Source organism: Drosophila persimilis, unplaced genomic scaffold, assembly GCF_003286085.1.
Source record: "Drosophila persimilis strain 14011-0111.01,24,50 unplaced genomic scaffold, DperRS2 tig00000000-arrow-pilon, whole genome shotgun sequence".
Taxonomy (NCBI): domain Eukaryota; kingdom Metazoa; phylum Arthropoda; class Insecta; order Diptera; family Drosophilidae; genus Drosophila; species Drosophila persimilis.
Genome location: NW_020825288.1, coordinates 20,457,987 through 20,515,931, shown reverse-complemented (window position 1 = coordinate 20,515,931; position 57,945 = coordinate 20,457,987). Strand labels below are relative to the sequence as shown.

Below are 57,945 nucleotides of genomic sequence, written 5' to 3'. Positions count from 1 at the left end.
AAAAATGCCCTCAAAAATGGACGAAATGGACGAAAAGTGTTGATATTTCCCCAATATTTAATTCAATTTCAATTACGAATGTATTCATCACGCATAAGTCATGCCTTGGCCTTGGCCTGGCGCATTCAGCAAATACTTAGCCGATCTTGATGGTCGGCTTTAATCTTCGACAAATACAATGTCTCGGCCAACACTCTGCTACATGGATCAGCTATCCTTAACACAGTTACCTATATGTTTCTCTCAATCTTGTTCCCAAGTGTTGTGATAACCAGTAGCCACTTGTTAAAACCAAACAGTACCCGTAAGTGACGCACCCGGGCTTCGTATATTCTAATGGAATTTTACTCTGCTTTGATGTTGTAAAACTTTGTTAAACAAAAGAGTGGGATTTAGCCATCCAAACTCTGGGGGTATATGCATTTATATATATTACCGAGCGGCGGGGCTAAAGCCGCAGACATGCCACGTCCGTGTACAAAGAAAGTAATTTACGATCTGGCAGATCTAATGGCAGACGCATCATAAGTACACGCGGCACCAAATGGGGGGTGTGCACTTGTCTGTCTATTCTAGGCCTCAGTCGCCGAGAGTCGCCGAGTGTCGCCGGGCCTGCCATGCCCCTGGCAAATTAGGTGATAAAGCTTTACACAAAGCCTCAGCCCACACGATACAAGATTTGTGTGAATTATGAGAGGGAGGTCGGTCGCTGGTGATGCTGATGCTTTGTCATGGAAGGTGGATAAGATCTCTGGAGATCTCTAACGCCACTAGGGTCGAATAATTGAGATCAGTGTTCAGCCGAGATTTGGAGCAACCACTTGTGTGTGCTCTCGTCTAGATTCAAAAAGAACGGGTCGCCGAGAGATCGTAGTCAAGGATCACTCAAGGATCTACGGATATAACATTTTTAGTATTTTTTTCACTTAGAAGATATTTTAGTTAATAAAAGTGGACTCAAATAAACTTTTTGCTAAGCAGTGAACCGATTGAAGTTGAAAGTGTTCTTGAATTGGAGCTACAAAAACTAAATAGATTCCTAATGAAAAATCGAAACCGATTCGTAGTGCCAAACTAATACAAAAGTAATCAAATCCGAAGGCATTAAAGCCAATGCGATTGAGCGCGGCTGGAAGTCAATAAAAATAAATACATAAAAGCAAGTTGTGGTCCAGGAAATAATGTCAGCCACCACGAGTCCAGCCGACTCATCTACTGCCACGGGCGGCCCCACCACAACCACAACTCCAACCACCTCCACCTCCACCGCCGCCGCAACAGTAACCAATGCGATTGTGAAGACAGTGGAGGCCATAATTAGCAGCACGGCTCCAGCAGCCAGCCAAAGTCCCAGTCCGAGCCCCAGTGGCTTTTCAACGCCCACTCAATCGCCCACTTCCTCATCCACTCCCACGACGACAGCCTCCATGGGCGGCCCGGAAGAGAAACTCAGCGTGCAGGATTTGAGCCAGACACTGCAGCACTTTGGCGTTGTTGACTATTTGGTGTTCATAGCCATGCTGGCGGTCTGCGCCGTCATCGGGGTCTATTTCGGCTTCATCGAAAAGAAGCAGAAGGCAAAGAAGAAGGGACAGCTGGCCGGCAAGGATGGGGCTGGCGCGGCCGGAGTCGAGGAGCGACGCGGCTCCGAGGCATTGGATTACCTGGTGGGCGGTCGTCAAATGAAAGTGTTTCCGGTCGCGCTGTCACTAGTGGCCAGGTGAGTTACCGTTACGGCTATATGTAAATGTTAAATTGGTATTGGCCACGTAGCTTTTGTTGTTGTTGTTGCATCTGGCTGGATATCCAACAGGATATGTGGCTCTGCTGTTTAATTGCTTTTGACGTGGCCAGAACAATAGAGAGTGAGGTAGTTTAATGTGCGCGGGGCTATAAGATTTGATGGGTTTTGCTAAAGTCAATTCCGCCTCTTCTGTTTCGTTAAGTCTCTTAAAGGATAATCCTTAAAGTTGAGTGGGATGCATTTCCTTGGATGGTTTATTTTAAATGAAATTCAGGCATGTATTTTGAGGGATTTTAAGAGGATAATCTCCTCAAATTGATGAGGATGTGCATACACTTGAATTCAGAAATAATATTTGCACAAATTATCGTAATGGGCTTGGCTTATCCCTGGCAAATCAATCTAAATATTTTCGGCAATTTTCCACATCGACCAAACGTGCGTATACGTAATCTAAGCAAAAGACCAGACCAAACCAGACCAGACCGTCGTCTGGCTGGACGGCAATTGTTTGGCCAGGGCAAACAGAACAACATTTTATTTAAAAGTTTTCTTTACAAGCCCCCGGATGGCGTAAACAATATTCATTGTCAGGGTCAAGCCTATTATGGCCGATGATGAGGACAATAATGATGATGTTGATAATGATGGGATTCAGGGCGATGCTGATTGTGCTGATATTGAAACGGCTTGCGGAACTTTCGGCAAGTAAATATACGAGTTTGTACCGAGAATCTGGCGTATAAATACAACTTAGCAGCTTTCTGTGTCTAAGCCAGATTGAAGTTATTTAAACTTACGCCCGCCGCCAACTCAAATAATTTGCCCAAAATTACTTTTTCTTTGCCGTTGCTATTCCTATTGCTGTTGCGGTTCGGCGGAGTGACCTTGGACGGTAGAACTGGGGGACTCTTTGACACGTTTTGGTCAAGCACCTTTCGCAGGGTGCGGCCCTTTTGTCTTAGGCGTGTTGTCGCCGCATTAATGACCAGGCCGTCAGGTCCTGGTCTCCACAATACCATACCGGTTCTCTAGTACTTGGTCATTTGCCTCGGCTGACAATTGTTTTGTGCGCCTTTTATTGTTATGGCATTCTATTTGTTGTCGTTTGCCTTTTGCAACAAATTCGGCCAACGTGCTTTGAATCACAATTACATGCCGCATCATTTTTTCTTCTCTTCTGTCCTCTCAAAATTTCTTTTGTGGCAAGGATATTTTTTTCAATTTTTCAAATACGAGTAGACCCCCTGCATAAGATTGTGTGTTCGGTGTGTGTTTGTCTGCATACTTTAACGCCGCTTGTTATCAACTTTTAATGGCATTTCTCTTTCGGTTGCCCAACTTTTTTTCTGTTCTGGCAAATCATTTGTTTTGTGTGGCCGAAATTGAAATGATGATTGTTATGGACATTAATCATTAAAATCAGATTACGGAATGCACGAGAAGCCAGAGAAAGTTTTCTTTCGCTCAATGCGGACCAGACAGAATGTTAGCTCGATTACCATTTGCGCCACATTTCTGTTAGTCATAATCCAATCGATTTGCTGTTAAGAGATGAGCTTAGTAAATGCCGGCAGAGTTTCTTCTTAAATTTCTTTCACCTTCCCGCTGACTTTTGCCGTATAGCTTCGGGGCAAGTCAAGCCTGAACTTAATTTAATTAAAAACTTATTTTAAGCGAAAGGAAATTTCAGGCTGGAGTAAAAATTAAGCTTGATCAATCGGTTGTCAATTAGTGTTAGTCCAACTTTATGCCTTGGCCATAATTGAGCTGGACTAATATTTTACCTCTCTCCACAGCTTCGTCTCGGGCATTTCTCTTTTGGGCACCTCGACGGAAATCTATGTGTATGGCACACAGTACGCCTTCATCCTGGTGACCCTGGCCATCTCGGGCGCCATCTCGTGGTACATCTTTCTGCCGGTGTTCTGCAACCTGCAGCTGACATCCACCTATGAGGTAAGCTGAACGTTCTCCGAATCGATGGAGATGTTAGTGTCTGCATGTTACACATTAATTCGATTTTTTGAGTGCATAAAATTCTGTATTTTCTCTAATATTTGATGGCATGCTATTGTGTAAGTAAAATTTAAGGGAAACGAGTATTTCCATGGCATTTCTTTGTGTGATAAAAACAAAGCCGTGCAAGGGTCAGACTCCGAGCCGTCGTGCAATCAGCTGAAAATGTTTTTTGCCTCTTCTGTATTTGCATGCCGTTGCAATTACATTGGGGGTTGGGGTGTCCCGTTGTTGTTCGATATCTACGAGGGTATGGGGCACACAATGCCAGCTGCAATAAGCCAGAACAATACCAATTGTCTCGACTGACATACGGAAATTTCGTTGCTGTTGTAGTTGTTCCTGGTCCTGGTAGCTGGTTTCTGGTTTCTGGCTTCTGGTAGTCGTAGTAGTTTATAAGTTAGTACTGGCAACATGGCGTATGAGTAATATTCGATTATGTATGCGCGACGTAGCCGCACAGCCACATTCTATGTGTCCGTGTACTTGTGCGTGTACGTGTACGTGCCCGTGTCCGTGTGGGTGGGCAATGTTTATTGTGTTAACCAAATGCCGAAGAACCAATGGAAAAAAATATTTACAGTACTTCGAGATGCGCTTTAACAAATCGGTTCGCCTGCTGGGATCCGCCCTCTTCACCTGCTCAAACGTAAGTTGAATACAATTTTGAACTAAAAAAGAAATGAATAGTTAAAAGAATCTTCCAAGTGCTCCGGAAATAGCCCTCTGTATTGACTTAACTTCTTTTGAATCTTCTTTCAATAGCTGATCTGGCTGCCCATTGTCATCTTTGTGCCTGCCCTGGCCTTTAATCAAGGTAAGAGGGCTTTCAATTGACAAATGCATTCACGGAGTGCGAGATACTCCTAGAAAACGTACTTGTCTGCGGAAAGTGTTGACTTTTGTATAATTTTTACAGTCACCGGCATAAATATACATGTTATCACACCCATCGTGTGCGTCATCTGCATATTCTACACAACTGCCGGTGGCCTGAAGGCCGTTGTCTGGACAGATGTGATCCAGACCATTGTGATGGTGTTCGCCATTTTCTTTGTCATCATTAAGGGCACTATGGATGTGGGCGGCCTCGGTGTGGTTATCCAGCGCAACTTCGACAGCGGACGTCTCGAATGGCCGGAGTACGTGAAATTTTAATTACCTAAAGATTTCAATGATAAAATTATCACTTGCCTTTGTGTGTTTTACTTTTTGACATTCCCTCTTATCTACCAAACAGAATGACATTCGATCCCAAAGTACGCATGTCCATGATTGCTATGATGTTGGGAAACGTGGGACAATTTGCATATCAATTGGGCTGTAATCAGATCATTATACAGCGCTACAATTCGCTGCCCGGAAAGAAGGAGATGGCCCAGACGTCGTTCATCTTCATTGTCGGATTGACTGTCCTCAATGCAGTTTGCCTATACAACGGACTCTTGCTCTATGCCACATACTACGACTGCGATCCGCTGACCACTAAGGTGGGACCAAACTGTTTGAAAGATACATTTAGCATTTTTTTGACGGGTGAAATTGCTTGCAGTTGGCAGTGGCAAAGGATCAGCTAGTACCTCTGCTGGTGGTGCAGTCGCTTAGCTCCTTTCCTGGAGTTCCTGGCATGTTTGTGGCTGGCGTGTTTAGTGCTGCACTGAGTTCTCTGTCAACGGGTCTCAATTCACTGGCTGCTGTCTTCCTGGAGGATTACATTAAGCCGTTGAGAAAGAAGCCCATGACCGAGCATGAGGTGGCTATTACAGTGCGCCTCTGTACGGTCATTATAGGCGTCCTGTCCGTTGGCCTGGTCTTTGTGGTCGAGCGCATGGGCACTCATGTGATGCAGCTCTCCATGACCGTGGGTGCGATTGTCAATGGTCCTCTGATGGGCCTGTTTGTGATGGGACTGCTGATCCCGAGCATTAATTCAAAGGTCTGTATTCCCAAGGAAGTGCTTGAGTTAGAGAAATAAGGATAAATATTCGTGTCTATCCAGAGCGCACTGTTGGGCACCGTTGTCTCGTTCTTCTTCATGGCCTGGCTGTGTCTCTCAGCCCAAATGGCTGTTACATCGGGGGAGATGCAGTGGGAGACCAAGCCGGTAAGCACCGATGGATGTACATACGAATTCGAGCGTCCCTTGGTAACCCCAGCAAATGTCACCATTCCAAAGGCAGAGCAAGCGTAAGTTTACGGTTATACCTTCTGTATAATCAACGAGTTTTCACCTTAAAAACTATTTTTACAGGCCCCTTAGTTTTGGGGAGGAGATCTATCATGTTTCCTTCATGTTTTACTCCCTGATCGGATCCGCTGTGGCTGTGGTGGTTGCCCAGCTGGCAGGCTTCTTCTTTGGCCGCAATGACCCCAAAGATGTGGACCCTGATCTGCTGTCCCCCTGCATCCGGAGATTCTATAAGACCAACTATGCCACCGTTCAGCTGGAAGAGAATACCCTAACGAATTTCAATGATAAATGTTAGAGCTATGTTTTGCCATGTACTTGTTAATAAAATTTACTATTAAGAAGATATTTCAATTCTCTTAGATAAACTATATTTTGAAACTAAATTCTGTCTTAGTGAATCGATCGAAACTAAACCAATCATTTTAATCACTTTAGTACTTTCAATTGCGCTACGGTGCTGGCATACGCAATTTGGGTGCAGTGCTCTTTATAGTGGACACGGTAAGCACTTTACTCCAGCATTTATTTGACACTAGTTTTACCGTATCCGCCCTCTCTCTCCCACAGACAATCTGGCTGCCACTATGCATGTATATTCCGGCTATCACCTATAGCCAGGGTGAGTTTATTTTTGTCATGTACCCTACTATTCCCATTACTCCTCCGTCTATCCACCCATATATGTACACTCGTTGGTATGCGGAATTATTGGTATATTGCATTCAGTAACCGGCACTGGCATATATGTAATCACGCCCATTGTGTGCATCATCTGCACCTTCTACACGTGTGTGGTGAGACCTAATTAAATCTTGCTGCCATTTTGTCAGTGCGGAGGCAACTCGAAGTCTTTGTCATTTCAGGGCGGACTGAAGGCCGTCATTTGGTCAGATGTAATACAGAGTTTCGTGATGTTCGGCTCTATTTTGGTGGTGTGCATCAAGGGGACCTCCGATGTGGGTGGACTGGCTGTTGTTCTGCAACGCAACGAAGAAAGTGGACGTCTTAATGCCCCGGAGTAAGTCATGGGCGATAATGATTGGCGGTTCTCCGCTAAAAGAAATTTCCTACTCTTAGATGGACATGGGATCCCACCGTGCGATTGTCCATGTTGTCTGTAATTGTGGGCGGAACTCTTCATAAGATACAATCCTCGGATGTAAATCAGATCTCCATTCAGCGCTTCCTCTCCTTGCCCAGCTATGAGCATGCGAAGCGTTGCATGCAAGTTTTTACACTGCTCTTGATATTCCTCTTGAGCTGTTGCTGCTACATGGGCTTGGTGTCCTATGCCGTCTACCATGAATGTGATCCCATTAGCACAAAGGTAATCGAATCATTTTCAAATAAGATCCTCTCAAAGCTCCTCGTTTTGGAGGGATGTCGCGCCACAAAACTTTCCCACTCGTTTAAGTATATCATTCTTTTACTTCTAAACTCTTTGAACAGCTGGCCAAGGCTAGTGATCAGCTTCCTTCGCTACTGATGATGCGTACTCTAGGATCGATGCCGGGTCTGCCAGGACTCTTTGTTGCCGGGGTCTTCAGTGCAGCCCTTAGTTCCCTTTCGACGGGTCTCAATTCCTTGGCATGTGTTCTTACACAGGATATTGTCCAACCCTTGCTAAAGAAACCCTTGACGGAGCGCCAGACTGCGTGTTGGCTGCGTGGGATAGTCGTTGGCTTTGGTTTCTCATGCATTGGGATGGTTAAGATCGTGGAAAAGCTGGGAAATGTGGTTCCACTGGCTACAACCGTAGGCGCTGTATCAATGGGTCCTCTTTTAGGCATTTATGGCATGGGCGTAGGACTGCCATGGGTCAAGGGAAAGGTGAGTTATCCTCCGAAATATAATTTAACTATACCTTATTTTGATTTGATTTGTTGCCAGAGTGTCATGGTGGGTAGCCTGGTTTCCTTCCTGGTCCTGGCCTGGATATGTATCAACGCACAACTAGGTCAAATGAATGGCGAGATTCGTTATCCCAAGATGCCCGTTTCGGTCGAGGGCTGTGATTACAGCTTCGACAACGCCACTGTCTTCCAGGCCATCCATGATTACAGGTAAGTATAGGATGTTTATGGGTTCATCTTTACCATCGATCTTTCTCCATCTATTCTAGTCCTTCGGAGCGTAATCTTTACCACTTATCCTTTTTCTGGTACACCGCTTTTGGCGGGGTCATTTGCACAGTTTTTTCTCTGCTGGCTAGCCTGTTTTTTGGCTGGGAGGACTTGTCTCAAATGGATCCCGCCTTGATCACGCCCTGCATGCGTCGATTCCTGCCCAAAAAAAACTACCAAGCCGTCAAAATGCAGGATCTTTTTAAGCGGAAGGAATGCCATGCGGAGACCGAAATAAATTCTTAAACTAAAACAATAAAGATGCAGTTTTACTTTTGCCTGAACTACTATTTTTTTTTCTTAAGTCTGACTTGTAACTAATTTTGCATCTGCATGGTTGTGCATGCTACTTAAGTCTGTCTATTGAATACTATTTCAAATAGTTAAATCATTCAAGCGATTAAAACTGACCAAATCCCTTGAAACACTTTAGTATTTTCAATTTCGCTATGGTGCTGGCATACGCAATTTCGGAGCCATACTCTTCATAGTAGGCACGGTAAGTACTTCAGCCCAACATTTATTTTAACCAAGTCTCAAACTATGCCTGCTTTCTCCCGCAGATGCTCTGGTTGCCTGTAGCCATTTACGTCCCGGCTATCACCTATAACCAGGGTGAGTGTTATTTTTCTAGGGCATCAGCATGCCTAAGAACCCATTGTCTATCCACAAACGTATGTATGTTTACTCGTTCGTATGCGGATTTATTGGTATGTTGCATCCAGTAACCGGCACTGGCATATATGTAATCACGCCCATTGTGTGCATCATCTGCACCTTCTACACGTGTGTGGTGAGGTCTAATTAAGTCTGGCTACCATTTTGTCAGTGTGGAGGCAACTCGAAATGTTTCTCATTTCAGGGTGGATTGAAGGCCGTCATTTGGACAGATGTCATACAGAGTTTCGTGATGTTCGGCTCCATTTTGGCGGTGTGCATCAATGGCACCTACGATGTGGGCGGACTGCCTGTTGTTCTGCAACGCAACGAGGACAGCGGACGTCTTAATGTGCCAGAGTCAGTATTGCGGCATATTGATGTAGGGTTTTCCACTTAATCTTTTAGTTCCTAAGCTTAGATGGACATGGGATCCCACCGTGCGATTGTCCATGTTATCTGTGATTGTGGGCGGCACCCTTCACAAGATGCAATCCTCGGATGTCAATCAAGTATCTATTCAGCGCTTCCTCTCCTTGCCCAGCTATGAGCATGCGAAGCGTTGCATGCTAGTTTTTACTTTGCTCCTAATATTCCTCTTGAGCTGTTGCTGCTACATGGGCTTGGTGTCCTATGCCGTCTACCATGACTGTGATCCCATTAGCACAAAGGTGATCCAACTCGCTATCAGAGTATTCTTGAAAATAATGTTCGGTAATATTCTATTGCATATTAATTGTTATATTTAACCATCTATCTAGCTGGCCAAGGCTAGTGATCAGCTCCCTTCGCTGCTGATGATGCGTACTCTAGGATCGTGGCCGGGTTTGCCCGGACTTTTTGTTGCCGGGGTCTTCAGTGCAGCCCTTAGTTCCCTTTCCACGGGTCTCAATTCATTGGCTTGTGTGGTCACTCAAGATATTGTGCGACCCTTGCTGAAGAAACCCCTTACTGAGCGCCAGACTGCGTTTTGGCTGCGTGCAATTGTCGTTGGCTTTGGCTTCTCATGCATCGGGATGGTTAACATCGTGGAGAAGCTGGGAAATGTCATTCCGCTGGTCACAACCACATCGGCCGTGACAATGGGTCCACTCTTGGGCATTTATTGCATGGGCGTGGGGCTGCCATGGGTCAAAGGAAAGGTGAGTTATCCTCTGATATATAATACAATTTGTCCTTCATTTGAATGGGTTCCTTGCCAGAGTGTCATGGTGGGTAGCCTTGTTTCCTTCCTGGCCCTGGGCTGGATATGTGTGAAGGCTCAGCTGGGGAAAATGAATGGCGAGATTCGTTATCCCAAGATGCCCGTTTCAGTCGAGGGCTGTGATTACAGCTTCGACAACGCCACTGTCTTTCAGGCCATACATGATTACAGGTAAGTATAGGATGTTTATGGGTTCCTCTTTTTAATCGAATGTTTCTTCATCTAGTCCCTCGGAGCGTAATCTTTACCACTTATCCTTTTTCTGGTACACCGCTTTTGGGGGGGTCATTTGCACAGTTTTTTCTCTGCTGGCTAGCCTGTTTTTTGGCTGGGAGGACTTGTCTCAAATGGATCCCGCCTTGATCACGCCCTGCATGCGTCGATTCCTGCCCAAGAAAAACTGCCAGGCCGTGAATATGCAGGATCTGTTTAAGCGCTAGGATTGCGATGCTGACACTGTAAAAGATTCTTAAGTTTGACAAATAAAGATATACTATTTCTCTCTGCCTAAACGACTTTTATTTGACACTGTTTTGTCCAAGCATGCATATATCACTTTATCAGTCCATCCTGTAAATACGCATTCATCAAAATAATCTATGTTCTGCTTTCTGTTTGATCTATTTATTGTAGTATTTCGAAAGACGTTTCGACAGGCGTATCCGCATCTTTGGATCCTGTCTTTTTGTTGTGATGAATGTGAGTAGAAGTTCTGGCTTGATTGTTCTCTCAAAACTAATCATTTTTATATCTCAGATACTTTGGCAGCCCATATGCATTTATGTTCCGGCCCTGACTTTGAACCAAGGTACGTTAATCCCGTCTTAATCCTGGCTTGGTATGCGAGTATATCATCATCTTTTCCTTGTTCTACAGTTTCTGGGATAAGTGTTAGCAAGATTGTTCCCATGACCAGTATGGTATGCATTTTGTATACCAGTGTTGTAAGTACCCAAAAACCTCGCTCTCATATAAGTTTCTCCTGAGATTAATTTAAAAACCTTATGGTTTTTAGGGCGGCATAAAGGGCGTCGTATGGACAGATGTGATTCAGGGCATTGTGATGATAGGTTCCATGGCCTTTGTCATCGTCAAGGGCACCTTGGACTTGGGTGGCTTGAATGTTGTGCTCGACCGGAATCGCCAGTTCGACCGATTGGTGGGTCCAGAGTAAGTTTATTTTTAAAGTCTCAATCTTCATGCTTATAGGATTGCCATTTTTAATGAATGAATCTTCTTCAGCATGACCTTAGATCCTACTGTGCGAATGGGTGTCCTTGCTTTGTTCATCGGTGGGGCTTTCTTCAAGCTCCAGGCAAATGGCATTAACCAGAGCATTGTGCAGAGATATCTTACCTTGCCAAACTTCAGAGCAGTGAAACAAGCAATACTATTATCGTTAACTGGCTTTATGATTGTCCTATTGATGTGCGTTTATATTGGAATGCTGGCATTTGCTGAATTCTATCACTGCGATCCCATTACTACTGGTGTAAGTAGCTCATTATAAGAAATTATAATTCGTAATACTATATCTATCTTGCAGTTGGCTCGTGCAAAGGATCAAGTTATCCCTCTGTATGTGATGAAAAGTGTTGGAACTTTTCCCGGCCTGGTGGGGCTCTTTGTAGCTGGAGTGTTTAGTGCTGCCCTTAGTTCACTTTCCACGGCACTCAACTCCCTGTCGGGTGTGATTCTGACGGACTTCATAGAACCGTTCCGCGAGAAACCCCTGACCGAGCGTCAAACCGCCTTCGTGCTGAGGGGTGTGGTGGTGGTCTTTGGTCTACTGTCAATGGCCAGTGTTCCAATTGTGGAGAAACTTGGTCTGGTCATGCAGTTGTCCTCGACAGTGGCTGCCATAACTTGCGGTCCCCTCCTGGGAGCCTTCAGTGTGGGAATGCTTCTGCCATTTGTAAAAACCGAGGTTTGATTTAAAATGGTTTTTTTAGTGTATTTTATGACAATTATCCCTCCACATTGAAGAGTCTCCTCACTGGCATTTCGTGTGCCTCAACCTTCACAGCCTATATTGTGGTAAGAGCTCAAATCGCCATATTTACTGGCCAAATGACGTCGCCCACGAAGCCCGTCTCTGTGGAGGATTGCGACTATCTTTTCGATCTGCCTGACAACTGGAATGCCACCACAATGGCGTATGTATATTGTCCCAAGTGGGCGAAGCCAAGCAGGAAAATATCTTAATGTTATCCTTTTTTCCATCACAGAACCCCAGCTGAAGACAAGAGCTTTAGTATCCATGAGATCTCGTTTTTGTGGTACACTACAGTTGGATCTGTGGGCACCTTAGTCGGATCGCTCTTGGCCACCCTATACTTTGGGCGGCAGGATCCTCGGCTGGTGGATAAGGAACTGGTTAGCCCTGTCCTGCGCAAATTCTGGTACGGCGAATACGAGAGTGTGGCCTGTGATGATAAAACGGAGCTGGCACTCCATGAATCTGTGACTCAACCAAAACTGGAGCTGGCTGAAAAGTCCTAGAAATAGTCATCTTTTATAACGATATCCCAATAAATGTGTATTCTATCAACTAATGCATTGCATCTTTGTAGTTTTTCTTAGATGTAAGAATTGTTTTGTACCCACACCTAACCGAATGCTGAAGCTTGACTCTTTTAGCTATTCCTGCCTGTGCCTTTCCACCAGAATCAGAGTTTTTTTTAGATCTGGCGAACCAATATACATACTTATACATACTCATTCTTTCAGTACTTTGAGAGACGTTTCAGCAGGCGAATGCGTTTGTTTGGGGCAGCCCTGTTCGTCCTAAAAGCGGTAAAATGATCTCACTAGGATTTTCAGTTGAATATCCATTAACTGATTATCTATCTTTTCAGATTGTGTGGCTACCCATAGCTGTATACGTTCCGGCCCTTACCTTCAACCAGGTGACTGGAATTGGGATTCACACCATCACACCCATTGTGATCGTCATTTGCACCTTTTACACCTGTGTGGGTGGCCTCAAGGGCGTTGTCTACACCGATGTGGTACAGAGCGTGATCATGTATGGATCCCTGATTGTTATCATGATCAAAGGAACTTTGGATTTGGGTGGATTCGGTGTTGTCTGGCGGCGCAATCGGGAAGGTGGACGTCTCAATACGCCAGAGTAAGATGATCCTCCATCAGACTAGATATACATTCTCATGTAACATTTCTTTAAAACTCCAGTTGGACTATGGATCCCACCGTTCGTCTGAGTGTGTTCTCTGTGTTTGTGGGCGGTGTAATCTTCAAGCTTCAGAGCACTTCCATCAATCAGGCCACAGTGCAGCGTTTCATGTCTCTGCCATCACTGAAGCACATCAAACAAACCCTTTACACCTTTTCCATTGGTCTGATTCTGCTCTACTGTGGCTGTATCTATATCGGTTTGGTGTGCTATGCCACCTACTACGACTGCGATCCCATGTCAACAGGTGTAAGTAGTACTCATTAAGTTAATGTTGTAAGGAAAGCGAAGCGATCTTTTAACTCAAAAAAATTCTGTGCACTAGCGAGTATGTTTTTTGTAAAACTTTTATTTCATTTAGCTGGCTGGACGTCGGGACCAGCTGGTACCTCTGCTGGTGATGCGCGTCTTGGGTGTTGTTCCTGGCCTGCCAGGACTTTTCGTTTCGGCCGTCTTTAGCGCAGCCTTGAGCTCGCTTTCCACGTTGCTGAACTCTTTGTCCGCCGTTATCCTGGAGGACTTTGTACGCCCAAAGATGGGAAAATCGATGAAAGAGAGTCATGTGGCTCTGACAATGCGTTTGGTGGTGATCATCTTTGGAATTAGCTCTATTTTTATGGTCTATGTGGTGGAGAAGCTGGGCATGGTGCTGCAGTTGTCGGCGACACTCCAGTCGAGCTTGTACGGGCCCATGTTGGGCGTTTTCACGGTTGGGATGCTAATGCCTTGGGTGGGCGAAAAGGTAAGAAGAGAGCTCCTTACTTAACTTCTTTCATAATTGGCTTTTGGCTTTTTTGCAGAGCACCTTTGTGGGAAGCATTTGTGCATTTTTAACCATGGCCTGGATAGCTGTCAACGCTCAGATCGCCAATGTCACAGGATCCTTCAGACACAAAAAACTACCTGTCTCCGTTGGGAATTGCGACTATGAGTTTGATATGAATCGATACCTCAACTCTACATCGGAACAGTAAGTCTTGACTATAGACGACAAGTTCTGTGTAACTATTTCGATTGCCTTTATTCAGGGAGCATCACAGTGGATCCTCTGTGTACCACGTTTCGTTCTTGTTATACGCCATGTTGGGTGCATCGCTCACAATTATCATCGCGAACCTGGCCACATTCGTATTCGGTCGTCAGGATGTCAAGGATGTAGATGAGGAACTTCTCGCTCCATTTGTTCAACGATATTTGCGAAAGAATAAATATTATGAGGGTGTGGAGCTGAAGAAGAGAACTAATAATTTATAATCAGCAGTACAAAATACCGACTACACAATAAGCTGGAGAAAACAACACTTATAAATTATGTAATTGCGGATGTGTACACTCGAACTAGCTTTAACTTTTCCGGGTATTTGGTTCTTAATATTATATTCAAAATTTGTTCGAAATTTGTTTGAATTTTTTGTTTTTATATTTCTGGATATGATTTGTAGATATAACAGATTTAAACATTTTGTAAACACTTTAACAACTCAAGTCACGATCCACGGATAAACATTTTCGCCATAGCCTAATGCAGATGTGACATTAGAGTTGGCTAGCTTTACCTTAAAGACAGATATAGTACCCCAGTACCCCAGATATGGTACCCATCTCCACGGTCACGTCTCCCAGCTATTAGTCGAAGTCTTCAATTGCAATTGACAATTGTCTTTTCGGCTACCCTTCGCCTACTCGGCTAGCTCTGAGTCGGTCCCCAGAATCCACTAACAAAATACATAGCATCGATTTTCGAAAACGAAAATTTCATTGGTCGAAATCTTATTGCTGAGCCGAAAGAGTCCTCGACCACTATATCGCCCGTACTCATGAAGTGCACCCCTCCACCGACACTCAAGGACAAGCCCTTGGACATGCATTGCGTCCTCGTCAACGTTTCCTTTGTACATGAACCCCGAAACATATAGCAGCTCCCCACTTAATCCTCTGGATTTTCGAGATATCTTCAGTCTGTTAGACATCACAAATAAAAATGGTGGCAAAAAGAGTGCCATTGGAGCAGTGCCCAAGACCAAGAACAGGAAAAAAGAGAATCAATACGAACCCTAGTAGTCCTGGAAAATTACTTCAAAGGAACCCAATCAGCCAGGCATAGCAGAATATAAAACGTAAAAATCTATCAAAACTATTTTTGACATTTTAGTAAAGAAAAATAAGTTGAAGGCACAGAACGTAAAGCGTCGAACTGTTTATCGACTTGGATACGGATTGCGAGCTCGGCATGGAACACCTCGAGCGGTATCATGGGAAGGCCTCACGTCTTGACTCGGAGGGCAATCGCAACGATCCCCCTTCGAAGACAATCCAACGCCGCATCGACAATACTGAGAAGCGCTCATCAGAGACAAACAACACAGCCAGTGCTGATCCCAAACTGTGGCTTGGATCATTAGACAGCGACAACTCTTTGCTTGGATCACCCGATAGTGGCAGCAGCGACTACTCTTTGTTTGGATCATCCGATAGTGACGAGGGTAAGTGCTGCCGCGACAGCGACAATCACGATCAGGGATCTTCAGGGCTCCTGTGTTCAAAACGAGACGCCAGTTCTCCTATTCGCAAAGGTAAGGCCTATATGGTTTCTATTAAAAGAATGTGCGTAATATCAAATCAATTCGCTTCAAGGTTCCAGCTCCCCGGACGAGAGGATAACACCCGAAGATCCAATGGCATACGATTTAAGCATAAAACGCAACCGTCCAATGGACATGTGTACAACCATGAGCATCACCCCACCATCTTCGGAGAGCCTGGCTTCATCTGATCCCTTGTCCACGGAATCGACTCCGGTCTATCCGTCAAGCAGCAGCTTGGAGATGCCACGCCAGTCTTTTGTGGGTTGTAAGTGGCCTGCTAGAAAGTCTACGGGATCTCCACTATATCTCTCTTTCACAGGTCCTCCTCTGTCACGCCAACCATCGCCCCCACCAGGTACGTTTGTGCCCATAGGCATGAACGAAATTTCAGAGAAGGAGGGAAGAGCAGCTGACTTGAAGGATAAGTTAAAAATAAAGCGGGTCAGGGTCCTTGTGATGGTGGAGACCGAGGAGCACCATAAAGAGCAATCCAAGGATGAATCTAAGAACATCACAGAAAATCCTAAACCTAAGGACACTTGCCAAAGATGCAATACCCAGTCAATGCCCTCTGCAGAACACACTTCTGCGACCCCCTCATCGTCCTATATGACATTATACAGAGTACCTGGCCGCTCTTATCAGCTGACTGCAAGCGTCAGCCAGGAGGACTCTTCTTCACTAAAGGGAGACCGGCTAACGAGCAAGGAGGACATTAATACTCTGACGGGAGAACTGTTGAAGAACCAACTGATGACCCGTCACCTGATGCCGTTGAAGTCCCGAATACCGACGCCAGCGACGCCCGACAAGCCGGTGGGACCCATTCTTTACAACGCCGCTGGGTGTAAGAATAGACAGAGTTGTTCGGGCGATGAATTGGAACTTCAGTTCGAGCCAACAGATGGTCAGAGCGGTCGGCCAAGAAGGAGCGTCTTGGGTGATCTCTCGAAGCTTCCAGATACATGGACCGATGGAAGATTCACGCCAAAATCGATGTCGTCCCAATCGTTCGAGTCCATTGGAGGCATCGACGGTGCGATGAGCTGGAACTCAGGTGTTTCCGATATGCGAGCCGATGCGGATTCGGATAGATCAAGTATGTGGGAAGGGAAACGGCCAGCGAGGTTCAAGGGCCAGAAGATACCACGGGAAGGGGACTTTCGGAGCTATTTTGAGTTGGACGAGGTATCGATAAAGATCCTGTGGACCGTGGCCTACCACCAGCCGACACTGGTGGATTTGCATGATCGAATTCTGGGCTGCATGGAGAGATTCTATCACCATCGCTGCCCAGTTCGTGACGAGTTGATCTTCCAGTGGTACCTATTAGAAGGCTTTTACCCTATATTTTGGCTTCTGGAGGCACCTCTAGAAGAGGTGATACAGTCGTCCGATGAGCAGCTGGACATGATGATCCACGAGTTTACGTATAGTGACCGCATTTCGCAGAGTATCCCAGTGACTGAGGACATGGCCAAATATATGGTTTGCGCATACTTCCGCGTCCTCTACAACTACGCCATAAACAGGAAAATGGACATTCTCAGTCGCACTTTACTCCGTTGCCGCTTCGCCGTGAACGTGGTGGAGGTGTTCATGTTGGAGCAGCGTAAGCGTCCGCTCTCAGACTCGATCAACAGCTTTGAATTGTATAAATGGTCTTGGATACACGAGGGTCGCCTGAAAACGATCTTGGAGGAGCCCTTGCAAACCGGTAACGAGCGGGCCACTCAGGCCGAGACTCAGGGGCTGTGCATCCGCACCCCAAACAGCGACTCTTTCAGCGAGTTTTATGTTAACCATCAGCTTCCGCGACCCGATTTCCATGCCATCAACAACGTCAGTGTCGGTCTGCGCCGATATATTAGCAAGAGCTTTTCAGAGACTTTAATTCCCTGTAGCTTTCCGTGCCCCATTCAGGGCTGTGGACAAGATCTGAGCCCGAGTATCGTGATGTCACATTTCCTCACCAACCACTGCCGCCGCATGGAAGAGATCTGGATGGGCGACCGCATGATCTGCCTGTTCTCCCCGGTCTGCTATCCCCCCCGACTGAACTACTGCATTTGCATGTTGGCCATACTGGACGGAAAGCACAAAACTAAATCGCACCGCCCCCGGTACATCCGAAATTTGGGGTTGCCAACGCGTGAACTTTACTTTGGGGAGCACCTATTAGTCACTGTGATGTTCGCCAAGATCGACAAGAGTGCACTGGTACGTGAAACCAATGAAAGCGATGAATTCCATGAAAACGAGTTGGACACACCTCGCACTGCGTTTTCTTTGTCGGATGCTGTGGATTTCCATAATACCGAATATTTTCCGGAAATTATAGACAAAAAGGAAGTGAAGGTGGCACCGAAGCCCGATCTGGATGATAAAGAGAAGACTGATGTAACATCCGATTCAATTTACCCACGGGCTGGTCCAGTGCACTTTCCGGAAACGGAGCCACAACCTGTTGACGAAAATCAGCTCTACGTATTTTGGCTGATGAGCCATGACAAGCTTCCCCGGGATGTGAAAGTTCGCTTATATGTCTACGCGCATGAGCGCGGCGTGTGTGGCGATAATCGCAATTTGCTGAAGCCCATTCGTATGTCCAAGTTTATCGATGTACCCCATATGTTGGATAACCATAAAGACAGCTGCTTGATCATGGATCATCCCACCATGGCCGCGATTTCCAGCAACTTTAAAGACATTGTTTATGTGGACGCTCGCCCCGTGTATGGGGAGCGATATAGTGCTAATGAATCCAGCGATGAGATGTGGGTTGTGCAGCCATAGAAGTATAATATATAGGCTCTAAAACTCCCTCAACATAAATGATGCCTAGCCGAAGCGTCTAACTTCTGTATCCAGGCTCCCCTAAGGCACCCCAGATAGCACTTATTTCCTTTTTGCGTGTCCCTTTGAGGTCACTTACTAAATATATTTTTGTCATTCAGATGAATAAAAGATCAAATGTTGTCTTTTCTTAAATGAAATGGAATGTAAACTTCTCGAAATCTATGGAAAGCGAATTGTCTTGACGTTTTAGAAGGGTTCTGTAACTCTTTAGAAAGGAGCTCTGCAACAATTTATAAAATATCTTTATAATTTTGGGATGATTTTAGTACAAACCATGGCAGAAAGTTGTATGTCAAGAGAAGGATACGAATCGTTTTCTGATTCCGTCTCTTGCCATACAACTGGCTGCCATCGCAGATGAGCTTTGAACTTAAATATGGACAAAATACTATCTTTTTTGCAGATTTTCTACGCTGGAACCACCATTGACGTGACGACGTGGAGTTGGATTGCTACGGAAGCACGGCGGATAGGCCAGGACTGGGCGGGAAATCTGGGAGGGTTCCTGACAAGAAGCACGATTTCTGCTGGAGGGCCTGTGGTGCCTTGACTTTAATGATTGGACTTCGGGCTGCACAGCACGGCTACTGCCGATACCGGATAGGGCTTGCTTCGACAGATTAGGCATGCTGGAGGCGGGTGTTCTATTCTGGAGGCGTGGCATCGATGATGGCTCAGATGGTGGCGATGGTCGGCATTTCTTGCATTCCTCCTCCATGCAGGGCTGACGCATTTCGGTGTGGTATATGTGGGGGTCTTGCTGCTGCCACAACTGATGCTGTGGCCCTCTCATAGTGGGTTCATTTTCATCGTTTCCCCCTGTCGATCGCCTTTTCCTACGTTCCCGTTCCCGTTCCCGCTCTCGCTCCTTCTCATAATCTCGCTCGGCGTGGTGGCGCCTTCTGTCCAACTTGGCTTGGTTGAGGGCTCTATAGTGCACGGTTTGGTTGTCGATTAGCATTTGGGTGATGAACTTGAACTGGTTCAAGCTCGTCTCGTTCTGATCGTCGATTTCTGCGGGGCTACAGTGAACATTTTGGATATGATATTGCAGAGTCAAACACTTACTGGCATTGATATCACGAAACATTTTGTTCAGCAACTTCTCCTGAAGCTGCATCTCCGACGACAGTCGCTCCATCTTTGCTATGGACTCCTCAAAGCACTTGGACACCATTTTTTCCACGGCTCCCTGAACCGTCTCCAGGACATTGTCGTGAATGATGCTAAAGAAGTCCGCAAAGGATTCCTGTAGCTCCTGATTCGGATCGTGGGTCATTTCTGGGTGTCGATCGGGATCGCGATCGCGATCGCAATGGCGTTGTCCGGTCTTGTCGTCGCCTGCCGATATGCGTACAGGACTTTTTCTGCCCGCCATCGAATCTTTGCTCACACATACCACGGCAGGCAGTCGAAAGGCCACGTTTCGTGGTGGCGAAGTCGGCTTAAGAGCTGATGGGGGCTTATAGGCCATATTTTTGATGCTGCTCGACCGTGTCTGTTTTCGCTTGGAATGCTTGACGTTGCATCTTCCCAGATATTCCGGTCCAGACACGTCCGCGTAGCGCATTCCCAAGCGAGGTGTCAAATTCCTGGCAAAGCTTGGTGAACGCTCCGATGGCCGGCTACCGCGTTTGTAGCCATCTTTGGCCGTGTAGGATCGCTTCAGAATGTCGAAACCGTGCTGTTTGGTTGATTTGGTAAAGCAGTAATTTGGAAACATGACTTCTTGACGAAAATTTATATATATCTGTATGCGGTTGTCACTTTCATCGATTTTTCATCAAATTTTCATATTGGGTTTTATTATTATTTTTAAAATATGAAAGGTAACACCAAACAAAACAAATGAGTGATCAGCAAATGTAAGTTGGAGCTAGGTCTTAGGTCTCATTTTTTAAAGGTCCTTCATTGTAATGGAGCAGGAACATCAATATTGTATATATATCCATACATATTGGGGATAAAAGGTTTGGTATTCTGATTTCCAAGGTTGGTTTTTTATTTAAACTAGAGATGGCACTATCGGTACGTGAGCCTACTACAATGTGTTACGTATGGATCCTGTGAAACGAAGTCTTTAGAATTTGGAGATAGTATTTCTTCATTTCTGATAGTAGCTATTTCTTCTGTTTTTATTCTAGTTGTTAATTTCTATTAGGTATATGTATATTGACTAACTATAATCTGAAATTTTGTCAAAAATAAATCGATAATTAAAATAATGAAAGTCAATGCGTTCAAAACACTTTATGGTAAAATTGAATCAATCAACAACCCAAGTTATTCTCCACTTCTTGTTTGTAAGTTTACAAGTTAGAGGGTCACAAATAAGTATTAGAAAATAATAATTGCAAAATTGCTCGACAGTCAGCGGCAGTCCTCAGTGAGGTCCTTAATGGAATTTTCTCCGCTGGCCGCGTCCAATGAAGCGCATTCCCCAGCGCAAATGTTGCTATACAGATTTATCAATTTATTTTTCCTCATCAGGAGGCCTATAGTATGGAGGCCTCATCTACCGGACTGTATACATATTTCACTGCTATTAAAAATCAGGAAAAGGGGAGAACATGTTTAAAGAGGGCGAAATGAAAAGGACTTAACCAGTCATGAGGCAAATACAAACAGAATATCTCTACAAAGTTGCATATATACATAAATGTATCTACGTATTTGCTTGATTCTCTGTTCGAACTTTGCATAGCACTCGTATATTTTCTATTTATTGAGACAATAATACCTCTGGCTGTTTGTTGGGCCGCAGAAACCAATATGTTTTCATTGTCTGTTGGGTTTGTCGCTCAATTTGTTTGCTCTGTTGACTTTCTCTGGTGACGTCAGCCGAGGCCACAGACAAATTTCCCATCATCACAACAATTATAAATGAAGTGAGAGCAAAAATGAGCCGCAGGCCCCATCATCCTGGTCGTCCTTGTGCCCATTGTGCGCTGGGGCGCACCGAAGGAGATTTTCCAGCGCGTGCCAAAATGAATGAAAACGCAAGGCAGGGACACATTGTGACATTTGTGAGAATTTGTGGCCTTTATTCTGCTTTCTACACATAATTATGAAATAAATATTAGCTTAAACCAAATTGACTACAACTTTATGCGCTATTAACTCTTAGGGCCTACTTATGCCTAATAGAATTTGGTTTCAGATGCTTGCACATGTTCTGTATAAGTATAAATACTATATGTACAGGGGATGAGATGGAATTTTAATGGCCTTAACTGCTAGTTAGGCCTGAAAAGAAATGAAATCATGAGATTTTCCTGCCAGCACAAATAAATCATCAGTCTGTTTAATAGAATACAAATAGGAGAGTGTCTGAAATTAGCTAAGGGAGTACTTAATTTCACTCAAAATGATAAGTACTATTTCTGATATTTCGAAGTTCCTATTAGAAGTATGAGTAGTATGAGTTGAATGAAAATTCTAGAGAATACTAGTAGAACGATACAAAATATTCCTAAATAATAATATATTTTCAAGGCATTTCAGCTTAATCGTTTAGAGACACTCAGAAACTCGTTTATCCTTCCAAATTTCAGCTTCAGCTTAGCGTTAATTAAAAGTTACACAAACGCCAGTAAAGTAAGTACTAGATAATGAGTAGATACCTATTATTAGATCGAAAATGCATATAGTAAATACATAGAGTACTCGTAATATTAAATGTTTGAAATTCGTAGCGTAGACTTGGCATACTTATACGTACAGTTTAGATTTGGCTTTCACTATGCCTAGTACAACTATCGAACTTATTGTCTAAGCCTCTCGTGCAGTCGCAGTCGCAGTCGCAGTCCTTTACCATTCTAGAGGAACTCCGCATCGCTGAAGGATGTGGGCCCGTGGACCGCAAACGTTGAACGCTTGCGGGTCGTGTGCGCCAGCTATCATACCTCCGACATGGCCGGCACGGTCACCACCTTGCTGGGTCGCTCGCAGATTACCACCCGGGCATTCGTCTTGTTGGTGGAGCGGCGCGACACCGTCAGAGAGGTGGTCAGCGTCCTCATCGAGTCGCAGCTGTTGTGCAGTCGGCGCCCCACCGTGTGGCAACGGTTCTGCTGCGAGTTGTTACGATATGACTTGCAACAGCAGGTGAACCATTTAAAGGGTGGAAACCGACTGCGAGAGGAGAACGTAAGAGGAAAAGGCAATAAATAAAAGATAAAGCGGAGGAAAACGAATAAAGCCATATTTCTAAATATTTATATAGCATTCTAGGTCCAAGATTATCCGCACTATCACACCGCACATGCCTTTCATAGTTCTAAGTCCGTTTAAAATATATCCTAGTTAAAAGCTGTACATATATAGTATAATAGACCTTACCTCAGTGTGCGAAAGACCTGCGAGGAGAACAGACAGTAGATCAGGGGATTGGCCGCCGAGTTTAAGGGAGCCAGGCTCTGGATGAAGGTGGCGATGGCGATGTTTGTCTGCGAGTGTGGTATCTGGCCAAAGACCTGCAGCAAATCGAAGATGATGTACGGCGACCAGCAGATGATAAACACAAACACAATGGTCAGGGTCATCTTCACTGTCTTGACCTTGGCCCGTGGAATGATGCCCCTGGAGCTGGCTCGTCTTGCAGGAGCCGAACCAAAACCAGCTCGCTCTGAAAGGAACATCCAATTAAATTCGAATTCCGCTAGGACTTAAAGTAGATGAATACCTGTGGGGACAAATATAGAGCCCTTGGCCCAAATTGTCTTGACTATAATCGCATAGCATGCGGAGATGATCAGAGCGGGAAAAGCGAAAAGTGTGGCGGAGACGAGGCTCATGTACACCTGCCAGGCCATGGGAGAGCCCAGCTCTATCCAGCACTGCGGATGACCCTGGATGAGCTTCTCCTCGTACAGCACAAGGATGGGCAGCGAGAAGACGGCTGAGATGAGCCAGGCGCCAGTCACCAAATGACGAGCTCGCTTCCCTAAGGTGAATAACGAAATAAAATATACTCTTACATATGTATCTCCAGTTATATTTCTCTGAAAACATTTCGCTTTGGACAAAATCGTTTGGCAATTAGAAAAGTTTTCGCACAAAGACTTACACGACTTTGAGAAGTTCATGGGATGCGTTATTGCATCGTATCTGTCAATGCTCATGGCCACCAGCACGTAGGTGGAGGAGTAAGTGACGCACACCTGCGAGAACCGTATAACCTTGCAGGCCAGATTGCCCGCCCGCCACGAAATCGTGATGCGCCATATAATGTCCGTCAGCACATTGAGCAGACCCACGCACAGATCTAAATGAAAGTCAGGTGAATGTGGAAGCTAGGGGGAAATTGCTAGGGCAACCACCTCGTCCCTTCTCACCTGCGAGGGCCAATTGCTTGATGAAGTAATTCATCCGCGACTTGCGATTCTTGTTGATAAACATCACGAAGAGCACCGCGGAATTTCCCAGCACGATGACGGTGAAGAGTATCCACAGCACCGCAAATTGTTCCGTCTGGAAAGAAGCAGATTTCGGTCACATTTCATTAAACACTTATGAAATTCATTGTCAACAAAGCGTTAAGAACGGAAATCACGCATAAAACTCAATTTAATACCCGCCCATACACACGCGCACACATTTCGTTGTTTATGGCTCTTTAAATAGCCATAAAAATGATAGAGCCAGAGCCCGAGCCCGACCTGGTCGGGCACGGAGTGGGCCCTGTCGGGCAGGATGTGCCAGCGGAAGTTTGCTGTTTCCAGCTCAGTACTAACAAGACTAGGACAACAGCAGTGCCAGCCCACACACACACACACACAGTTGCTCTTTCGCATACACCCACACAGCCACACACCCACACACCCACAGAAATAGTAATGATGAAAAGGCAGACAGCAAACGTTTTGTGCTATTTTCTTTTTCTGGCTGAGGAAATTGCTGCCAAAATGAAGTGCCGAGAACTGTCAGTGGGAAATCAGTACAAATATAGCTACACTCTAAGCGTTTCTAGGAAATCCAAAAATATACGCATAAAAAGTAATATCATATTTCCATTTCACAAGTGCTGATTAAATTGAAAATTGTATTACTTCATTATTATTTGGTATATAATATGTGAATGCCAAATGATAGTAGAGTAGATTATCATGTTACATAGGAATAATATATAAGGTCCTGAAGGTTGAATGAAACCATTCGATATACATTATTGTGCGTAAAAAACATTTCCGAAAAGATGAATGTTTTCCTCAAAATTAAATATACTTGGAAGGCGTTTACATCTCTCAAGACTCACATATATCGAAGGTAAGTTTGAATTATGGCCTCGAGGTCTGAGCAGTCAGACGCCAAGCAAACTTGTCCCGAAAAAAACTTGACAGGCGACGTCCTTGGTTCGCCCAGACAGAGAAGACGCCCGAGCTTATGCTACATATTTTTCTGTGGCTCATACACGTTACTTATGTTTGCAGTATTCACTTTGCTTTCTTTTCTCGGGCCTAAGTGAGAAAGAAAGAGATGTTTTTTTTTGCCGGCGACTTCTTGGCGCTGTAGGCCTTGGACCACTCTGTTGTCTGCTAGTCCATCATGTTGCGCAAATTGGAGCATAAATCAACAAATGAACAAACCACGACCAGAGCCCAGCTATTTCTACTCATTCTTTCCACATCCTGTCTGCTCCGTTTTTCATTATTCGCCGGTGTCGCGTTTATTATTAAATGTGGGTGCTGTTGTTGAAAGCAAATTTCCACACTTTTTCTTACAGATTCGAGTCGAGCTTTGATTTTGTTCCTCCTCGAAATGAGTTGGCAGTTTTCTTAAAGCCTTTTTCGGCTTTCTGTCTTCAAGTGTTTGTTTTCTCGCCAAGTTGAGTGCAATTTTCTACCATGACTTTTGAGAATATTCTTCTAGGATATGCTCGACTGAACCTAACTCAAAGCAGGCCAAACTTTTCACGCGTTTCAAAAGTTTTTCCCATTTGATGTTGGTTCAACTCCTATTTTTATTAGCGCCCATCTTTCGGGTGAAATTCGCACGTTTTGCGCTTCTTTTTTTGCGGAAAGTGTTGGCAAAATATTTGCGTTTACAGATTCACATATTTCCCACTGAATACGAGTAGGTTTTGGGGGAAGGAGTGTACGGGTGTTTTTTATACATCGTGAATTTCTCAGAACTGCTAAAAGTCGTGCTACTTTAAAAAAGTCCCTAAATGGTTTTACTTCTGTACGAGAACTGTTTGGTGTGGGATAAATGTATTATTTTAAATATGGACACACATAGAAAACGTTTTGCTGTGCTGTACACAATACCAAAAATGTATCCTTTTCCAAATATATTTTCTGGAGTTTAAAGTTCAATTACCACTTGAATAACCAGAGGGTCGGATTCAAGATAGATAGATATATATTTCTATCATACATAAAAATATATTGTAGGTTCCTTCCTCTTCAATATCTTTATTCATTCAGTATGCATTCACTTTCCACCGAATTCCATTTAGGTTCAATGTGAAATAAAAGCTTTCCATAATCAATTAAAGAAGAGTATTGCAAATAAATTGAATTACCAGAGAAAATTGATGGTAAATGTGGGAGATGTATCTGAAAGTTTATATATTTAACAAATCAAGCAAAAAAGGGAGGAAATATTGTTAATAAAACATACATACGTTTGCATACATATATTTGAGAGCAACTTTTTCGTGATTTCTTTTTAGTCTGTTTTAGATTTTTATTATGTGCCATGCTGTGGGCCATATAAAAATGTAATAAATGGCACATTGTAAGCCTTTTTTAATGATCGACCATTTCTGGTTGCCTTTTTTCTGCTGTTGTGTGTGTGTGTGTGTGTGTGTGTGTGTGTGTTTGTGTGAGTGGTTTTTGTGTGTGTGTGCGGTTGGCCCTTTTTTTTTGGCAAGTCATTATGCCTTTTTCAATTTGGCTTTCCACCTCGAGGAAATTGCTTTTTTCTGCGAGAACAACATTAAAAGTGCGAAATTTAATTTCGAGTCAAAAAGAGTTCAAGCAATAACCCGAAAGGCAAACGCTTAGCGAACAGATAGAAGGTAGAAAAACACGCACAGAAGGGGCCAGAGGGCAACCGTAAATCCTCATTAAAAAGGAATTCAACCACGGGGCCACGGGGCATGCAACAAAAGCAGCACCTGTTGCAGCATTAGGAACTTTAGCTGCCGCCGCAAACTATTATGTCTGATTATTAAGTGGGATAGCCACAACAATAGCAGCCACTTGGCACTCGACTGCCACGCGATTCCAAATGATGGTAGTGGTAGTCCTCCTGCCCATCTTGTTCTGCACTTTTGTGTGACTTTAAGTGCACTTTCCGCGGCTTTGGGGTTTCGCCTTTAAGCTCACTAAATCGCCTGTGCTGACAAATTTCAACCGCTGCCGGCGGATCGTAAAGTGCACCAACAAAGACAAATGGGTGGCCACAAACACAGGCAATGGGAAATTAATTTCATTTTGCAAGAAAAGGAGCTTTCCATTCTGTTCTTGTTGCAGCTGCAGACGTGGCAGCCACAGGCAGTTGCGCTTATAAATCAGTCCTCGTAGCCGAGCTCGCATTCGCGTTCGCGGCCATGCGACCGGCCGTTCACAACAGAGAAGAATCATTGCTAGGGCTCTCCTATGTGAGATGGGGACTGAGGGATACCCTGGCCATTAGTTGGGATAATTATCCTCTGTATATTAAAAGTATATCTCTGAAATTCTATCATATAAAAGCTGGGCTCCATGGCAAAACTGCGACCTTTCCGCAAAACTTCATTTTGTATTATTTTTCCCCAGCCCGAAGGGATGGGCTCAGAATGGGCTTCCTTTGTGCCGCGCATGAAGAGATATTCTGTTATCTGAAAAAATATACCTAGACTAAAAAAGTGTAGCAATTATTTACAAAGCTGGTATACAGCATTCGTTTGAATGGTCACCAGCTTTGGAAAAAAAGCGCTAGTGCCCGCGCTTGCTCAGGGCATTGAAATGCATTGTCTCATCGCCGTGTTGTCCCGTGGCGTATGAGCTGGCCTGAGCCTTTTAGAAGTCCAGGCTGTTTGCTGAAACATAACTAGAATTGTCTTTGAACAAAGTCTGGCGGCGCTCAATTATTCCATCGAACCCTGTTTGTTCCTTTTATAGGGTACTAAAACGTCTGGCATGCTCAGCCATAAGCTTAATCAACTTTTATTTTTGTTGGTCATATTTAAAAAGCATTGGACTTAAGGACGAAGGGCACATGGCACTCGGCTGCCATTGTGCGTTGCCAGCGAAGCTTCAGCTTGTATGTAGCTGCTACTGGGAGAGTCCGTGTTGAATGTGTTTTGTTTGCTTGTTGGTTTGCTTTCGTTTCTTTGGCACTTTTCAGGGCATTCATTAATAGCGATTACATTGTGCTTGAGTGCTCTGGCGCTCGGCGCTCGGCGCTCGGCGCTCGCACTCTCCGCAGAAGTTGCATAAAGTAACATTAAATTTCATATTACGTATACGCCGCGTGCTGAGCCAGCAAATGGTCAGATAATGAGCATTAGCTGAAACTTTAACCGAAAGTTCAACGAACTCCTCTCAGCTCCAGCTCAGCATATTGTCCCCACTACGAGGGGAGAAGCATCATCTATAGATATGTATAGTCGTACATTCTTACGTATATGTAGCAGATAGGGATACTAGTGCTTATGGTCGACAGGAGATGAGAGCGTATTATTTTGGTATAAAAACATGCATTTGGGTCAAGCCGAGCACATCAATCATGGTTTTTATAGTTGTTCGTGTTGCTGTTATTTTGGGCAACAATGGCCCGATCCGACCGTTTATGAACTGGTTCGCCCACCAAAGCCACTGAAGTCAGCCCGAACACGGGACTGGGGCTGGTGCTGGGGGCAGGCTGCCAGATGAATGATGCTGCCACATGAGGGAGCTTGGGAAAAACTGCGCTTTAATTCGCCTAATGGCCAAACATTTTGTCATCAGCTGGCTTAAATCATGCCACTTCCACGAGACTCTGGGACCCTGCGCATATTTGGCGTTGATGTTGACACAAATTGAAATTAATAAAAGCTCGACATTAGGGCCATCAGGAGCAAGTGGGAATACTGCTTGTACATACTGTTGACAAACTGTTGAGTGGAATTTCGGGCCACTCGGGCCAATGGGTGGGTGATTGGGTGGCACTGTGTGTCGGCGTGGAAATATGAAAAATTGCCAAGGATTTGGCCAACATAATTGTGGTCAGCTGTGATGTCAGTTATGAAAATGTGGCCAGTGGCAAAGTAGCAAAACGCAAATCAAGACTGACTGCTGACATAATGGTTATTTAACTGGTCACCGAGCGGGGCGCTCGGGGAGCTCAGGGCGCTCAGGGCTCCCTCACAACTTTAAAGCAGCTTAAGCACTTGGGGCTAATGAAGGATTAGTAGCATGGGTCTCCGTTCTGACAGCTGACCTACTAAACACATCGATAAATTTTCCGGCAAACACTAAAAATGTGTAAGGAAGCCCCCAGCGCAAACCTCAAATTGTTACGCCAGTGACTCGTAAATTCTGGGGGCCAGCAAAAACACACATTAATCAAATGAGTCGAACATAAATTTTTGCTGGTTGGCCGAAAGATGGCCATAAAAGAAGCGCATTGATAGCCCAGCTGAATGCAAATGTATCTAATGTATAAATAAATTAGGGAGACAAACATAAATATCAACTGAAATGGGCTGATTCTGGCATAACCTCCGCACAAGGCAAATTAAATTCGCACAGAAATAACACCAGAAGTACAAGCAAGGGCACGCACTCTCCCCGTTGACCAGACGATGGGAAAACAAAGGCAAAGTTATATTTTTAACAGGAGACAGACCGAGAGACAGCAAGGCAAACAATAAATACAAACACGCGCCTGGAACTATGCAAAACAAATTACGCCTAACCCTCGAGCCCATAAAGGATGTGGATGTGGATGGGGATGGGGATGTGGAGAATCTGCTGCTGCGGTCGGCGGAAGTTATGGTTTACAAATATATGTGTGTGAGTACTCTGGTGTGAGTGTGTTTATTTTCAGCAATTTGCATAAACAACATAGGCCTTTGTGATACCACCAAAAGTCAAGTCAGGCATATATTTGAATATTTTTCCCAGCCATTTACCGCTTGAGCTGGGTTCCCCTAGGGTCTCTGGGCCAGTGATAATTAACACATAAGCAGCAGACACATGTCTGACTATCGCTCCCCGTCTGCCAAATGAGCCGACGAGGGACAGGACTAAGGACCAGGCCCCTAAGTAGCCATGCCGAATCGTTCTGTTTGTGTGGTCAGCAGATAAGTTGACAGCCAGCCACTGGGCCAGCTGGGCCAAGAAATTGAAGCCAGATTTTGACTAGACATTGCCTGTCAGTCAGGGTAAGTAAGAAGTTGGCTATCCGTTCACAGACAATTTGATTCGGGCATTGTCCTGTGTAGGTCTTTGTCTGCGAGTAGTTCAGAATTATTCACTAAAGATCGACAGTAAGTATTACAATGTGTTGCCTTTGTGATGCACCGTTTTGGGACTTTAGTTTTAGTTTTAGTCAGTTCCTTTAACGACTTAAATTTTACATGGAATGGCGCTTTTAAATAAGTGAGACCTCCTTGGGGAAAAACTTTGCCGGTATGTCCACAAACTTCTGCCCGAAAGAGTGATCTCGTGTCCATTTTTGGCCCTGGCTAGCCTCACTTAATGCCTATGGACATCATTAGATGCCTGTAGTCGAACTTTAGATGAGTCCCCGCCTCCGCCACACTGCCACACAGGAAAAGACCAAGCCAAATATAAACTTTCCACAACAGCAGCATCGTGAACCAACAGAAAGTTTGGAGCAACATTCCCTTAAAGCTGTGCAGGAAGGAGCAGAGAAAGCAAACCGAGCTAAAAGTAGGTATTGTTGATATACTAGTATTTGCCGAAACTTTCCAACTTCAGATCCAGCTCCAAACACATTGTCAGCCCCACTCCACCCGCAGGAATCTAACAAATTTAATTAACGTCCTTCTCTAAAAACGACAGCTGCACCTTCCGATTAACGCAAAGCCCGGCCAAAGACAAGCTCGGAGTACCGTCCGCCGAAAGAACAGCAAAACAGAATCTATCGGAAGCTAAATAAACTTTTTCTTAATTTAAAATTCCACAACTGGCACTTGTCAAAGGAGCCCGAGTAAACCTCCTAGAGGGACAGCGAGAGAGAAGGTGTGGGGCGAGTGGTGAGAGCAGTTCGGATACACACGGAAATGCAGCAGCTTTATAAGGAAACAGCTCGGACAAGTTGGCCAAGTCGGTCCTCGGTCCTCGGTCATAGTCCCCATCCTTATCCTCGTGTAGTCCTCGTCCTCGGTCGAATGCTTGGCAAGGACGTCTAGCTGCCTGGCAGGCAGTCAAGTGGTCCAGAGCAACTAAAAACTAGACGCCAGAGTTGTTATTTCTGATTTTGTTGCCTCTGCAGTTTACAAATTTTCCTTTTTGTTATTTTTCCGCTTTTCCCACACCACTGTACATGTGCTATGCTATTCTATATGCTCGACTAGCACTTGGCGGCCGACTTTGATTCCATTTAAAGTAAGACTTGATTCCTCTGAGCGTCCCGCCTCAGCTCTACCCCCGGACTCCGAGGTGCCAAGTCAAGTAATTTTGTGTGTAAATGAAAAGTGTTGCCATGTTCTGTTATGCAAATTGCTGCGGTTGTTCTCGTTGAGGGATTGGTGGGGCACGACTTTCGGCTATAAAGTTTTCAAACTGAGATATGGGGATAGCGAAGATGCACATTGGAGCTGGCATTAAAGTGAGCAGCTGAGAGTTATTAGGAACTTGGCCAAGCTCTTGGCTGACTGACTGGATAAACATAAGGCCCGTGAAAAGGCGGTATTTCAAAATATACACTATATTTTAGTTTGAGGCAAAAGCTCTGCTTTTATTCTATACATCTAATTGAATCAACCTACTTGCTTGCTAGACAAGGCATTTTAATTTGATTAAAACTTAAGTTCTACCAACTGACCAGAGCAATTCATTAGCCAGTCTTATGGGAAAATAATGTGGATATACATGCTTCAAAAACCATCTACTGCTTTGTAACTTGTTTGCATATACATAGATATAAAGTCGAAGCTTGAAAGTTTGCTCAAATTAGATTTAAAATCTTCGAGTATGCTTAAAAGTCAACGACTGTATTAATTCCTTTAAGCAGAAAAGTTAAAACTCATCTGAGAAATAAAATATGTAGGTAGGAAGAGGGCGATACCTTTGTGCTTCCAAAGGGCGTGTGCTGCCCAAAGATAGAACTAGAATGTCGAAGATCTATATATCCATACGATCTAAGCAGCAGATGAGAATCCAGTAAGACTTGGGGAACCCATTCTTGAACCACAATAAAATATGCGCCATGGACTTGAATTTGTATAAATTCTGTCAGATTTTAAATTTGTTCCACCAGTAACGTTTTTTATATCTTATCTCATTATACAATATCTGTATTCCCAATCCTTAGGCCAAGAAGTTCCCTACAATTCTCTGCAAAATTAAAAACAGATTAAGAAACGAAATTCCAATTGAAAAAGAGCTCCTCCATGAAATGGGAAATACGAATCGAAGGCAACAGTAAATGTCCAGCTCTCTAATTGAGTGTATGTGTGGGTGTTTTATTCTATATTTGTATCTTTGTATCTGTGCGTGTGCTGGCATTATAAAGTGCTTTGTGTCAAAGACAAAAATGCATGGCGCGTACGTGCCATGCAGGCCAAATGCAATCACACACTTAATCATTTATGCACACACACACACGCGTACTACATGAACACGCTCACTCACACAGCCACACACATTGTTGGCTGGTGTGCTTGTATTGGTGTATGACACATTTGACATGGAGCACGTAGAAAACGGCAGGGCGTACGCGACTGTTGCACGCTTTGGCAGAATTTTGCTTTTAAATTTCCCACAGATCTGGTCCAGTTCGAGCAGAACAATGCCATAAAAGAAAATTGTGTGACAAATGGGAGCAGTCCGACTCAAAGATGAAGATGGAGCGATCAAATAACCTTGAGCATTAAGGAAATATTAAAAGCTGCATATCCGCTGGAGATGTTCGGCATCTATCATCAGCCACATCAACATCATCATCATCAAACTGGCAATGACAGAGTCAATCGGAAACACCCGATGGCGGTGGAGGATGGGTAAGAGTGGATGAGTGGAATGAGTTGGGTGAGGATGTTTGTGCCAATTTCATCAAAATTGCGTAAATGACTTTGCCCATCGAGTGCATTTTCCACGTGTGCTACCTCCCTCCCGCCCTCCTTCTCAGGCATCGCCTCTTGGCACTTTGATGGTTTTTTGGCATGTGCTTCCGTGCAGCTACTTTGATGTGGCACTCGGTCGCCGTCGCCCCATTCCAGTGGCGTCGGTGGATGGCAATGTATGCTCTAGGTGTGTCTGTAACAGCAACTAATCTGTCTGACATGTGCATTTGCCTTCTGTGTCGTCTCATCTCGTCTTGTTTCGTTTACATTTTACCAAAAACAAAAAAAAAGGCACTGAAATTCGGAGAATTTTTTAAGTGAAATTCAACTGAAACTTGATTTTGTGTGTTGGCCATGAGGAACGCGTTTGTGTATTGTTTAGCCCCACTGAACCGGTAAATAAGGCTACCAATGAGTGGCACTCAATAATGTATTTCTTAAAGGCATTCCCTGGGATTTCCCCAAGGGAGCATCACATAATAAATACAAATACATCATCTAGGAGTTTGCTTTACTTAGCACCCCTTACTGGCACCCCCACAGGCATAGACACTCATTTAAGCCATTTAATTTAATTTTACTTAAAGCGCCACATAGTTCATTGCATACTTTGGTGCGTCCTCAAGTACGGCTGCTGCTGCTGCTGCTAGTGACCTACTTCCTAGGACCTGGTTTATGTAAATAGCTCACCCAAGCACTCAGACTCAGTCCCAGACTGAGGCACTCTCTCCCTCTGCTTGTATATCTCTCAATCCCTCTCTGACTAGTACTTTTTCTGGTGCTGTACTTCAACTATTTACTAAGCATAATTTCGCTGTTGGTTTGTCGCCTTCTGCGTTTTGCTCATTAAATGCATTTCGCGCCCTTGCACAAGAACAGCTGGAGATGAAGCCCAGCAAGAAGAAGGATCTGAAGATGAATGTTCTATGCTTTGGGGAGATTTATTTTTCAGGGTTTTATTTTCTCCACTTGGCATGCAGCTTAGCATTGTGGAAATTGTCGTATAACTTCATACATTTTACTGCAATTATCTGGCCAGGGGGTCAGATTTGGTCCCTTAGGCTCCGATTTCAGCGCTTTAACGATTTGCTTAATTTACACAATCGTTTTTTCGTTTATTCTCGAATTTTTTACGACTTTTTAAGTGTCATCCACTTGGGTGTGTGTCCTTGTGCTGGGTGCCCCGTCTGTTACTTCGTTGTTATTTTTTCGCGGCTTGAATGCATTCGTTTTCGTTTTCTCTTTTTTTGTTCTTTCTTTTTTCGAGGGTTCTCCGCTTTAGATTACCCATACGCTGTGTGGCCACATAGCAGCAGCAGCACCAGCAGCAGCAGTAAAAGTAATGCTGTAATTGACTTGGGCTATGTAAAATTTATTGTGTGCACTCGCTCCGGCTGCTTATGCATGCAAATTGTAATGACGCGCTAGTGTAGCCGGGCGGGGGGTTTTTGCCACTATTTTAACCCAGAGCCGTTTTCCAGCAGCATTTCACGAAGAGACATACTGAATGTTGCCACTTTTTCTGTGCCACTATGCTGTTGCTGCCCTGCTGTCAGCCAGAGTGAGTGGCGTTTTGTGTTTATGAAAATGAAATTAAATTTTTTTCCCTGCTCCGTTTTAGCATCTGACAAATTCGATGTTGAGCGCGGGGGAATGGCATGGGTTGGGATATGATGGGTGTTTTCGCTCGTGCTCGTCTCCTCCCCCATTGTTCTAGGGGTTAGCTCTTATCGCCCCGGCTTATTGTTGCACAAAATGTCTCTTGATGTCTGTCATTAAGACAACTTCCGCAAATGATTGTAGAGTGGATAGGAGGATAGGAAGAGGAAGTGGAGGGAAAATAGCACAAAGACAAATGTGCGCACATATCTGTTATGATGTATGCGGGTGTTTTCCAACATTAAATATTGATTTTTTGTCTTCTCTTTCACTTTGTGCGTTAGGATCACGTTTCAGAGAGTACTATGACTTTTCCAAAAGTAATGAGAAATGGAATCGAAATCGTGCAACATTATTCCTCAGGTCTGTGAAGGAACAGACCTTTAAAGATGCCTTCGACTAAAGTCAAGGGTAACCATACTATTCTTAGGTCTTTCAGGGTATCCAGAGCTTCGGCCCCCGGGGGCTGGGTTTTTCCTTCTGGTCTATTATATTCGTGGGATACTTTTGTTTTCGTGCAACGATTCCTCTGGATAAACACAAATATCAATAATAAAGCATACATTTGTCGGGAGTTGGCCCAGGGCTCTGTTTGTGCCTCACTGATTGCAGCAATAACTGAAGTGGAGAGGAGGAATAGCCAACATGAATGGGATGCTGGCGGGTGGGTCCAGCCCAGATGAGGTCCTGACAGTTCCTCCTTAGCATATAATATAGCGGGAAAAACAAATCAATTAGACGTTAAAAAGGAAACACAAACAGCGGGGGCATACCATGAGCTCCAGCCCCAGAGTCGAACCCACATGTGGATGGAGTCCTGCTTTTTGTACGGCGATCTCCCATGACGACGCCCACTTAATGGTTATCAGTTGGCGGTGGAACGCTATTAACGCCATGCTGATTTATTGCAATTTAATTTGGATTCAATTTGGGTCTGCGCTTTGCAGCGAGTGTTCTATTTCACAAATTATGTGCAGACACGACTGGGGCGTGGCCCAGATTTGGCCAGACGGGGGACCTCCTTAGTCCTGTGTGGTTATTCATAGCGGTTACCGCAGGACTCCTCCCTTGCGGGCAGAAGATTGATTGCTTATAGACACTAAAAGGCTCTCGATGCTTTAAAAAGGGAAGTTTAAATTTTTATTTGATTTTTATGGTTCATAAAAAGTACAAAAAGTTTCTAATAATAAAAATAAAATACAAACCAATTTCGAGAAGCCATTTGGCTTTTCTATTTTATGCTTCCCCCTGCGGCAGAATGCCTTCGGCATGCATACCGCCTTTGAGTTGCATGCAACGTTTCGGGTAAACGCTGGCTGCTTATTGATTCGCTGTTTAAAATTTGGCTACAAGAACCATCCCTTCTCGAGAATGTGAAAAGTTTCCCCTTTTAATTGTCGCCGAGTTCGAAAGTTCAAGCGTGACAAATAAACCAACAATTAACTTGAGCACTCATTAAGTCAACCCCTCATCCATCCATTCCCATCCATTCATCTTCGGACCTCATTCCCCTTTTGGGGGCCTGGAAATATTTTTGAAATTAACACTTCTAAGCATTGTTACTGCCTTTGTGGATGGATGCTGTCGTCTAGCATAAGTTTGACAATGCCCCCGTTTCAGAGGCATTGACAGGCCTGGTGCTGGTGGCCGTGGCCGTGAAAATGGGAGAAATAGGAGTTGAGGAGGCAAATTATAACAATTAGTTGACAAGAAGATGCTTATTGATTTTGCTGGTCAAGTGACACTTTGGGGAATTTGAACAGTCTTTTTGAAAAGCATCCACCATCAAGAGAGATGCTCTTGACAAGACCATTGAACCCGAGGTCGAAACCAAACCTGTGGATTGAACTATTGCCTCCAGGAGTTCAGTGTCGGTGAACGCTTAATGAGCTGACAGAAATCATCGAGGCTGAAAAGTCAAGGAACGTGTCTTGAAGGTCTCATTATGGATAGATGGCGGAAGATGGCGGAAGTGCATTGACTTTTAATACGTACTGAAATATAATTCTCATATCTTATCGAGAACAAGCGCTGAGTTTGAGTTTTCATCACTGAGAGAAAGATGGTGGGACCAAATAAATGCTCAACTAAAAGTAAACAAACCAAATATTATTATTAATCCATTACTGCTTCTGTTTCCACTTCCTTATTATCCTTTTTCTAGTATTACTAAATGTTACACTTAGAAACGGATGTTTTTGGCATGATACAAATTCGTTAACTCCGTTTTTCCTAGTTAAATTCTGCTTTATCATTCAGTCTCCTTTAAGCCACATTTTTTCGCTGAAATTCTGAGCTTTTTTCTCTCTCTGCAGCTGTCACTGGATATTCCTGATGGCAACAAATCCTTATAAATCGCTGTGACACATCCAACTAACAGGCGACGTGCGAGATAAAACTCTTGTCAAAACGTATTTTATGGGCCCGGCCGAAAGCCTCTATGCGAGGCATTGAAAGTCGTCAAGGACCTGCGGCCATCCGTGGCACGTTGCCGTTGCCGTTGCCATTGCCATTGCCGTTGCTGCCTTAATAAAATTGATGTTGGTCGGTTCGTCTGTCGCCGGGCAAATAATGTTGTTAACTCATTTCTAGCCGAGTGTGTGTTGCGGTTGTCCCCACGGTCACATTTAAGGCCGGGCCCGCTGGCCACTCAGGCACTTGATGGTCTTGAGAGCATTTTTTTTGTCAACAGCTCGTCTCGGTCCGGCCCGGCCCGGCCAATGGGCGAATGTAATTAAGACCAACTAGTATGCGCGACGAGAGCGGGCCAGGGCCTGGTGCCTGGAATTATGCTTTAATTTGCGTTAAAGCTCGGCAAGTGTAATTACACCTCGACTTGAGCCCACCCCCGGCACTCTGGCAGATCCCACATATGTTTATTTACTGCCTCGAGAGCTTGGCAAATACTTGACGCTCGGCACGGCAGCATAAACAAGCAGCTCAGAGCTCCCCATCCTTGGAAGAATTCCTTCGCTCAAGCCGCTTAGTGCTGTAATTCTCTGGGCTGCCCACTACCCTCGGCAAAACTCAACTTGAGGCAAATTATATTGCTAAAAAAAGCAGAAAAACGAAAGGGGGGGTGGGAGATTCGCCTCCATCGGTTAATGATGCCGCTTTGTGGCCACTAAGTGTTTAACCTTGCAGACTTCGAGCCAGACTCCGAGCCAGACTCAGTCTCAGAGCCAGAGCCAGAGCCAGACGAGGCATCAACGACGACGACGACACATGTCCCATATTTTACATGCGTCAAGTCTCGCCGTTCTGCTCGAAGCACAAGCTTAATTTTCCTTGGCAAATAAGCTTAAGACAAATTTTTACGCTAGATTAATGAGTTCTTGGAATTGACGCGTTTTCGTGGAAAGGAAATGCGGAGCTGAAGGAAAGGAAAGCCTTATATCAAAGTGAATTTTCAGTATTCCCTTGGATTGAGCCTGGCGGCGACTGGCAACTCCTTAATAATCTACAATATTTCATTATTAAATTCGAATTTCTTGAGACCACTATTTGGCCCCTAACCCGCTCTGTATATTTCTGGCTACACTAAGTGCCATAATATTTGATGGCATCTGTTTGGCTTTTATCAACGTGTAAATATGCCAGGATTCTTTCTTATATATATTTTTTTTTTCAAATATTTGCAGCTGTAGCCCGACAAAATGCCAATTAATTTTGGCCTTTGATGGTCACATTAGCCAGAGCACCCAGGGTCGCCATTGTACAATATTTCTAGATATACATACATATATGCGTTATTATATGGCCCCACATGAGGTCCTGGCTAAAAATAGATGGAGAAATATAAGAATGAAGACCTTGAAACGGTGGCAGGAGTGCGTGGAGTGGGGCTGTGTGTTTGACTGAGGGCCAGTCTCATTAGGGCATATGTAATTACGAGTATGGTGTAATAAGCTGAGAAGTAATGTGCTCCAAGGATTTCTAGCACATCCCATATCCAGCATAAATATTTCTTTTCTGAATGAATTCCCATCAAATCACAAACAATGGCTCTGAGAGCATGTCCGGCTGCATAATACTCGCATGCCTTGGTTTCCTCGAGCTAACAAACAAACATAAAATGGAGCATTTTGTTTGATTCCTTCTCCTGCTGGCTGGTGGCTGTTCGCTCTTGGCTGTTTTCTGTTGGCTGTTGGCTGTTGGCCCGGCAATCGATTCAAGTCGGGAAAATTGTGGCCGGGTCCAGTTTGGCTTCATTCGGTTGCGGGGCAATGTCGATGGGGATAACGCTCGCAGTTCCCCCGTTCTCGTTTATTGAACAGCAACACTGCACTGTTGGCCCTGGTCAGCATTTTGACATTGGCTAACCTTCCAGTCCCAGTCCAGTTGTAATTGGCATATCTGTGTCAGAGGCATTAGCTCGGGGCCAGCTTACTGCTAAGCCAGGCTGGGGAGACGGGGACCCTATCTGGATGTTTATTATCTTTAAGGTGAGACATCAATATCAGCATGTATGCGGCAGCAAGCCACTTCTGTATGATTTACTTGTGTTAACAAAGGATTTGAGCAGATGAAACGCAATCACAGCAGCATCACGGTTCAGCAACAGGCTGACAAGGATGACCGCTGGTCAGACAAAATCCTTAACTAAGCTATTTAAATTTCAAATCATAGCAGACCCCTTTTGCACCAGTTGTTATGCCTGGGGCCAGCACACACACGGTACAAGTATTACAGAAAATACTGCCAGCTCAGGTTCAGGGACCTTTTTATGCCAATGCTTTTATCTTTTATTTTTCACTTTCTGTTTTCTGTTTTCAGTTCTCTGTGTGACAGATTATCATGGAAAATATACACGCTGTTGGAGATTCTATATTTTTTTAAATTTTGCAACTCTTTATTGCCGTGCAAATAGAAATAAAATCGGTTCAATTGCTTTAAAAAATTGACGATTCGTTTGATTTCAGGAATGTACTGATTGAAATTGTTCAATTTTAAGCCAGCAGTTTCGGAAAACTTTATGGGAAGCCCCATTTTTTGTTCAGTGGGCTTGGGTCTTTCCAAAACAAGCTTAAATTGATTGTGGCAGGGCATGGGCTATCATTTTTTGAATGCGCCTGTATGGAATTTCAGGGAAAACTATGCATACATCATATCCCTAAGCCCTCGCCAGTTGGCACTCGTTTATTTGCCCATCTAACCGCTGTTGCCACAGATTATTGCAAGTTTCGTCAAAAGGGGCAGACAGACAGTCAGACAGACAGACAATAACCCTTGACACTGCTCTTTGTCAGCCCAAATGCCATATGTTGCCGTGGCTCCTAAATACGACAGTGGAAAAAGTTGCTCCCTTTTTGCGGTCCTCGCAGGCGACTCATTTAAATAAACCCAAATTTATAGCATCCACATACGCACGCACGTACTTTGAGTGATTGGCCCGCTTAAACTTGGCTCACACGGCTCCAGGATTTGTGGGTGGTGGTGTGGGTGGGTGTGGGTGCGGGCAAGAGGGTCTCGAGGTTTGTCGGATCGGATCGGACTGGTTTGGTTTGGTGTGGTTTGGCTGGAGATTGGCTCCGTTGAAGGGGCTACTTCCGTCCCAACAATGGTGTGATTTATACGATGGGGCGTATGGAAATTTCATTACATTTTTATCGCAGCCTCTCCACGCTCCAAGCAAAACCGAACGGAAGTTTAGTTTAATCGAAGTTGTTGTCACGATCCGCCCTGGCCCTTGATTGATTGCCCCCCATTGATAAGGAATGTGCTCCCTGTGCCCGGCATGCAAATGACTCCCTCCATCCCTTCCACGAAAACTTTTTCTCTCTTGAATTTTTCTTAATTTGCAGCTGGCAAATGACATTTGCCTTTTTATTGTTTGTCGCTGCCGCCTGGCTGCCTGGAATGAAGTTGGCCTTTTGCCGCCGCCGCCGCTCCAACATCGCATTTCTCATTCTTGGGATGGGGAAATTGCACCAAATTGAAATTTGTTTCAACAGGCAACAAGGCGCTGGCAGCTGCGACTCCAAGACCCTTAGCTCAATCTTTTTCTTATTTGCGGAGCTTCATCTTTTGTTAAATTTTTGGCAAAGAGCGAATTTAGAAGAAAATCCTTTCTGTACTTTGTCGCAAAGGCGTTCGCTTTCGGGCTTGGGAAGAGTAGACCTTTACACTTTCAGAGGGTATAATTATAATTATTCCCATCAGTTTTAAGTGCAGTTTTGTTTTAGTATACTTCTCTTCAATATCTGATTAAATTTAAGCTCCTTTACAATCTTTAGTTGCCCTTGATTGGTGTAGAAATCTTCTTTATTTCTTATCCTTTCAGATTCCGCTTTAACCCCACCATATTTGACCAAAATCAAACTATCATTCTGCAAGGGTATCTATGGTAACAGTACACAATATTCAGCTTCCCCTTTTGTTGAAATTGTCTTTCATCTGCAGCTCCAGTTACCACCCACTCCATAGACAAAGCAAAAGCTCTTTGGTGGCTCTGGTGTGCAAATATTAGAATTCAAATTGAAATCGAAGCGTACAGCTGGGTCTGGGTCTGCGTTTGGCATTGGCATTGGCTGGCGAGCATGATTTCGATAAATATATTAGTGGGGATATAAATTTCCATATTCATTCCTTTCTCTTACTCACCTCATAAAAGTAGAACGAATTTAAATTGTCCAATTCGCCCGAGTGGCCCGCTGTCGCATTGTGGATCGCCTCCGACATCGCATCTAAGTCGTGGCCTGGCGCCGCTGTCGTCTGGACTATTGTAGCCGACACTGTCGCTGTTGTTGTGGTTGTTGATGGCGCCAGCATCACGTGTGATATTGCAGGTGTAAAAAATGTCAGATTAACTGCGCTGCCGAGGGCGGGCGGCGACCCGGCCCCACCTATCAGCGCTAGCTGGCTGTCATTGCCCGCCGGCTGCTCCCACTCGGACTCGGACTCGGACTCGGACTGCGACGCTCCTGCCGGGGCGGGCTCTGAGGCGGAGGCCAGCGTGTAGTAGACGGAGCTATCGAATAGCCTCAGGTGCAGCATATCGCGGCCGTAGATACTGTCTCAGCTCTAGGCTCGAGCGGTGTTTGCCATCCGCCTGGGAAAATGAGAGAAATTAAGAGAGTATTTAAAGTATGGCTTAATCGGCGTGCTGTACTGTGCTGTGTGAATGCTTAAAAACCCATAAATCCCGAATGAAAAGCTGTGTAATAAATGCTTTAAGTACTCTCCCGGCAGAATACAAAAACATTTGCTTCAGTTAACATGGCTTTTCTGTATGTACTCGTTTTACGGGGACCCCCAGGTGTTGCCGAGCACCGGATTGTTGGGCTGTTATTAATATCGCCCATACGCCGCGTGTGACTTTTGTAGTGGGGTGGTTGCGATATACATAATGGGCCAAAAGCTGCTGCTATTTTTCGAGTTTGTTATCGCATGTGGGTGGAACCTAAGAGAATATTTCCGATAGCAATTATTAGGGCTTCCTTGAACCTAAGACCCCAACCAATGGGCGCGTTCAGTGATTTGGAATAATTTATGACACCGCGCGCTTGTCAAATACTCTCATAAACGTGTCTCTAATTGAATTAGTCACCCACGCACGCGACTTGACCCCTCTGGACACACGGACAACATCTCCATCTCCGTCTCCTTTCATGAATTTCAACAATTAGCTGCGAACAATAGACCTTTTAACCCCAAATGGGGCTGTCACGTTTCAGCCCGAGATACAGCTCGGAACAAAGGATTACTGCTAAACCTTGAACCTTGCCTCACTTGGAAATTTATGCATGCATATGTGCCTCTGTCTGGCATCCATCTGTGGCCGTTCTGCTCTTTGACTGCAACTTTAAATTGATTAAACACAACTTGGCGGGAGGCCACAAAGACGTGTCCTAAATTCTCAAATAAATTGTGTTTAAAAATTCAAAACTTTTGTTGACTTCAGCCAGGTATTTTGTTCACTAATGCCAGCACGCCACTACTTTGGCCATGATTTATACCGAAACCACACACGCGCGCTCGCACGCACACCAGCAGAGAGGAGAGTGCCGTCTGGGTGCCCCGCTTTCTTTTCTGACACATTCAATTTGGTCACCCACAGCAGCTTTGTGGGGCAAGCGGCAGGAAGCAGGTGGATTGAGAAGCACCACATGTTGCCACTTGGATTTATTTTCTGAATTTATCATTATAGCTCAACGGAGGGTATTCTAATTTTAATCGGAGTCTGGAAACGCATAGAAGAAGGCTATGCTGTTATTGACTTGTAGAATCAATCGGGCGATTTTATCTTTTTTATAGAAAATTCTCTTGGCTTTACAGTTGATTATTTTTGTTAACTGTGCATACAATTTTTTTTATCCATTTAAAAAAGATTTTGGTAGGAAAATATTTTTTTTTACTTTATGTACCTTTACAAATTGTACCTTTACATTTTATCAAATAAACAGATCATCTGTTTGAGTGTTCATTTTTCTATAACGCTTTAGTTATTACATTTTTCCATATAAAAAGTTAGTTTACTTTCATTTCGCTTGGAAAACACGCTTTCATATTCATGAATTTTATAAAAATAAAATAAACAAAATCCAAATTTGATATCCATCAGGTAAGGGGACAACAATACGCCGAGCACCAGTTGCAGTAAATCATCACAAAAAATTTAAACTTTGTTCTACAACAATATATGTTATTTGCTGGAATAGTTGTTGGGAAATATTTCCCCAGCAACTAATGAAACTTACATAAATTGTCTGTAAAAGAACAATTTGTAAAAGAGTTTAGAAGACAAAGAATTGAGCTCAGCAGCAACTTGTCGATGGCCTCTGGCAAATGCCCGGGGCTTAGTTCTTCATTTTCGATATTTACATATGGAAATGGCCCAAAGAGCTTTCAAGTATTTTGGCTGGCGAATCAAGCCCTTTGGGCTTTGCATAAGTAGATTTTGGTATTAAAGTTTTAGGCTGCTGTTAATGCGCATTTAATTTGCATGCAAAATAGACTAAAAACGAGGGGGAACGTTGTGAGTTGCTGCGGACACCGCAACTCTACGGTTATACCCGATACTAAGTCAGTATGGCTCTCCTCCGGCAGACGCCGCTAATATTTAACGACACGACAAAGAGTGCGTGCGAGAGAGACAGAAAATCAGTCTGAGCGTGACGTCGGGCGCTGCGTAGCCACTGCAAATTGATTTCTTCCTTATGGCTATAAAAATGATCTGATCTGATCCAGATTCAGCAATCTGATAGATATGGTCATTATCTATGATTCTGCGTTTTTAGTTTTCTCGAATCTGCAATATTGTGGATGCAACAGATTCTCGTCCTTTGTGGGGGCGGAAGGGGGTGGGGCGAAATTCTGAGATATACGTTTTATAGTGACATCTTAAAGGAGTGTGTGTACCAAATTTGGTTACTCTAGCCTTAATAGTCTCTGAGATTTGTGGTTGCCTCAGATTTTCGTCCTTTGCGGGGGCGGAAGGGGGTGTGGTGAAATTTGGACACGAAACGGTCAAGGTCCGATATCACAGGAGTGTGGATACCAAATTTGGTTGCTCTGGCTCTTATAGGTTCTGAGATCCTTGAACTCATATTTTGCAATTGGCAAAACCGACCATGAAACCTGTGTGTTAGAGTGAGACAGAGCGAGAAAGAGTGAAATTGTTTTCGTGATTCTGGCTGTAATAATTATACGATCTGGTTCAGATTTTGCACTCTAGAAGATATAGTCATCTTCTACGATTGTGCGTTTTTAGTTTTCTCGTATCGTCGAAATTGTGGATGCCACAGATTTTCGCCCTTTGTGGGGGCGGAAGTGGGCGGGGCAAAGTTTTGAAATATTTTTGGAGCAGTGACATATCACAGAAGTCTGGATCCAAAACATCGTTGCTCTAGCTCTTATAGTCTTTGAGCATTAGGCGCTGAAGGGGACGGACAGACGGACAGACGGACGGACGGACAGACGGACAGACGGACGGACGGACAGACGGACAGACAGACATGGCTCAATCGACTCGGCTATTGATGCTGATCAAGAATATATATACTTTATGAGGTCGGAAACGATTCCTTCTGGACGTTACACACATCCACTTTTACCACAAATCTAATATACCCCAATACTCATTTTGAGTATCGGGTATAATAAGTCTAGAACACCTTTCTCCAGATCGCAATACTTATTCGGGCTTCTGGCATTGAGTGAAATTTGATTGACATATTTTGAGTAAGCTGACAAACAAACCAACACTTTTCTTGGCAGCCGAATTGACTCGAGCCACTGCCAGTGTCATTTTGGCATAGTCGTTGTCACAATTGGCGCTAAAACCTTCGAGCGGCATTGAGTTTGATTGTGAAATTGCTGGAGCGTTGACAAGAGGATTGCGTCTATCCCACACCACGCCGATCGGCAGTAGAGCTTCAAGCTGACAAAGGAGCATCCTTAAAGCTTCAGATGCAGATTAAGATCCCTCGGAGCTGAGTGCCATCAGTAAATGGGAAATCTCGGCAACCAACTTGGCAAAAGTGGTTCTCTTTGTTGGCTGCATATCGTTTTGGGAAACTTTGTGCAACGTTGCGTATGAGTCATAAAAGTCCAAAGCAGCTGGCTTTTGTTCTTCCACAATGCCACTTGCTGCATATTTATGTTTTTCTGTTGTTCCTTCTCTCTTTGGGTGGAAAAGCATTATATAAACCATTACGCTGTCTGCTCCGGAGTCACTTTTAATGTGCTCTGTGACAATTGTCGAGCACATATTGCACGGAGAGAAAGAGAGCTGGAGGAGGCGAGGCAAGAAGAGGCAAGTGGCGTCACCATGTTGCCTCAAAATGAAAAATTGATTTCACTGCAAAAAATATGGCATGGCAGAGGATGGCACAAAGTTTATTGGGTCACTCTGTCCAGTCCACTCCGATCCTGCTCCTTCTTTGCGTTATGTTTATGGACCGGACAATGCACGCAGCCCCGATTCCCTGTATGCAATTGCAGTTCATGGCAATCAGCGTCATAACGACCAAAGTTTAGTATTTCATTTCAGTTTTATGGAGCGTGACACGTGCTGGCCACATAAAGGATAATTGCCTGTGAGTAAGCCAACTGGGAATGGGAATGGTAGAGAACTGGAACAGGAGCGCTGGCACAGCCACTGAAGATATTACTGTCTGCTCATACGGGATATATTTTAATTACGCCTGCATTCGTCTGCCACATCTGATACTTTGATTGTGTGAGCACCAGACTAATTGACAATTTGAAAACCATTTTCGGATCAGATCAGACACTGTAAACTGTCTCTACAAATCCACTCAAGAGCCCCCGTCTAAAGTAGCCAGTAAATTTAAATCTAAACGCCAGACAGAGTCGCACGTTGCTCTAGAAAGCGGACCCAAAGAAACAAAAATACACGAAAATTCCAAATGGTGGCCGTAACTGGATATGCAACCTCGTTTAGGTGTCTGAAAGTGTTCCTCGTCTCTCCATTTCGTTTTCGAGGCATGGTTTTCTGTTCTGTTTTCTGTTTTGTTAAATTGTAAATAGACGAGCCGAGCAAATTGAAAAGTTGAACATTCTGGGAGATGGCTAGTGAGGCGCCCAGGAATGGTCCCAGTTGGCTAAGCCAAAAAGGCCGACTCGTCGCTTCAAGGAGGTGGCAACGACGACGACGAAGGCTGTGCCATTGAATGGCATTTTATTTTATTATTACACACAGCATGCTCGCTTGCTGCTTGTGTATTTATATTCAAATTTGTAGCACCTGTAAAACAGTTTGCGAAACAATGAAGACGCCGCCAGACATCGGTGAGGGAATGTCAGCTGCTGCTCCTTCAACCTTTCTGCCTGTACAGTGTACACCCGCCAGAATGTTAACCATTTGTGCAAAAGTTAGACAAATGTATGTAAATGTTGAATGCGTGTGCTGGGCAAAAATGCCGGCAAGACGTTTGCCACACGAGATTAAGTCCTCGGTCTCCGGTCCATGACAAGTTTAAAGTTCGACTTTCTTATCGGCCGGCCAGACATTATGAATGGAACAGAAGGGAAAACTTGACGTACACGCGCTGGAGGTGAGCTTCAGCTAAAGCCAAAGCCATAGACATGATTCTTCTTTTGCCCAACAAACAAACAAAGGAAAAAGTTACGAAAATTGCGTATACGACATGTTGCCTTGATACCTTATGTGTGTTTTTGTGTGAGTGTGTGAGTGTGCGTGTGGGCAGGCAAGCTCTCACTTCTGAGTGGGCGACTTTTGACGTATTCTTCTATATTTGTACAACGTCCCCGGCAACAGAACAAAACATTCTCATTTATTATGAATTTGTACAATTATTTATAAATACTTTTAACCCCGTCTACCTATGTGTCTGTCTGTCAACTTTGTCTAATATGTAAGCACACGTAAGCACAGCTGATTGATATTTGGCCATAGAATTTGACTGACAGGCTCATGAAAATTGATACTCAAAGAATTTCTTGCAGAAAGAAGATGGCGCGAGGCGCCGGTTAAGCGGTTAAGCTGTTTTATTGAATTATTTGTCTTCCAGCGATGGCCACCGAGAGGTGCAAATAAAAACAGAGTCATAAATTACTCGAAATGAATTCCGAGGTCCCGCTTGGGGGGTAGGTTAAGTCTATTAAGTCAATTATAAATAAATTATGCCGCTTTCATCCCCGGCCCCGGAAAACGTGCTGAGGCTGGCGGAAAATAATCGGCCAAGTGGATGGAGAGTGTTAATTAGCCAGAAAGAGAGGCAAAGAGGGTGTTAGCCAGAACGCCAGAGCTCTAGCATTCTGCTGGGAAATTATTATTATTTATGCGCATTCACGGTATGCACTGCAAGTAATTGTTTCTCATGGCGAATGAGTTGTGAGTGTAATAATAAATTTTCATTTACACGATGCCCTTAAGCACTACTCCAGGATACAGCAGAGCTGTCCATCTTCGCTGGCCCATAGAGGACCCACCCTCAGCGCATTCAATATTCAAAAATATTCAACGGGTAAATCATTTAGTTGGCTCCCTACTGATGCCGTTGCTGGTGGCTTCTCCTGGCTGGCTAATGAAAACCAAATGCCACGGGCGCTCAACCACACCGCAACCAGCCCTCGGCTGCCTCTCTCTCTCTCTCTATTCAGACAGTCAGACCTGTACATACATACCTTCAGAGTTGGATAGACTCGTATGATGTATCTATAATTTATGCTGCACACAGAGCCACGCGTTCTGTGTTAAGTAGAATTTTGAACTTAACTTAATTAGACACAAATGCAGAAAATAGAAATTGCCACAACCGCAACTCCCCAGCGAATTCGAAAGCTTCGTCAGTGATGCCCAGTCGCTGATAGAAAGTGGCTAAAATGGTGTACAAATTGGTATCAAGAATTGCAGAATATGAATAAAATGTCGCCAAAATAAAACTAATTCGAGTTCCAGATAAGTGAATCAGAACCAAACGGTTGTGGTCTTTTGAAATGTATTTCATCATGAATTAATTTGTTAGTACAGAAAAACAATACATTTCTTCAAATACCTTTCTTTTCTAGGTTACCCTCTTTGAGCTGTGGATCATCACATAATCCTATCTAACCCAAAAAAAGCATAAAAATACACGTTTAAATTTGACAACGAAAAACTCGCGCATGTATCTTCTAAACAAAGGCAAACTGATAGCTTTCATTTTAATATCCAAACATATCCTATTACAACCTGGTACCTTTGTCCCTTCGCGTAAGCCTTGATACCTATAGATATATATAGGTTCATCTCTTTCAGCTTTCATGGCAAGTTATAGTTGTGTTACACATGCAAATCCTCTTGTGCAGGTACTCTCCGCACGCAAGTTTGGCGGATTAAAAGTGAAGCCTGATTATGATGACAGCTTTCTGCAGCCAAATTGTTTTCATATAAAGAAATGTTCCCTCATTTTGGCTAGAAAATAACCATTAACGCAGCACTTGGCACGGCACAGTGAATTATGCGTTTACGGCTTGCCTGGGACAGCGACTACCAGCAACGAGCGCGTGTCGTGGCAATGGCAGTGCCTGATGCTCGGATGTTTCGATGCCTATTGCCCCCAAAGGCCGTGGCTCGTTAATTAATCAAAATACTGGTGGAGCTGCTGTCGGCGGCTTTTCTCCTGTCGTCTCATCCAACCGTTACTCCCGTCTGTCTTCTCTGTCCTGGTCAACGAACCGGCGCGATAGCTGGAAATCTGTCTCCTCGCGGTGTACATGGTGTACAAACAATTAAAGTCACGCGCAAAATCAATCGAATGCTGGGGGGAATTGCCCTAGAGTAAGACTATTTAATTAAAAGCTGAATAATGAAGCTCGAGTGCTGCGGCCAGGAAGTGACCAAAAGTCAGAGAGCAGTGTCCATGAAAAGCAAGTATAATTCCAACGCAAATACTCTTACAACTCGCAATGGCAGGATGGCCAAAGAAGCAACTCAAACACCAGTTGAAAATTCACCAAAGGAAATCAAAGCGGGCTACCGACGCCCAGGCTGATGAGCAAATAACTCACAAACAGAAACAGAGACAGAGCCAGAGCCACAGACATGGAGAACCCCGAATAGAGATTGACATCTCCTCCTCCTCCAACGCTGATTTTAATCAGGCGCCATACGTGGGCCACTGGCCATAGGCGGTGGCGGGCGGGGGCTGTGGCGGTGGCGGTGGCGTGATGCTGCCTGTAATTATAGGAGCGCCCCGAGAGGTGCGAAACAAAACACGCATTTTAATTCGGATTTGACGGATTGGATGAACTTGAAATCAGAAGGCGCCAAAGTTTAAGACAACCCGGAGCAGAGAGTCTTTTTTTTTGGCGCTGTTTCGTTGTTTTCGTTGGGGATTTTGGGAAGAGCTGTCAATCACGGGAAGGCAGGTGGGCGGTCTGGGCAAGTCGCAGACATATCACAAATCGCTCGAGTGTAAAATAATTTGTCTCGATTCTCTTCTGCCTGAATAAAATCAATAAGCGCCGACCTCTGCAGGGGGTGTGCCGACAAGATGCTGCAAACGCCATTTTGGCAAATCACCAAAGAAGGAATCCCCTCTCTCATTAGGTGGCGAGCACCTGGCTGGTGCGGTGTCAGAGGTGCCAGCAGTACCGCATAATTGCGACGACTTCTTGCTCTCGAGCACCGTGTTCATTCTGATTCCCGACACGTTCGCGACGACGACTGCAAATAGTCCCAGCTCCTTACTCCTTTCATGTGCGGCTTAGGCATTTCGGCTGCCTGTCCCCGGTTGCAAAGCGTCTCACCTTTGATTGCAGCACTTTGTCCGTACACAAAATCAGCCAGAGGCAAATACAATTGAGCGACAAACGTGCATGACTTCTGGGATGTTTGGCTTCATGAGCCACTTGGAGATTTGGCCTAGAACCTAAAAGTTTTCAGACAAACTGCACCATCTGCTGTTTCAGTCGAGTCTTTCCTATTATTCATATCTGCCACATCTGCTTGTGATCGCGTTGATACAGCCAGTGCAGACGTAATTAGAGTCGCATAAATGCCGAACTTTGGCCATCTAATAAACTTGTCAGAGTTCAAGCGCCATTTTCATATGAAATCAAAATATCTGACTCGTAAAGTTAATTCAGTTATTGACTTTTCATATTCATATCCTGAAGACGAGAAGATGAATAATAAAACTATAAAAATAAATGACTCACGAAGTGGAGAAGTAGGGAAACGTGTATTAAGGTTGTGGAATAATGAAATTCGTTTCCCAGAAATAGCTCGAAGGCCAAAGTTTTTTGTTTTGGAATACTCCTTTGAAGTGGTCTACTTTGGCCTGAAATATGAATTTAAACTAATAAAATCCTTTGAGCATTTATTCATGACTCCATGTCACCATCTTGTCAATCTTTTCCATCGATTAACAACAGTGATGGAAGCTTATTCATTCAAGCAGCTGCACAAGTTCTTGGCCAAGAGTCCTTAAAGCCACCAAAGCACAGCAAACACTCAATGGCTTTCGCACTTTTCTTTCCCCCTTTACATGGCAGAGAAGTTTTTGCATTTGAATAACTTGCGCAGAAAGTTTATTTTCTGTCGATTTCAGTTTTGTGTGAAAATACTTTTCGTCGCACTTCTGTGAGAAATCGGGTACCGAAAGGTTTTTCACTTTCATGGGGCCACTCCTGGCGCCGCCATAAATGATTTGTGTGTCCAAGGGCGCTGATGTACATGACAAATTTTCAATGGATGGTGTAAACAAATGTGATTTGGACAGCTGTCGGGCACAGTTCTATTCCATCACCCAGCTGGTGATTTTGATGGTGATGTGCCTAATTGCTGGCCTCAGATAGCAGCCACATTTTTTAGAACAAAATGGGAAGCACGTTGAGTTTGTGTGTTTCATCTGCAGCCTGCTATTTTTTGCCTGCTACGATGGTTCGTTGGCTGCATTTCATTTTTGATGGGAACCCGGCCAAACCTAACGCCCACGCTTTGGCTAACAAAAACAGAAAATTACAGCCACGTTGATGGCCGTAGCTTTTGATACCCTTACACATCGATCATCAAGTCTTGGAAAAAGATGAGCCTGTGGCAACAGAAAGACAGACATTCTGATAGGAAACGCTGTTGATGCTGCTTTGGAAAATTTATCCTCTATGACACAAATCGGGACAAAATCGTACTACCCTCTGCAAGGGTATAAAGACTAGCATCATCTTTAGGGCCAGCTGTTGTAATTGTTTGGGTTTTATGCGTGCCATTCCTATTGTTGTCGTAGGCCCGAACCCCTTGCTGCCATTTGTCCAACCTGTTTACATGTGTTGCCCCTTATCGCTTATCTCTTCCCCAGTTTTGGCCTGTCCGAGGCCCCACCTAATTAGACAGTTGCCAACACCGATAAAATGCCGGGGATATGCGCGTGCTCCATGCCAGCCAGCCGGGGTCCAGAGATTTATGTGACATTTAAACTTGAATTTGTGTCTTTGGGTGCATGCGGGCAAGCGAAGAGAATATGCTATACGGAAAGTGTGTTAGGATTAGTCTAATGAAATATGTGAGACTCTAACACAAATAATATTTAGCTGATCTAATGTGATAGTTATCCTCTACCTGTATTCCCAGTCCCTTTCTCCCATAAATTTCAGGCCTTTAGACAAAAATTTCTATCTTAATATTGGTCTAACAGTTCTTTGTTTTTATGCCTAGTTCTTTATCTGTTATACAAACCATTACCTACCACATTACGTGTACGCAGCGATGTGCAGTGCATATTAAATGTGCAACCCAAGTGGTTTACAGCCCGCACGGACACATCTAGATAAGCTGAGAGAATGAGAGGGAAACTGAGCGGATGAGATAGAAAGCACACCCACGTGCAGTTGAGACCATTGCGAGGGCGGCACACATGGCGTATGATTAACATGACTAATGTGTGGCTGGCCCCTGTCATTTTGCTTCTTTTTTCGACACCTTGGAGAGTAAATTTAAATAAAATTTCACTCCGACTCAACATGATATTAATATTATAAATGGCGATATAATAACAATATAAAATTATTGAAATGTCGGGCGCAGCGATTCTGGCATAATTGCATGGCCAATAAAATCTCCGAGATCCCCGCTGAAATGTCAGCCACGATTATTGCCCTCCAGGGCACCTCGATAATTAAACAGATTGATGAGATTGGTGCAAACGCATAAATTAAAAGTAAATTGTTATATTAAAGCCTTTAACTGGGACTGGGGCTGGGGCTGATGAGGATGTGGCCACCGGAGCGGAGCCAACACATCATTAAAAAAATGGCAAACGCAGCAGAAAACCCATGAACAAGAGGAATCCCTGTGGCCGACAGGCCAGACAGAGGGGCTGGGGGACAGTCAGCATATTACAGGTAATCACGATATTTATGTGAATTTAACGAGACGTTCGGCTGGCGAAATTGTTGAAACAAATCATTGACAGCTGGCACAGCAGCCACACATTTGCGGTGCCTTTCATTGTGTTTGAAACTTTTCTTTCTCCTTCGTTTTTAAGGCGTTTGCCCGGTGGTTTTTCGGAGCATTTCTATTGCCATTTTCCATTTCCCTTGAGTCGAGACAAAACCACATTAAGTTGACAAATAATTGAAGGAATAACAAATTGGATGTGAATTGTGCAAATTATTCATTTGTGAATAAATATATTGTTAAATTAGGATTTTATTGTATTCTTCTCGGCCTAAATATGCTTAAAATGTCATATTGATTGTTTGGCATTTGTGTTTTTATTTAACTAAAATGTTGGTATAATTGCTGCCTCTTTTTGTGGGAGGAATTTATACGTATTTACACAGCGCTGTTTAACAAAGCAATTAGCAATAAACAGGAAAAACTTTTCCCTCGTTGCAGTTGTCCCAAAAAAGTTTATGTAAATTGTTGTCTGTTCTTGTTTCCTAGTTTTCTGAAACAACCACTGAGAAGAGAGCATGTACAATTCCACATAAAAGTCCTGAATGGGAACGGAACGCTTTAAAGCGAATATAAATTATTTGCCTATCAAGCCGAGACAAACTCAACTTCGAGTCCTCAGCATTGTGACCCAATTTCTCAAACGATTTAACTTGAATAAATAAATTAGCTACATTCATTCACAGACCAGGTCCTAGAAAGGAAAGCGCCGTTTAAGTACGGGGAAAGAAAGTCGAGGCGAAGATTCAATTAGGCACATTAGGAGTGGCAACAAATCAGCGGCACATTCAACTCGAGATGATCGACATTGGGCAGAAGTTGCAGGCAACAACGCGGACTACGAAACACAAATACGAAAGTAAATTCTCAGGAAATGGGAAAAACGAGAAAAAACAAGCCGATGATATACCGACGGACAGATGGAATATCTGTGTAGCTCTATTTCATTCTGTATCTGATGGGAAAGTGACGGGCGTTTAATCGACTACTTCCTGCTATTGCTAGACCCTACCCATCCCCATTCCATCTCGTGCCATCCCTGCCCGAAGCACCGGATCCAATGACATGTAAAAATCGTCAAGTGTAAAGTTACCCTCTGAAAAGTCGCCGAATCAAAGTGGAAGCTCCCTTTTCTCGCTCCTTTTTTATGGCCCCGAAACACGTACCCCAGCGATTAGCTTTGAAGTTCAATTGTATCGGTAAACAATAGCCTAGGGCGGAGACGCATCCCCCGATAAGGACGTGAGGGATTGAATCTGGGCCATTCCATTCCGAAAATTTCAACAATCCACGCATGGCTGCCCAAACTAAAGCTAAAGCAGTATGAGAAGTGGCTGCTAAAGCCGGCGGTGAAAGCATTTCAGATGCTGAAAATAACATAATCAATGCATCAAAAATGCCAGCAACTGGAAATTGAAATAATCTGGAGCTGGGAGCCGTCTAAACCAGAGCTGCAAATGTGATTTGCGATTTTACACGCACGTCTCTCCACGTGTGTCTATAGAATGTGCCAATATGTGCCGAGGGATGGGAGGCATTCATACGTGATATGGCTGGCACTTCCATTGCATACATCTGGGCTATCTGCCACTCTGGCTGCTGGCTGCTGGCTGCTGGCTTCGCTTAATGTTTCTAACTGTTCTACATGGTGCTGGAGTGCTGCATATGGGCTGCAAGTGGAGATATTTGTTTTGTGGCTGGCAATGTCAAGAATTTTTCCCACATTGTGTCTCATATTCCTGCATTATTTATGCGCATTTTTCAAGCCTACATGATTAGCCAGGGCTCAGGGCACATGTATATGAAAAAAAGGATACGCGGGCCAAGCGAGGACGAGCTGGCATATGCTGGCCCGGAGTATTCACACTCGTGTTGCATGTCAGCGGTTGGCCGGCCAAACTAACAACTTCATAAATATGTCGAGCATGTGTAGAGCGTATCGGATGGCAGCCGAACCCTCTGGCAGAGATTTGTGCCACATCATCGCTCAGGGCTGACCATTTTTACGCTTCCGTCTAACAACAAAATGGCATTAAACGCAGATCAATCACAATCACCGCACCACGCTGACCCACATACCCACATACCCGTATACCCGTACCACATACCACGCACAAAGATACATTCGGAGTCGTGGAACGATAGATTGACTTCGAGGCGGGGATAAAGTTGTCCTTGTGGTCGTCTCGGGTTCTCTATGGGGGGAGTGTGTGTGTGGGTGGGGTCGGACTGCTCATAACCGACTTTTGACTGACATTCAATGCACGCATTTTTTTTCCGGGGGCTTGGAAAGTTTTTCTATTTACTTGAATCTCTGTGTGCTTTGTGCTTGAATTGCTTTTTGCTTTTTTCGGCAACTTCCGCACTCCCACTCCTAGAACAACAAATGATGCTGAAAAAGTTGTGGGGCTGCTTCTCCAGCAAGTACCCTGGTTCAACTTTCTTGGCTGCAATTTTCCTATTAATTGCCAGCCACTGGGAAGCCAGTGGATCCCTATTTTGGATTCAGAAATGTGTTCTTTTGGGGCGGCATATCTTCCCTCGAGAATTGCCTGGAAAAGTAACCACGACTTCAGTGCAAATTGACAACTATTCGCAACTAAACTTAATTTTTAAGCCACAAAACAGACGCTGAAACTTTGCGATAGTTTATTCATTTACATCAGTTTGTCATGCTCGGTCTGTGGTTCTGTCTGGCATCGATATTGAACCCTAAGTGAAATTACTTTTCGAACTTAAAGCCTACCAAATGGTGGAACAAACCTAGGCACTGTCTTAAAGCAGTTTGCAACAGAGGCCCACAATAATTTTGGGTCGAAACTGTGGGGAGATAATATTTTATATACACCAAAACTACTACAAAAAAAAATGGGCCATAATTAAGTGAAATATTTCGTGATATAAAATAACAATAAAATAATGTCGTAAAAATATTATGGCAGTAGGTTTACATTAGAAATTAGAAAAACATTTTAACAGTAATCAATTCTGTCCAAATATTATTAAATTCCATACATTTTTCTGGCGATTATTTTAATAATCGAAACGCTTTAAACATTCTCCATAAAGAATGATTATAGCGCGGTTTTACTGCCCTTTTTGTCGTTTTCTGGCAGCCTGTTTCGTAAAAGATCATGTTGAGCATTAGTGTTCGACATGAATTTTAAGTGTTAATATTATTCTACGAGTATAAAGTTTATTTGCCCAGTTGCCTTGATATTTGATATTTGCTGTGTCTACTTAAACTCTTAGCGCGGCATGTCATGTGTCTAATATTTGCAGTTAAGCAAACGTCTAACATTAGTGTCAAATATTTTAATTAAATTTGATTCGAATTAATGGGGAGTACTCGTATTTCATTGAAATGCATCTAATTAAACTTAACAAATAGTGCCACAACGCTGAGGCATTCATTTAATCCCTAACGAAGTGACACGTCTTTCAATTCATTTGTAATGTATATAATGTAGGGTTATTTGTGGTGACGCAAATATCAATTAACGGAATGCGCAATGCAATCCTTTGGCAGCCACAGTCTCACATGTGTGGCATGCCCCATGCATAATTGAGCGACACAGAGCAGAGACACCGAATGGAAGTCCAAAATACATACAATATGAGCAAATTAATTGCTAAGCTGCTGCTAGTGCTAGTGCCAGCATGATTTTGCATTCAAATGTTAAGATTAATCACTGTCAACTAAATGCGAACAAATATATAAATTGAACGGATACTTAAGAGCTAAGAGGGAGACACAGACACAGACACAGTCACAGTCACAGACAGCGACACTCAGTGCAAGGCATGGCGCTTGGTAATTGCGCAATCGCAACGCGATACTCACTCAAACTACTTGCCGTGGCATGAATTGCAATTGCAGCTCCAGTTCCAGTGGAGAATAAGTTCCAGTGCACTCGATACGGAGATGGAAATTACAGTTCGAATTCAAATTGAAATTGAGTTTCGTGTTCAAAAATGTGTTGAACAAGTGCTTGGCAACAGAATGGCTTGGGAATTACACTTCGATTTGCAAATTTGGCACGAACAAATTTCACTCGACTTCAATGGCTTCGATGAGCTGGAGGTGCCACAGCGGCCAATGCAACTGTAACTGCCCCTGCCACGCTTGACTGCTTTCTTGTCTTGTAAGTATCCTAAAGATGCACACGCGATGGCCGGAGAGTGGCCCTGATTGAGCTGTCAAACTGATTGTTAGCCTTATTGACACGGAACTTTCTTCTCAGAATCTCTGAGTGCTTATCCTTTTCGCCAGATAGATTCTGGAGTTTGTAGATATTTTTTATTTGTCTATTGTCTTCTTGCGCTAAACACTTTTTGCTTTTAACAATTTTTACGCACTTGCCAACACAATTTTTTGGCCAAGCAGCGTGAAGATATTTCGCGTCTGGTTCAAACAAAATTTCGGATTGAACTGAATATCTGTGTGGCATCGTCGTACGGATTTTCCTGTTTGGGCTGCTGTTGCTGCTGCTGTTGCCGATGGTGTTGCTGCTGCCGCTGTTGCTGGTGTTGCCTCCGACGCCGACACCGATGCCGACACCGACACCGACGCTGGCCACGACGAGGCACGAGGCAAGCAGCGGCAGCGGCAGCATGCTGCTTGATTTCACTTCACAAAGCTCCAGCCGGCTCCAGAAGCCGACACGACTCCCCCAGAAACAGCTGTTCTTTGTTTATGTTGCCGAACTCGTTTTGCTTGTTCTTTATGTGGCAGGCTGTCAACATGATGCTACCGCTGTTGCTGTTGCTATTTGCGCTGCTGCTGCCACTGCACTTGACCAAGCCACGCGGATGTGGAGCCCGAGTGCTTCAAGTGTTGAGTTAATATTTGTGGCGAGTCGGTCAATTAATTATAGTTGCTAGTGCCGTTGGCTGGCAACCTTCGGGCTGGCAGCATGTTTGCCCAGCCACATGTTGATGGCGCCTTGAAGAGAGCTTACTGCTGCGCAACATTCGGTTCGGTGAATGGGAAGCTTTCTTATCAGTGTGAATGGTAACAGGGAAAACGGTAAGAGAGAGAGAGAGATGGGTGATTTGATCATCAATAAGCGGATTCAGAAGTAACAAGTTTAGATATGGTATTTAGATGGTAATCTTTGATCGATTTATCTATTTGATGTACCTATGGACAGGCCCCCAAGGGTTAAGCCTATTGTCCATATGAAGACTTTCCCCTAATAAACTTCTTCTATATATACTCGAACGTTACAACACTTAAATAGAAACCGCCTTGTAAAAGCTCACCGCACACGACTGTTTCATGTTTCCCCCCCTTATATTTATGACTTTAATTGATCCGCCTGAAGTGATGCAAAAACAATTTTTGCTGACCCAAATACCGATGAATTGTATTTATCATTTCATTCAGTTTTCTGCGCCGCCTTAAAACAAAAGGCTTATGAACCTCACTGATCTTTTATACGTAAGAAAAACCATGCAAAAATCATAAAGAAGTGTTCCGTTCTGCTCAGAATGCATGACAAAAAGGCATCAAAATACAGCGAATTCGAATAATCATCACCAATCAAAGTGTCGAGCCGGGGCAATTTTTTATTGTAAAGCCAAAACAAAATAAAACAGAGCGACGGCAGCTGCAC

The 57,945-nt window shown here is 44.1% G+C and overlaps 4 protein-coding genes across 9 annotated transcripts; 2 read left to right on the top strand and 2 right to left on the bottom strand.

Moving 5' to 3' along the window:
- Nucleotides 1-637: 637 nt before the first annotated feature.
- On the top strand, nt 638-14,487 carry LOC6592066 (sodium-coupled monocarboxylate transporter 1). 5 transcript variants are annotated; one of them, XM_026992460.1, is made up of 10 exons: nt 638-1,720; nt 3,544-3,703; nt 8,511-8,576; nt 8,641-8,692; nt 8,803-8,870; nt 8,940-9,094; nt 9,156-9,405; nt 9,496-9,876; nt 9,937-10,109; nt 10,165-10,437. In XM_026992460.1, exons 1-10 carry the CDS (start codon nt 1,182-1,184, stop codon nt 10,376-10,378), a joined length of 2,058 nt encoding a protein of 685 aa, XP_026848261.1. In that variant the 5' UTR covers nt 638-1,181; the 3' UTR covers nt 10,379-10,437. The 5 variants fall into 5 exon arrangements, with proteins under 5 accessions (XP_026848261.1, XP_026848255.1, XP_026848248.1 ...); XM_026992447.1 differs by lacking the exons at nt 8,511-8,576; nt 8,641-8,692; nt 8,803-8,870; ... (3 more) ...; nt 9,937-10,109; nt 10,165-10,437 and adding exons at nt 6,390-6,455; nt 6,522-6,573; nt 6,681-6,748; ... (3 more) ...; nt 7,845-8,017; nt 8,077-8,356 and having other exon boundaries at nt 640-1,720; XM_026992433.1 differs by lacking the exons at nt 8,511-8,576; nt 8,641-8,692; nt 8,803-8,870; ... (3 more) ...; nt 9,937-10,109; nt 10,165-10,437 and adding exons at nt 10,572-10,637; nt 10,695-10,746; nt 10,815-10,882; ... (3 more) ...; nt 11,925-12,094; nt 12,167-12,502 and having other exon boundaries at nt 649-1,720.
- Nucleotides 14,488-14,654: 167 nt separating this feature from the next.
- LOC6592062 lies at nt 14,655-18,686 on the top strand. The gene is made up of 3 exons (XM_002016882.2): nt 14,655-15,707; nt 15,769-15,984; nt 16,039-18,686. The coding sequence occupies exons 1-3, from the start codon at nt 15,365-15,367 to the stop codon at nt 18,513-18,515; spliced, it is 3,036 nt and encodes a 1,011-aa protein (XP_002016918.1). The 5' UTR covers nt 14,655-15,364; the 3' UTR covers nt 18,516-18,686.
- A 121-nt stretch (nt 18,687-18,807) lies between these two features.
- On the bottom strand, nt 18,808-20,329 carry LOC6591899. Of its 2 annotated transcripts, none has more exons than XM_002016881.2 (2): nt 19,647-20,329; nt 18,808-19,592 (listed from the first exon to the last, which is right to left on the bottom strand). In XM_002016881.2, the coding sequence occupies exons 1-2, from the start codon at nt 20,299-20,301 to the stop codon at nt 18,967-18,969; spliced, it is 1,281 nt and encodes a 426-aa protein (XP_002016917.1). In that variant the 5' UTR covers nt 20,302-20,329; the 3' UTR covers nt 18,808-18,966. The 2 variants fall into 2 exon arrangements, with proteins under 2 accessions (XP_002016917.1, XP_026851271.1); XM_026995470.1 differs by having other exon boundaries at nt 19,445-19,578.
- Nucleotides 20,330-22,187: 1,858 nt separating this feature from the next.
- LOC6591898 (cardioacceleratory peptide receptor) lies at nt 22,188-56,257 on the bottom strand. Its single transcript, XM_002016880.2, has 7 exons — nt 56,172-56,257; nt 41,065-41,512; nt 23,915-24,050; nt 23,647-23,844; nt 23,263-23,523; nt 22,920-23,205; nt 22,188-22,712 (listed from the first exon to the last, which is right to left on the bottom strand). The coding sequence occupies exons 2-7, from the start codon at nt 41,455-41,457 to the stop codon at nt 22,478-22,480; spliced, it is 1,509 nt and encodes a 502-aa protein (XP_002016916.1). The 5' UTR covers nt 41,458-41,512; nt 56,172-56,257; the 3' UTR covers nt 22,188-22,477.
- Nucleotides 56,258-57,945: the final 1,688 nt, after the last annotated feature.

Excerpts from the sequence above, each read along its gene's own strand:
- LOC6591898 (XM_002016880.2), bottom strand. The coding sequence starts at position 41,457 with ATGCTGCACCTGAGGCTATTCGATAGCTCCGTCTACTACACGCTGGCC. Across the intron at positions 24,051-41,064 it reads ATTCGTTCTACTTTTATGAG|ACGGAACAATTTGCGGTGCT; the intron begins GTGAGTAAGAGA and ends GCTTCTTTCCAG. Across the intron at positions 23,845-23,914 it reads CAAGCAATTGGCCCTCGCAG|ATCTGTGCGTGGGTCTGCTC; the intron begins GTGAGAAGGGAC and ends ACTTTCATTTAG.
- LOC6591899 (XM_002016881.2), bottom strand. The coding sequence starts at position 20,301 with ATGTTTCCAAATTACTGCTTTACCAAATCAACCAAACAGCACGGTTTC. Across the intron at positions 19,593-19,646 it reads GTTTCGTGATATCAATGCCA|AAATCGACGATCAGAACGAG; the intron begins GTAAGTGTTTGA and ends GTAGCCCCGCAG.
- LOC6592066 (XM_026992433.1), top strand. The coding sequence starts at position 1,182 with ATGTCAGCCACCACGAGTCCAGCCGACTCATCTACTGCCACGGGCGGC. Across the intron at positions 10,638-10,694 it reads GTCTTTTTGTTGTGATGAAT|ATACTTTGGCAGCCCATATG; the intron begins GTGAGTAGAAGT and ends TTTATATCTCAG. Across the intron at positions 12,095-12,166 it reads TGGAATGCCACCACAATGGC|AACCCCAGCTGAAGACAAGA; the intron begins GTATGTATATTG and ends TTTCCATCACAG.
- LOC6592062 (XM_002016882.2), top strand. The coding sequence starts at position 15,365 with ATGGAACACCTCGAGCGGTATCATGGGAAGGCCTCACGTCTTGACTCG. Across the intron at positions 15,708-15,768 it reads CAGTTCTCCTATTCGCAAAG|GTTCCAGCTCCCCGGACGAG; the intron begins GTAAGGCCTATA and ends ATTCGCTTCAAG. Across the intron at positions 15,985-16,038 it reads ACGCCAGTCTTTTGTGGGTT|GTCCTCCTCTGTCACGCCAA; the intron begins GTAAGTGGCCTG and ends TCTCTTTCACAG.